The sequence below is a fragment of the Apium graveolens genome, chromosome 2 (genome assembly GCF_009905375.1).
Source record: "Apium graveolens cultivar Ventura chromosome 2, ASM990537v1, whole genome shotgun sequence".
In the NCBI taxonomy this organism is placed as follows: Eukaryota; Viridiplantae; Streptophyta; class Magnoliopsida; order Apiales; family Apiaceae; genus Apium; species Apium graveolens.
In genome coordinates, this window is record NC_133648.1 from 15341845 (window position 1) to 15402792 (window position 60948).

General features: G+C 34.4%; 6 protein-coding genes across 12 annotated transcripts; 4 read left to right on the forward strand and 2 right to left on the reverse strand.

Annotated features, from left to right (window-relative positions):
- Window positions 1-25185: 25185 nt before the first annotated feature.
- LOC141707010 (uncharacterized) lies at window positions 25186-28052 on the forward strand. 4 transcript variants are annotated; one of them, XM_074509963.1, is made up of 4 exons: window positions 25244-25332; window positions 26438-26544; window positions 27411-27623; window positions 27706-28052. In XM_074509963.1, exons 3-4 carry the CDS (start codon window positions 27429-27431, stop codon window positions 27847-27849), a joined length of 339 nt encoding a protein of 112 aa, XP_074366064.1. In that variant the 5' UTR covers window positions 25244-25332; window positions 26438-26544; window positions 27411-27428; the 3' UTR covers window positions 27850-28052. The 4 variants fall into 4 exon arrangements, with proteins under 4 accessions (XP_074366061.1, XP_074366064.1, XP_074366065.1 ...); XM_074509964.1 differs by having other exon boundaries at window positions 25277-25332; window positions 26466-26544; XM_074509960.1 differs by lacking the exon at window positions 26438-26544 and having other exon boundaries at window positions 25186-25332.
- Window positions 28053-28837: 785 nt separating this feature from the next.
- Window positions 28838-31861, reverse strand: LOC141707012 (endoglucanase 11-like). Its single transcript, XM_074509966.1, has 5 exons — window positions 31433-31861; window positions 31123-31335; window positions 30822-31022; window positions 30474-30728; window positions 28838-29633 (listed from the first exon to the last, which is right to left on the reverse strand). Exons 1-5 carry the CDS (start codon window positions 31643-31645, stop codon window positions 28995-28997), a joined length of 1521 nt encoding a protein of 506 aa, XP_074366067.1. The 5' UTR covers window positions 31646-31861; the 3' UTR covers window positions 28838-28994.
- A 684-nt stretch (window positions 31862-32545) lies between these two features.
- LOC141707011 (putative plastidic glucose transporter 1) lies at window positions 32546-38584 on the forward strand. The gene is made up of 12 exons (XM_074509965.1): window positions 32546-32841; window positions 32932-33058; window positions 34021-34221; window positions 34702-34801; window positions 34898-35010; window positions 36008-36101; window positions 36163-36319; window positions 36506-36652; window positions 37018-37091; window positions 37317-37405; window positions 37482-37596; window positions 38028-38584. The coding sequence occupies exons 1-12, from the start codon at window positions 32619-32621 to the stop codon at window positions 38223-38225; spliced, it is 1638 nt and encodes a 545-aa protein (XP_074366066.1). The 5' UTR covers window positions 32546-32618; the 3' UTR covers window positions 38226-38584.
- A 3655-nt stretch (window positions 38585-42239) lies between these two features.
- On the forward strand, window positions 42240-54462 carry LOC141707013 (uncharacterized). 2 transcript variants are annotated; one of them, XM_074509967.1, is made up of 10 exons: window positions 42240-42763; window positions 44343-44496; window positions 45201-45375; window positions 48007-48122; window positions 50055-50114; window positions 50786-50936; window positions 51246-51312; window positions 52664-52735; window positions 52869-52934; window positions 54252-54462. In XM_074509967.1, exons 1-10 carry the CDS (start codon window positions 42467-42469, stop codon window positions 54384-54386), a joined length of 1293 nt encoding a protein of 430 aa, XP_074366068.1. In that variant the 5' UTR covers window positions 42240-42466; the 3' UTR covers window positions 54387-54462. The 2 variants fall into 2 exon arrangements, with proteins under 2 accessions (XP_074366068.1, XP_074366069.1); XM_074509968.1 differs by having other exon boundaries at window positions 54192-54328.
- Window positions 54463-54719: 257 nt separating this feature from the next.
- LOC141707014 (small ubiquitin-related modifier 1-like) lies at window positions 54720-55657 on the reverse strand. Of its 3 annotated transcripts, none has more exons than XM_074509969.1 (3): window positions 55499-55657; window positions 55062-55211; window positions 54720-54938 (listed from the first exon to the last, which is right to left on the reverse strand). In XM_074509969.1, exons 1-3 carry the CDS (start codon window positions 55571-55573, stop codon window positions 54858-54860), a joined length of 306 nt encoding a protein of 101 aa, XP_074366070.1. In that variant the 5' UTR covers window positions 55574-55657; the 3' UTR covers window positions 54720-54857. The 3 variants fall into 3 exon arrangements, with proteins under 3 accessions (XP_074366070.1, XP_074366071.1, XP_074366072.1); XM_074509970.1 differs by having other exon boundaries at window positions 55062-55188; window positions 55499-55606; XM_074509971.1 differs by lacking the exon at window positions 55499-55657 and adding an exon at window positions 55290-55492 and having other exon boundaries at window positions 55062-55188.
- Window positions 55658-56402: 745 nt separating this feature from the next.
- LOC141705830 (clathrin coat assembly protein AP180-like) lies at window positions 56403-58740 on the forward strand. The gene has a single exon (XM_074508710.1). The coding sequence runs from the start codon at window positions 56445-56447 to the stop codon at window positions 58626-58628; it is 2184 nt and encodes a 727-aa protein (XP_074364811.1). The 5' UTR covers window positions 56403-56444; the 3' UTR covers window positions 58629-58740.
- Window positions 58741-60948: the final 2208 nt, after the last annotated feature.

Genomic DNA, 60948 nt, shown 5'->3' on the forward strand with positions numbered 1-60948 from the left:
TCCTCTGTTAACGTTCAATCCTTCTTTCCTTGATCAATGAGTAAACTATTAAACAAATCAGAATTTGAGCACGGCCATGCATTTTATAGTCTTACTCAATCAAGAGGCCAATAATATTACTCCTTTAATAAAGAAGGGCTAAATTTCATCTAGATCATTCATATTTCTCATACGATTCATAATGTACCCAATGTCTACTCTTATTATTACTCGGTCAAGGATAACTTTCAATAGTATCAAAGTTTATTAATTCTCGTATAGAAATATAATGATCTCAAGTCAAAGGACCAATACATCATTATCATTGTGAGATTAACTTATGATACTATAAACATGTAGTATCTCACAACGGGTCAATCCAGCACCATATATTTAATGCATGTGCCTGTGTTTTGACTTTAGTATCACCATATCTATGATCAATGAGATGTGATCATCAGCCAATAAACACACTAGTCTCGATGTATTTATTATCGTCCCTTAACAATAATACTTGAATAGGGACCTTTAGGAATATCAATACTATTCTCATAATCTTATTTTTAGGTCACGTACTTAGAGATATAGATTTACATATCATATTCCAATGACATTTATTAATCTAACATCTTATCGCAGAAAATAAAGATATAATAAATTACTAAAGAATAATCCATATAATCATAATTAATAATCCAAATGTTTCATAATGTAAACATAATAGTGTTGTCTCTAGGGCACAAATACTAATAGCTAGTGGCCTTTGGAAATTTTATCAGTAAGAAAATTTTCTTTTATTTCTCATTTGTACTTCATTCTGAACTCTATGTAAGAAAGTGTGATGACTTAATGATCAATGAAAATGCACTTCATTCGTATAACTTTATTACTTGAAATTATGACAAATTGCGCGGGTGAATGAGTATTATCTAGGGGCATCCCAAAGAAGGCCATCCCCTTGTTCATTCGCCCAAAATGACGGAATCTCTTTAGTGTTAACGGCCCAAGGTTTCTCTTCGGGCTAACAAATTGCCCCCTTAACACTCGGTGCCGAAGACAAATGTTGCATAAAATTATAAAGGCAAATGTAAAAGTCGAAAATGCAATAAAAGCAAGGTCGAAGACATGGAAACGAAATTAAAATTGCTAAGGCAAAAATTGAGCCAAAAATGCAATAAAATATGTAAAATTACTAAGTCAAAATAAAAAATGACAGAAGTAAAAATACTGAAGAAAGATGCAAAGGGAGATATTACATTAATATAAGCCTGAAGGCAATAAATTACGAAGCCCGAAGGCTTGAGTATCAATTACAAATACAAAATTAAGAATTACAAAGTTCCTACTGGAGCTCCAGGTCCGACAGGTCTTCGTCCTCGCCGGAGGAGATAGCTAGTGGCTCTGCATCATTGGGACGACCGATAGGATCTTCAAGCTACTTGTAGTTGTTGGGTTTCGAGCACATAAACGTAACGGAAACAGTAATAAAAATGTAAAAAATCATAATTTTTGAAACCCGCCGCAAGATCCATGCGAAAAACATATATTTAATTTGTAGATCAGATTGTTTACCTTAAGAAGCTTTACCAATTAGTTGACTAATGGAGATCCAAAGCTTGTTCAATCACCACGCATCTTGCTCTCGCGATCTACGCTCTACTGGTATCCACACGAATGCTTGAACTCAAGGATTGGATGTGTACTAGCACAAACTCGTTTCTTCTTGCTCTTTCCATCTTCTCTCTTGGTGGCTAGGGTTTTAGTAAAAATCTTGCTTCCAAATTCAGCCACACAAGAGATATTATATAGAGAGTATAATAAGAATTATAATTCTTAACTAATTAGGAGTTATTATTAATTCAAAATTCCTATTTGTATAATAATTAAGTCACACTTAATTATTTAACAAATAAATTTCATAATTAATATTAGTAAATTCGAATATCAATATTTATCTAATAGCGGCATCTAGTAATACATCATTGCTACCCAAGTAATAATAATTGAATCGGTTATCGATTAAACCTTTCATGAATAATGTACAACGTAATATAATCCCTTTAACCAAATATTATAGATTAAACTAGAGGCATGTAATGTGTCATCCTCGTCATAGTTTAATCCAAGTTTCCTTGATCAATGAGTAGACTATCATATCAAATCAACATTTGAGCGTGGCCACACATTTCATAGTCTAGCTCACACAAGAGGCCAATAATATCACTACTAAAATAGGAGGGTTAACTCCCATCTAAATCATTCATATTTCTCATAAGATTCATAATATACCCAATGTCCACTTTTATCATTACCCAGTCAATGATAAATTTTAATAGAATCAATGTACATTAATTCTCATATAGAAATATAATGACTTCAGGTCTAAGGACCATTACATCATTATCACTGTGAGAATTACTTATGACACAACAGACATGTAGAATCTCATATTGGGTCTGTCCAGCACCATGTACATATACATCTGCCTGTGTTTTTGACTTTAGTATCATCATACATATGATCAATGAGATGTGATCATCAGTCAACAAACACACCAGTCTTAATAAATTATTATTGTCCCTTAATAATAATACTCGACTAGGGAACTTTAGGAATATTGATACTATTCTCAAAATCTCATTTCTAAGTTACGTACTTAGAGATATAGAATTGCATATCATATTCCAAAGACATTTATTAATCTAGCATTTATATCGCAGTAAATTAAGAATTAATAAATTATAAAGGGAATAATCGATAGAACATAAACATTAATAATCCTAATGTCTTAAACTAAAACATCATAGTGTTGTCTCTAGGGCACAAACACTAACAATCTCCCACTTACACTTAAGCCAATCACCCATGTATCTAATACTCATGGAACTAGTATGACCATCGTGCTTCTGCTGCGACAAAGCCTTAGTTAGTGGGTATGCAACACCATCATTACTATGCACTTTACATTTATATCTCCTTGATCATTAATCTCATTAATAAGGTGATATCGCCTAAGGACATGCCTAAACAGTCTCCTTGGCTGTTTTAAAAAAAAATATCAATATGTTCGCCATCCTTTATAGAATCATCAATGTTCTTGCTGTGAACTATTCTAGCTAACATCACTTATATTTAGACAAAACACAAACCAGACATAGACACATAATCATTCTGGTCTATCCAGAAATTAGGTTAAGAAACTAGTATCAGTGTAACCCTTTATAACCAGTTCCCTATCTTCTCCATAGATCAAAAATAAATCTTTAGTCCTCTTTAAGTACTTAAGAATATTCTTGAAAATTATCCAGTGACCCTCACTTGGATTAGACTGGTATCTGCTCGTCATGCTCAAAGCATACGAAACATCAGGATAAATACATATTATTGTACACATTATAGATCCAATTGCTAAAGCATATGGAGCTTTCTCAAACAGCCCTTATCATCTAATGATTTATGGGGCAATTATCTTTTGAGATCACTATCCCATAAGATATCGAAACATATCCTTTCTTTATCTCCTGCATCCTAAAATGATGCAATATTTTATCAATGTTTGTACTCCGACTAGGTCGATTAATCTTTTCAATCTATCTCTATAGATCTTGATCCCTAATATATAGGTAGCATCGCCTAAGTCTTTCATCGAGAAACTATTTCTCAACCAAGTCTTAACAGCCTGTAGAGAATGTATGTCATTCCTCATCTATTATATGTCATCTACATATAATACTTGGAATGTCACATGCCTCCCACTAACCTTCTTGCAAACACATGGTTCATCTTCATTTTGAATAAAGCTAAACTATGTGGCCATTTTATCAAAATGAATATTCATTCTCCTTGAGACTTGCTTCAATCCATAAATAGATAGAAGCAACTTACAAACTATCTTAGCAAACTTTGGATCGACAAAACCCTCAGGTTATATCATATATACATCCTCTTTAAGGCTCCCATATAAAAAAGCAGTTTTGACATCCATTTGCCAAATCCCATAGTCAAAGTAAGCAACTATTGCTAACAAAATCCTGATAGACTTAACCATAGTAACCGGTGAAAAAGTCTCATCATAGTCTATACCATGAATTAGTTTGAAACTTTTGCCACTAGTCATGTCTTATAGGTCTGTACTTTACCATCCATGTCAGTTTTCTTCTTGAAAACCCACTTGCACCCTATAGGTTTTACCCCTTCGAGTGGATCAACTAAAGTCAATACTTTATTTTGATACATGGATTCCATCTCGGATTTCATGGCCTCAAGCCATCTCTCGGAGTCTGAACTGTTCATAGCATCTTGGTAGGTGAGAGCCTTATCATTATCCATAAGCATCATATCACCATCTTGAGTCAAAAGAAATTCATAATTTTTCTCGGGCTCATGGTGAATCCTACTAGATCTACGAATAACATGTGTTTCTTGGACAAGATTACTTTCAACATTTTGATGTACATCCTGATATTATTCCAACTCTGGTTCAATGTTATCATGTGGTTCTCGATCTTCATCGAGATGTATTATCCTCCCACTGATTTTCTTAGATAGTAGTTCTCCCTCAATAAATACAGCGGCCCGAGCAACAAACACTTTGTTCTCGGAAGGATTATAAAAACTATACCCTAGTCTCACTTGGGTATCCCGCAAAATAGTATCTATCTAATTTTAGTCCAAGCTTGTTAGTGGCTAAACGTTTTACAAACGCATCACGTCCCCAAATTTTCATAAATGACATGCTATGACATTTGTCACTCTATATCTCATACGGAGTATTTTGAACCGCTTTAGTCGGAACTTGGTTAAGTGTATATGTAGCAGTTTCTAGAGCATAACCCCAGAAACTGAATGGAAGATCTGTTTGACTCATCATTGATCGCACTATGTCCAATAAGGTACGATTTCTCCTCTCAAAATCTCTATTCCATTGAGGTGTTCCAGAAGGAGTAAGTTATGATACACTATCACACTCTTGCAAGAAACTCTTAAAATTGAGGCTTAAGTATTCTCCTCCATGATCTGATCGTAGAACTTTTATACTTTCCTATGTTTGCTTTTCTACTTCAGCCTTATATTCTTTGAACATTTCAAAAGAATCAGATTTATTCTTCATAAGAAACACATATCAATATCTACTGAAATCATCAGTAAATGTTATGAAGTAGTATAAGCCACCCCTTGCCATCATACACATTTGACCACATACATCATTATATATAAGTCCTAATCATGCGGTGGCCCTTTCACCTGATCAGGTAAAAGAAGCTTTAGTCATTTTTCCAATGAGATAAAGTTCGCATCTTTCGTATGATTCAAAATCAAACTTATCAAAGTATTCATCTATATGTAACTCAGAAATGTGTTTCTCATTAATATGGCTTAACGACAATGGTAGAGGAAATGTTTGATTTGAGTCATCTTAGAACATATAAATTGTTAACTAATTGTGCAACATTATAAGCCTTATCATTAAAATAGAATAAACAACTATTATTTATTTAATTAAAATGAAAACCTTTCTTGTCCTGACAAGAAATTGATTTAATGTATCACCTAAAGGCAGGCACGTAATAATAATTTATCAAGTTCTCAATCATGCCTATATGGGAAAAATTAGGTATCGAGTTCCTTCAACTAGAGCAACAACTTTTACTCCAATTCTAACCGGATACTTGAAGCTTGACCATTGCTAGTCTTCTTCTTTAGATCTTCCAAACAAGCTCGATAATTTAACTTCCAATCATCTAGTTATTTTCACAGAAATGACAATCATCTCCTTTAGCAACACCACTATCAGGCTTCAAAAGCCCTTTGGGATTGGACTTTAGTTTGGCACCGAATAAGATCAAATCTTCACCTTACCTGTCCACTTTCCTTTCCCATTTGTATTCCATGTGTACATCATCAATATGGACATAATGCATGCCTTTACCGTGTTATTTTCAGCAGTTCCAAACATGCTTAACAACTCAGTGAGTGTTTAGTCTATCTCATTCCTTTTGTTCTTAACAAACTAAGAATAGAAGTTGTTCAAAGATTGTTTGATCAAATCAAGCTGAGTCTCTAGACTATTCTTGAAACCCAAAATATCAAGGTACATATACCTATCATCTTTAGAACATGTGGTCTAACCGGATATCATTCTCCCATTAATATGCCTTATTATTGTCAAATCTTTCTGACGAGCCTATCCTTAAAACATCCTTTGAAGGTGCTCAATCATATCATAAGCATCATTATGCTCTTGTTGCTTCTAAAGCTTAGCACTCATAATTACAAGCATGAGACATGAAACATCAGTTGCATAATCAAGTTTCTTTTGGTAAGCATTTTGTTCAGCACATGTTTCATTCTCAGCTAGAAGAAATAAGGGAGGGGTTTGAGTGACATCCTTGAACCTGAGGACAATCCTCAAGTTCCCATGTCAATTGAGGAAATTATTTCATGTCAGCTTGTCCTTCCCAAGGAATATTATATAGAGAAGTTATTTGTGTTTATATCATTTGATATCTACAATATTAAAGTGCATAAAATGACTTAGTCTACAGATGATCATTAAATTATGTTCAAGTGATTATTCATATATATATATATATAATAGATATCTCCCACTATTTTTATCAAATCAATAGCCCTAACTATTAATTCGGAAAGAATATCTTCTATATCCTTTCTAGTGAGATAAGATCCATATTCCACCATGCGTTAGGTCAGCTTTGGCTTTTCTCCTAAAACATGATTATTTAGGGAGACAACATTTGTCAATTATATCAACTATATAACTCTTGGATAGCTTGTTGGAACAACATTTGTTCATATTTATCTAATAAATCTCGCCAAACTCTATGCCTCTAAGTTCACAATCTTATTATGGTAACTTAGTTAAGTCAAACCCAATAGTCAAAAGTATCAATATACTTCAAAACATCTCCCACGATAGATGGGAGTACTTCGCTTTGGCGAACCCACTCCTTATCGATCTAGGGTTAACGCATTAGACTTATTGGAAGGCATCCGATCAACTTAATATTAACTTTAGGGTTTTGTTAATTTTAAAACGATCATGATCCCATCATAAAGAGATTCCCAATTTTTCCTTGAATAAAATACTTCAAATTAATATTCTTCAATGGTTTGATTTCCAGGTAGTGAGGGAGTCACAATGGTCTCGCTTAAAACCCACAACCTTACAAGTTCAAAGAACTCGCTTTTGACAAAATCGCCCCATGTCAGAAATAAAGAAAATTTGTATTTTATTTCGTGTTTCATAAACACGAAAATTTCATAATCGTTTGTTCATTTTAAAATCTTGAGTCGTTACAGATTTTATCTTGTTTAGAAAGCATGGCATGGGTGTCGTATCTAATACATGCATCCTTAATCTAATTAAGCATGCATCTTTATAAACTACTCTACACATGCATTCATCATATGCTCATATATATGTAAAGTGCAATAAATAAACGTGGTTGGCTATGGCTTTATCCTATGTGATCTTCATCAAGCTAATGACAAAGATCTAGGTCAATCTAAGGTGAAAAATAAATACAGGCTAACTGTTACACGTCTTCTTTCTTGTATTGCTTCCTAGGATGGCCTCCATGTGAGATTACCCTTCCTTGATCTTCAAATCTTCATGTACATTACACGAATGAAAAATAAAAAGTAATCTAATGTACTTATAATAAGAACTCGAGTTACATTCGAGATTTAAAAATTACAAGATTAAACGACATGCAAGCCGTATTTAAAAAAAACAAAACCATTAACCTAAGGTCATAAGCCCTAACCATCCATAATGCTCAATTAACACATAAGAACATGTTAAAACACATAATATGATCTTAAAATATCATACCCATCATGATCTAATCATAAAAACCAAATATAGCAAAAATCAAAAATTTCGAAATTAAATCTGATAATATTATATCGTAGATTACAGGGTCTAAAAGACGTCAAACGCCTTACAGATCAGTCGAAAACATGTATATATCAGTATATATACAGATTATATAATCATCATATGATTATACAACTCTCATGAATATCATATATTCAAAGCATATACATACATACGCATATATAAACATAACAACTTGTAAAATATACAAAATCGTATACATAACAGTCATGAAATATTGTATACATGTTATCATCATAAAACCAGTAAACACATAAACGAATTAAACACTTTTCGCAAGTAGCTCTGATGCCATTGAAGGGTTTCGAGCACATAAATGCAATGGAAACAGTAATTAAAAACGGAAAAAATTATAATTTTCGAAACCCGCCACAGGATCCATGCGAAAAAACATTTATTTAATTCGTAGATCATATTGTTTTTCTTAAGAAGCTTTACCAATTGGTTGACTAATGGAAATCCAAAGCTTGTTCAATCACCACGCATCCCGCTCTCGCGATCTACGCTCTATCGGTATCCACACGAATGCTTGAAATCAAGGATTGGATGTGTACTAGCACAAACTCGTTTCTTCTTGCTCTCTCCATCATCTCTCTTGGTGGCTAGGGTTTTAGTAAAAATCTTGCTTCCAAAATCAGCCATACAAGAGATATAATATAGAGATTATAATAAGAATTATAACTTTTAACTAATTAGGAGTTATTATTAATTCGAAATTCCTATTTGTATAATAATTAAGTCACACTTAATTATTTAACAAATGAATTTCATAATTAATATTAGTAAATTCGATATCAATATTTAACTAATTAATTAAGTCATACTTAATTAATATTATAAATAATTCGAATTACTTTAATATAATTTAAATCCAATTTAAATTAAATAATCCTTCAAGCATTCTTAGTGTGTGACCCTATAGGTTATTATTACGTTGGCAACGAATTTTAAATCTAATTTAAAATCGTAAACAATGAGCGGCATCTAGTAATACATCATTGCTACCCAAGTAATAATAATTGAATCGGTAATCGATTAAATCTTTCATGAATAATGCACAATGTAATATAATCCCTTTAACCAAATATTATAGATTAAACTAGAGGCATATAATGTGTCATCCTCATCACAGTTTAATCCAAGTTTCCTCGATTAATGAGTAGACTATCATATCAAATCACCATTTGAGCGTGGCCACGCATTTCATAGTCTAGCTCACACAAGAGGCCAATAATATCACTCCTAAAATAGGAGGGTTAAATCTCATCTAAATCATTCATATTTCTCATACGATTCATAATATACCCAATGTCCACTTTTATCATTAATTACCCGGTCAAGGATAACTTTTAATGGAATCAATGTATATTAATTCTCGTATAAAAATATAATGACTTCAGGTCTAAGGACCGTTACATCATTATCACTGTGAGAATTACTTATGACACAATAGACATGTAGAATCTCACATTGGGTTTGTCCAGCACCATGTACATATACATCTGCCTGTGTTTTTTACTTTAGTATCATCATACCTGTGATCAATGAGATGTGATCATCAGTCAACAAACACACCGGTCTTAATACATTATTATTGTCCCTTAATAATAATACTCGACTAGGGACCTTTAGGAATATTGATACTATTCTCAAAATCTCATTTCTAAGTCACGTACTTAGAGATATAGAATTGTATATCATATTCCAAGGACATTTATTAATCTAACATTTGTATCGCAGTAAATTAAGAATAATAAATTATAAAGGGAATAATCGATAGAACATAAACATTAAAAATCCTAATATCTTAACCTAAAATATCATAGTATTGTCTCTAGGGCACAAACACTAACAGTAGTCCCAGCCGAGCTCATGCGCCTTCTGTAGCATATGGTCGGCATCAAACTGAAAGTAGCACTCTTTAGTAAGGTCCAGTTTCTTCTGCTTCTTCCGAAGCTCCCTCCGCGCCTTCTTCAGCTGAGCATTGCGCCCTTCAATCTGCTTGTTGGACCTCGCCAAGTCCCCTTCCAGCCGCTAATTATCGCCAATAAGGACCTTCATCTGGCTATCCAAAGTTTCATTCAGCATCAGGGTTCTCCGAAGCTCCTCCTCGTCCTTCATTGTCCTTCTCTCTAGCTCCGAGACCTTAGAAATTCGGACCTACATCTCTTGTACTTTGTCCGCCACGGCAGCGGCCCAAGGGGTGGCCTGAGAAATAAGAGCAAAAAATACAAGTCAAAGGCATAGTCAGGCCGGATGAAGAAGAGGTACAAAAAGAAAGGATGATGGAGTACGCAAAAGTTAAAACGTTTACCAGAGAGAGAAAGGACATTAGCTCTGCACACACCTCCACTAGAGTGGCCTCAACACAGAGCGTCCGGTCGGCCGGAAGCTGAAGCCCTCGATAGAGGTCCGGAGCGTTTCTTCCTTCATTTCCTTCTTCACCGAGTAGATAGCGTGATCACTCATCAATACCCCCCAGTCGGGGACATACGTCTGAACAATGCCGTCACGCCCCCTCCGCCGCTTCAAGCTCTACTCGGCCCCTTCCTGGCCACCTTGACCCTCCTCATCTTTGACTTCAACCAAAGGCGGAGGCTCATGCCTACCCGCCTCTGGCTCTCTCTCATGCTCCTTCTAGGAGGGCTCGCCTCCCTGCTCCTTCACCGCCTTCTTGGTTGCAGCCTTCATCCTCTTCCTCTCCATAAGGGCCTCCATTGAATACACTAAAATAAAACAAGGAAAGGGATTAGATGAAGTAAATAAGGGAAATAAAATCAATTAAAATGAAGATTACTTATATAAGGAAAGTAAAAAAATGAAGGATAGAGATTCGTTACCCCCACCCCACAAACCGTAGATTCAATCCTGGCTTTGGTAATTATTGGGAGTCAGCTTCGCCATATTGGCATCAACCAAGGAGGTATATAGCTCCTTTTCATCATCGCTCAAGTTCGGCATGATGAGCTTGGGGGGTTAACCTCTCGCCAGGTCAAGAACTGACCCAACTTCAGCCCATTGATATAGCACCAGTGGGTGTGGGTCATCTTGTGATTGGAGTTGGTCGTCGTCCAATCCGGGTGACCTGCCCTACGGGCAATGGTATAGAAACCCGGACTCTTCGGATTCCTCCTGAAATCATAGTGGTACTAGAAGAGTCGGGTCAGCGGATTCACCCCCTCTTGCAAACACCTGTTCTGAAAATAGTTTATGTGGATGAACCCATCCGGGTCCATCTGTCCTAGGGCGATGCCCATCTGGAAGAACAAGTGCCGAAGGATCTTCAGCAGCGGGACTCGGAACTCGCACTTGAAAGTTGCCTTAGAAATACCGACCGCACGGTCGCCGTACCCCTTCGGCACTCCAGGGGTGTCATAGATCCTCTCATCTGCGTTCATGTTATACATCCAGTAAGCCCCTCCAGGGACCTTTTACTCATCATAAAAAGCCTCCACGCTCGCCTCCGGCAGCTCAGATCTGTTATTGGTCGCGGGGAAGGAAGTCACGGACCCGAACAACCTTCGCCCTATCCGTTCGGGCAGAGAAGTAGAAGTTCCCTCCAAAGTATTCGTTCGGTCCATGTCCCTGTATTCAAAAATAGTTAGACAAGTTAGTCCATGTACTCGGGTAAGGAAAGCAAAAGAAAAAACAACGAATAAAAGGACAGAGTCATTTCCAGAACCGAATGAACAAAAGTGTCCAGGGTCGGCTCCCGAAGGACGTTCTAAGGCAAGATTCCCCTGAAGGAATTTCTTGCCCCCGGACACCTTGCATGCCATTTTCAAACCCAACAGAAAAAAAATTGGGAAACCAAGGGTCGGCTCCCGAAGGATATTTCCGCAAGGATGCCCCAAAGGGAGTTCTTGTCCAAGAACACCTTGCATGCCCTCTTTAAACCCAGTTGGTGCCTCTAAAGAAGAAGAAATGGCAAAAGACAAACGCAACCCAGAAATAGGGCACCGGAATAACATCCAAAAGACCGAAAAAGAGGAACAAAAATCTTTAAAGAACGGAAATGTAAAACTCAAAAAATAGCATCTTAAACCAAACGGAAAAAAACTATATACTTACCGATATCAAGATGTTGTTGGAGAGGTACGGGATGGTCTGAAAATGAGGTGTTAACACTGCCTGTCTCGACAAAATTCAAAAACCCTTGAAGAAATGCTTTTACTGGTGCTTGGGAGTGTTTGTTTGGGACTTGGATAAAAAATTAAAAGAAGAGACTGATCAGGCTTATATAGAGCCCCCTAAAAAACCTTTGGGTGCCAAAAACGGTTGAGTGCCAAAAGGCCGGGTAAGTGGCTTTTGAAAATCAAAGGCCAAGATTAAAACGGTTCAAATTCAAGGGCCATGATGAAATCACGAATCTCGATAATGGGACAACTGTCCTTCTTAAATGGGCTCAGTTCCCCAAGATGTTGCCACGTGGATGGACGAACTAACGGAACAATAGAAGGAAAGTATCCTAGCATTTTTCACCCCAAAATGGGCCAAAATTGATGTCTCTCGACCGACCGATGGGTTAGCCGAAAGATAGGGACATGTTAGCTATGGGCCCAATAAGGCCCAACGAACGAAGGCCCATTAAGCTTCTTGACCATTGGGTCGAAGGCCCACCCCGCCACTAAGGTCGAAGCCCAATGCTTCACTCCACCGTTTAAGATCAACAAAGAATTATAACGTCTCCCCTTTTCTTGCCTCAACGGTCGTCCGCACCATACGCATAATGGATGAATTAATTATGTCAAGATCGGGTATAAATACCCCATGGAAAGTAAGGAATAGACAACATTTTACACCTACTCTCTCTACTCTCACTACTTTCTTGTCTTTCTAAACCCACCTTACATCCAGATTACTGAGTCTCACACCAGAGGTGAATCGGGCGGACAATCCCTCGCATTCTCTTCCTTTTCAGGTCATAACTGAAGGTTGTTCTTGTTAGACCGGAGGTTGTTCTTGCCTACCGAAGGAATCTGGGCATAACATTAACCAAAGAAGAAAGCATACATTTACAGTTAGCTATTATTTCTCAAATTTCTTATGATGATGTAGAGTCTGTAAAAATGATTGAGAAAAGGAAGAATCAAGATGAGAGGTGATTACTTATAGACTATAGTCTTCTAGTTTTTGGATGGATTTCAAAAAATGAGTAACATTGACAATATACGTGTTAAAAATATTAACTAAACACGCAAGACTATATCGGTTATATAACACAAATTAACAAGGCCAGGCAAATAAAACCAAATAACAAAACAATCACGAAAGTCAAAACAAGCTATAATCAGCAACTATATTAAAACGAGAAAGGAGGAAATCATTTAACACTATGAAGCTTTATAAGAATTCGAGAACTAGTTGAGTCGCCAAGCGCTCGGGAAGACTGACTGTTCTTGAAGAGATTATTTCCCCACTTACGATGTGATGGGTTGCCGCAATATCACTTTCAGGATTAAAATAGCTAAGAGACAATCCATTCACGAATATGGTAGAGCTCAACACTGACCCATACCTCAATTCACCAAGAAATCTATGCATCTTGTAGTATATGTGAGAGAGTGAGAGAGAGATGGAGACTAGGGTTTTTTTCCTCTCTGTTCTTGAAAAAGTAATGTCTTTGTGTCAATATCTCATATATTTATCAAGAGTTTTATTATTATAAAGTAATAATAATCATTATCATTTAGATATCATTATATGAATGTATATACAACAAGATTATTTATAAATATTCATGAAATTAATTTTAGTATTGAGTTTCCCCTGAGCTTAATATAGTGTAATACATCTCAAGTCCTGAGCTAAGCCATGAGCACTACAGGGAGTCCCAATATTTAGACTCACGAGCATGAGCCTATGTTCAGGTCCCATGATCAGCCTCACAAGCCCTGAGCTTACATTCAAGTCCCTTGAGTATGTCAAGAGAATTTACAACTCTAGTCAACTAAAATTAAAACAACATTTATATAAATAAACAACTCTGCTCTCATTTTTTCATTGATTACACTAAGAAAATGTCTTAGATCCAAACATGAAAGTTTACGTTCTTATGAAAAGGAACAACCTTCACTTGTTAGTTTCCGGAAATTTCATCAAGAACACACCTTATTAGTGTCTTGAACTTTACCATTTTCTAACAATCCCCCACAAATCCATACAAAAATGCATATTATATTTTATCATGACTTACTTTTCAAAGTTGGTACCCTTCCGAATTTGAACCCTCCTAAATCCCCTACTACGATGGCTACCAGATATAGATGGAATATTTCACCTTGAATCTTTATCCGTTTGGTGTAAACACACTCCATAAACGACGATAAGTCCAAAGGCTATTGTGCATATCTACGACTTTGAGACGTTATGGTAATGTCTCGATCCTGTTCGTCGAATGCTTCGAGGAATAACCATATCCTCTAATTGTGACCTCACAATAACATTCGTGTAGCTGGGCATCTCCAAAGATGTACTACCAACATATTATTTCCATTCTCATAATTACGAATTGACCCCATTCAGAGTTATTAAATTTTGACACGATATTTGGCCCATCAGAGTATAGCAAATTCTGATCCAAAATTATTTCTATTAGAGTTTAATAAACTCTTCATTACTAGCCGTTCTAGTACCTCTTAAGGTTTACAAGAGATATACTCAGATACGTGTGTATCAAAAAGTATATGGTAGAGGTATTACCAATTCATCCTTATAACTCGTTATTATCACATTGAATATACTTCGAGGGATCTCCTCTCAGGTTTATTGGATTCCCGCTGTTGATGAATCATGACGGGTTACCAATCTCATCCCCAACCTTGACTTAAGGACTAAACATGCTAAAGCCCCTTAGTTAGCAGATCAGCTATATTATCTTGAGTTCATATGAGCCATATAGCAATAATCCTATCAGACACAAGACCCCTTATAGATTTCAGTCCAACTTGGATGTGTCTCTTAGTTTTAGCATTATACTTCACACTTCTGATCTTATTGATAGTCATAAGCCTATCACAATGAACATAAATGGTAGGAAGCGGTTTGCTTACTACAGGTAACACAAACATAAGTCCATGTAGCATTCAGCCTCCGTCCCCGTGGAATCTAATACACACAACTCAGCCTCAAAAGTAGACCGAGTAATCAAAGTCTGTCTAAAAGACTTTCGGGACACAGCCCCCCCCCACAAGGGTAAACACATATCCAGTCACTCTATTGGAACTAGATTTTTTAAACTTGCATCACTGTACCCCTCGAGTACTCCTGGAAATCTCCGGTAATACAAGCCTAGGGAAATATCTCCCTTGAGATATTTTAAGTCTATCCAATTCCTCACAATAACTCTTGTTTGGACAGCTTGTATATTAGCTAACTTAGACATAGAATAAGAAATAATTGGTCTAGTCACATTAGCAAGATATTGCAAACTCCCGGTATTCTGAGAATACCTTAACTGAGACACAGGAACTCCTGGACTATTCTTGACTAGAGCAACTTTTGAATCATATGGTGTACTATCGATTCTATAATTTGAATAACCGTACTTCTTAGGTATAGGTTTCTCTATATAATGAGACTGTGAATATGTTATTCCATCAATTGACTTAGTCAACTTGATCCCAAGAATTACACTAGCCTCGCCTATATCCTTCATTTCAAAGTGCCTCTTCAATACTACACCATAAAATGCCTACTGTAACACCAAAAAAACGTTGCATTAAGGGGTAAATATGTTGCTCTTGCCCCACTTTTAAGCTAAGGTAACATTTACTTAAAGATAGGTTTTTCCATGTTGCCTTAGGGGTCTAAGGTAACATCTTTGGTGCCTAAGGCAACATCGTGTTTTAACTTGTTTATATGTTACCTTAGCTTGCTAATACAACAAAAAGAGAGATCAGTTGTAACTTGTTTTTTATGTTACCTTTTCTAAAATATTTTTAAAAAAGTGGGACCCATATTAGGGCCCACATGGGGGCCATTATGGGTCCAACATCAAGCCCACTATAGGACCCATTCTTTAGCCTACTTCAATTGGAAACATTTTTTTAGCTAATGCAACATTTTTATGCAACACTTTTTTTAACTAATTCAATATTTTGAATAGCCTGTATAACATTTTTATGAGGCTATGGGTTAATGTAACATAATTATGGTAAAACCTAGAATAAAACGAAGCACATTTTACACATTTCCAAAATAACCAGAATCCATTAACAAATTTACTGGTAAATTACATAATCAACATACAACTCATTAAATACAGTAAACATCATCATGGTCGTGCCAACAAAGATGAGTTCAACTATTAAACTATAATTTTGGTGATGCGGCATACGGCACAACACAATAGCCTTGCTCAAGTCCTTTATTTCTGACCTGCAGAGAGTTAATTATCATAATTAGATATAACATGTAGTCTATCACACGACCAAAACTAATTCTACATAATTAGATGTTTAATTGATATTGCATATAGGGAAAAGAATTACTGCCAATAATGAGTTCATGCTTACAATGATGGATAATCAGACTCCTTTTGTTGCAACTTCAGATTTCTTTATGCATTTTGTCTCTAGTGCTTCACTGAATATAACATACAAGACTACAATTTTATTCAAGGAAACCATATAACACAATTAATAATCTCAATATTGGTTCCAAACAAAAAAATATCATCAACATACAGGCACATAATCACACATTCATTACCTATAACCTTATAGTAGACACAATTGTCACTTTCATTAACTAAAAACTTGAAGTCTAAAACAGTATTATCAAACTTTTTATGCTAGTCTATGGGTGCTTGTTTAAGGCCATAGATGGACTTGACTAGTCTACATACTTTTCTCTCATTACCAGAAGCAACAAATTCCTCAGGCTGATTCATATAAATCTCTTCTTCAAGATCACTATGAAGAAAAGATTTCTTACATCCATTTGATGGATGATAAGACCATATATGGAAGCCAATACAATAAGCATTCTGATTGTTTCCATTCGGGCAACAGGAGAGTATGTATCGAAATAGCCAATGCCTTCCTTTTTCCTAAAGCCCTTAGGAACTAGCCTAGCCTTGTACTTATCTATTGAGCCATCAAGGTTTAGCTTCCTCTTGAAGATCCATTTACATCCTATAGTAGAACACATAGGAGGGAGATCAACTAACTGCCATATTCCATTAAAAATAATTGAGTCAATTTCACTCTTCGCAACGCCTTTTCAATGTCTTGACTCTTAAGAATCCATGACTTGATGGAAAGTTAAAGGTTCAATCTCGACATTGTAAGTGATAAAATCATTTCCAAAATCCTTAACTACCTTTGCACGCTTACTCTTTCTAGATTCCTCTATTTCGTTCAGAGTAGAGCTACTACCAGGATATATGCCCACATTTGTCATCTTTTCCACATGATCAGGTATAGAACTCGATGTGCTGATGGGATCATCTTCAGAATTACCTAAAGGTATACAAGTCTTCATAGGGAACACTTCCTCAAAGAAAGCTACATCATGAAACTCAATCATCGTATTTGTCACAATAATATCTATGTCAAATTTTAATACTAAAAATCTCATAGCAGTTGTGGTTTCAAGATAGCCCAGAAAGATACAATCAACAGTTTTCGGAACAAGTTTTTTTCTCTTGTGTTTAGGGACAAGCACATTAGCAAGGCACCCCCACACTCAAAGATAACTCAAACTAGTCTTATGATTTCTCCATAATTTATATGGTATTTTATCCATATGTTTTAGATGGACTCTATTCAGAATATGGAAAGTCGTATAAGAGCCACTCACCACATGTACTTCGGCAACCCAGAATTAATTAGCATATTATTAATTATATCTTTAAAAATTCTGTTCTTTTAATCTGCCACCCCATTAGACTCAAGTGTGTGTGGTGCAGTAACCTCATGAACTGTACCATTGCTTGCACAAAATTCATTAAACAAGGTACTCGTATACTCACCAAATCTATCAGACCTCAAACGTTTAAGTAATTTGTCAGTTTGTGTTTCAGCTTAATTTTTAAATATAATTAATTTATCTAGTGTTTTATCCCTATGTTTAATCAAATAAACATAACAATATCAACTACAATCATCTATACAGGTAATGAAATATCTACAGTGATCCTTAGTCAAAAGACCACTAAATTCACATATGTCTGTGTGTACTAAATCTAGCAAGTCTGAATCCCTAAAAACATTGTAAAAAAGCTTCCTTGTTTGTTTAGCGATTACACAAACTTGACACTTAGATTTCTTATTAATGGAATGCTTTGGAATCAACTCTAAATTCATCATATTCTTTAGAGCATCAAAATTTAAATGACCAAGTCGTGTGTGCCACAAATCAGATGATTCAACACAATTAACAGAAGGTGCAACACTATCATTAATAAAATCACCCAAAATGGGTTCGACATTTATTGAAAATAAACCACCAGACAAGTAACCCTTGCCAAAAAATATACCAGTGTGAGTAATAACTACTTTATTACATTTCAAAGAAAGTTCAAAGCCATTTCTAAATAAAAAGATAATATTTCTACGAATCTAGGGAACATGATGCACTATAGTAAGAGATAGAATACACCCAGAAGCAAACTTCAGGTTCACATTTCTAACTCCAAGCATTTGAGCAGCACTAGCATTCCCCATCATCATTGTCACTCCATGACTCTGTTGATATGATACAAAAAGACTAATATCAGCACAAATATGCACATTAGCTCCAGTATCAATCAACCACTCATGTGACAGATAAGTGAAATATAGTACAGGGTTGTAAGTAAACTACCCGTCATTGGCTTCAGAGGCAACAATCTCACCAACAACAATGTTAGCTACGGGCACACTTGTGGTTCCAAGTCCAAGCACGGTATTTGCTTGAGCTACCACACCAGCTTTCTTTACTTTCTTAACAGGACAGTCCTGGCTTCAATGACCAACATGTCCACAATCCTTTGGTTTTTTAGCTTTGTTTTTGTCCATTTTAGTGTTATCCTTCTTTGAGACAGATTTTTTTTTCTGTCCCTCATTCACCTTCAAGCTCCCAAGTTCAGAAGGCATCACACGTCCTTATTTGGACTTGTGATCTCCTGCAAAGAGATGTCCAACATCAAGTTAGTCCATGTGATCTCTTCTTTCTGTCTTTTCAGGGAGATAGAAAACTATTCCCACGATTTAGGGAGCTTTTTAATCACTCACATCACTCAAAAAAATTCAGGTAAGACCATTCCAAACTCACCTTTAGCATGAAATAACATCTCAAACTCATACACCTGCTCAGTCATGGTTTTCCATCCACCAGTTTAAAATTAAGAATCCTCGCCAAAGAACACTTCTCAAGACCTTGAGAATCAGTATTGTGGGTTTGGTCCAGCTTCTCCCGTAATACTTTTGCAGTAAGGCATCCGATGAATAAACACCGAATAAGGTGTTCTCCAAACCAGCCAAAATGGTTACCCTATCCGCCCAATCTTTTTCAGCCCATAAAGCATAGACCTTAGCATAATCAGCCTTCTCTTGATCCATAATAGGAGGACCATACTGTACCACCAGCCATAGACTCTTTACCATTAACCAGAGCTTCATCTTTTTCTGAAAATGAGAAAAAAAAGCTCCACCGCTGAATTTATCAGAGATACCCGATAAATCAGTAGGCTGGAGAAAATGGTACATAGTCCAGTACCACCAGAACAAGAAGCAACAACAACAAACCTTAGGAGTCTCAGTTTTGTTAACCATCTTGCTAATTTAACAATATAACAAATAATCTCTTCAAGATTTTTGGGAATATTAACTAAATACGCAATAATGGGACAGTTATATAACAGAATTTAACAAGACAAGGCAAATAAAACCAAATAACAAAGAAATCATGAAGTTCAAAACAAATTATAGTCGGCAACTATATTAAAACGAGAAAAGAAGAAATCACTTAGCCATATGGAGATTTATAAAAATTCGAGAACCAACTGAGTTGACAAGCCTTCAAGAAGACTTTAATGTTCTTGAAGAGATTATTGCCCCTACGCTTTGATGGGTTGCCGCAATATCACTTCGAGGATAAAATAACTCAGAGACAATCTGTTCACATATACGGTAGAGCTCAACAACGACCTTCACCTCAATTAACCAATAAATCTATGTATCGTGTATGTGTGTGTGTGAGAGAGAGAGAGATGAGAGACTAGGATTTCTTTTTTTCTTTGTTCTTGAAAAAGTAACGTCTTTGTGTTCTATATCTCATATATTTATCAAGAATATTATTATTATAAAGTAATAATCATTCTCATTTAGATATGAATATATATATAACAAGATTATTTATAAATATTCATGAAATTAGTTTTAGTATTGAGTTTCCCCTGAGCTTGATATAGTGTAATATAACTCAAGACCCGAGCTAAGCCATGAGCACCATAGGGAGTCCCAATTTTCAGACTCACGAGCATGAGCCTATGTTCAGGTCCCCTGATCAGCCTCATAAGCCCTGAGCTTACATTCAAGTCCTCTGAGTCAAGAGAATTCATAACTCTTGTCAACTAAAACTAAAACAACATTTATATAAATTAGCAACTTTTTCTCATTTTTTCATGGATTACACTAAAAAATATCTTAGATCCAAATATGAAAATTTACGTTCTTATGAAAAGGAACAACCTTCACTTGTTAGTTTCCAGTAATTTCATCAAGAACATACCTTATTAGTGTCTTAAATTTTACTATTTTCTAACAGTACGATCACCTACGGTAAATTAAAATGAGGGGGTTTGATATCTTTATTAAAATCATCAACTCGCATGTAGTAGCTTTCTTCCAGGTAATTCTCTATTAAAACCAAATATTTTCTTTCGAATGACGCTAAACAAGAAATGTAATATTGAAGTAGAGCTAGTCAACTAGATACTCCTTCGAGTGGTCGGTGTGCAGGTGGAGCACCATTAACACCCATTTAATTCTGCACTGTCACATAAACAAAAAAGTGGTTATTGTGAGGTAGACAACTAGTACATGCTTGATCTTGACAAAACCAGAGGCGCGTCTGGGGTCCAGGGGGTCCTGAGACCTCTCTGAGATTCTTAATATCATTGTTGTATTATACCTTATTCAATTATTGATTCCATAGCTCAGCTAGTCTCTGACTTCTTCAAGCATTTTTCCCCTTTCAATAATATTAAATACATTCTTGAAGACTACCAAAAGCATATATAGATTAGAATTTGACCCATGTACCTTAACAAACCGACTAACTGCATGTAAAATATTCTCGGCTCCTCCTGAAAATCCTAAACTAAATTAAAAATCCCCCATATAAGCAGGCATCTCCTTATCCACCTTCTTAATAGGTACTTTGAAAACTAAACATCTCCATAAGGTACCTACTGTAATTGGTCTGACTCCACCATAAGGCTTAGAAGTGGCGTCATGAGTGCACTCACAATAAACTCCGCTAAAAATGCAGGACATTTATCATTTAACCACAAATCTACAACCGGTGTTATGATTGCACTAAGCTCTTTAGCCATGGCAGACTCGAAACCACCAAAAGAATTAAGTAGATGTCGAGCCCTCAAACCATCTCGTCCGTAAAAAGTCCCTTTCGGAAATGATTTAATACAATGAAGAACAATTTCATCATTAACCAAAAGATGATCTTCGGTACCTGGAGAGGTAGGCAATATCGGAGAAAATGCATACGGCTTCTTCTATTCAAGTAAACGTCTAGTTTGACGGGTATCAGGTGCAACTCTAGATGATGTCAAACTTTAACCGCTGCCGAATAATGACCATCATAAATTTTTCTCAAACACTGTTTCACGTTATTTTTTTTAGGAGACTCGACTAGCCTGAGACAAGGAGGACATGATGTCTCTTCAAATAAATTGTCAAGTAACTTTAAAGGACCTCCAAACTCACTCCAAGGTGCATGCGCGGTAAGGATGCACTTATGTTGCAAGGCCATTCTATTCCCAGATCGTGGAATGTAGACTTTGAGGGTAAATGCCTGTAGAATAAGAAGACGTATTCAAGAATCACAAGAGGAAGAGTCGATTACAATTGTAGCCAAAACATACTTTAGAGCACTTGAAAAAGCAAAACTACAAGTCGGGGGAATATTTTCTACTGTACGAAATGAGCACTGAAAATTTTTGTCAAGTATTGTGAAATCCAAAACACGAGGATATGTAATAGCTTCAGGGTCTGAAAGATCCAGAATACTGCTGACAATGCATCTAGGTGAAGAAATACCCAAATAGAGAAAGAAATTGAATCATCCAACTCATACGCAGGGGGCAAAAAGGATTGTCCATTAGCATGCTTATAATGCTTGAGAAGTGAATGAATAATCATACGTTCATCACAAAGCCATTGCTCAACTTGACAAAGAGTAACATGAACCGCTCTAAAGATGCCAAGATCTTTACTAATCAGCTCTTCAACAAAAGCAATTTGTGAATCTAACTGAAGGTGATGTGTTATGGAGGTGGGTAATAAAAAAGCATGCGCATGCGTAAGCCCTCTACCTTCAACACCACAATCGAAACAATTATCAAACCCCTTAGAATGACAATGAATATACACCTTACCAATAGTCATCGAAGTAATAACTGAAAACTAAAACCCAAAAAAAAATTTGTTAAGTTTTTTTTATATTTTTCTTTTGCCAAGCTTTTTTTTGTTTTTAAATTTTTCTTGTAAAATAAAAAATTTATAAAAGATAAATTATAAAAAAATCATGGGGTGTCTGCCACTGGACAAAACATCTCCAACAAAATTAAAGTTATAATCAAAACTATTTTTTATATATTTTCTCTCATCTACTTCATTTTTAGCACAATTATTTCAAAAATTACTTCAATGATGGCATGTGATGCCAAATTCATTATTAATTAAACAAAAATATAGAATATAAATATAATACAGAAATTAAAAGAAGACCATCATGATTGGCACTCAAAATGCCAATTTTATTAACTTAACCAAAAACACATAATATAAATATATTATTTAGGGTTTAAAGTATCCCATATCTAATCTTGACACCCATATCTAATCTTTATTATTTAGGGTTTAAAGTATAGTTGTCTCTGTCGATTAGACTGCAAGTGATTTTATCCTATCAAAAAATAAAAAACAATTATTCGTTAGATATTTAAATCAAAATATATAAATAACTAATAGAGAAATTATAAAAATGATTTTTATTAAATTTTATATCATGATTTTTTTATCATCTGAAAAACATTGTAAAAATACGGTTTCCAACTAACTACATTATTTCAAAAAGAACTCCCCCTTTAATATTTATCTGTTGTAAAAATCATTCAAGTACCTTCAAATTTTCGAAAAATATTATTTCGAATTATCCTAAATAATTTGACCATAATGTCAAAAAGAACTCCCCCTTTAATATTTATTTGTTGACAAATGTCAACTCACATTACTATAATACTTCTTCAGAAATTTCTGGAAGTATGTATATATATGTTGGTATGTACCTATCATTATCAACAAGCATTTAGCTCGGGGAACAAATATGAGTTCCTAGTATATGATAGGAATCTTTAAAAGGATTGGAAGGGGTAAACTCTAGTAAACGGGTACTAGAAAGACTACCAAAGATCCCGCATGCGAAGGTACTATATGTGCTCACGAACCTGTGAAGTGCGTGTATACCCAAAATGGGACACATAGCCCGAATGCGGCCAGGGTGATAACCGGGATATAAAAGTGTAGTCCTTCTACTAGTAAAATAGATTTACAGATTTTTTGATATACAACTGATCATCGTATATCGGTGGCTCCAACGAATGTCCTATTCTTCCAATGGGAATTGATATGCAATATTGTAACAAGCCTAGGTGCTGGGTTTACTAAAAAGGTATTCGCAAAATAGTTGAGTCAATAAAAGACGTTGTTTTGAAAAGAGGTGTGTATTTCCAAGAAAGCTACTTTTGAACATACATCATTATAACACGGAATAATATAATTTCTTTAACAGTTTATCATACAGTTGATTATTATGGCGGGGCAATATAGCTCACACTTGCTTTCTTTAAAAATATCACAACACAACAGTTAACCAAGTTGCCTATCCGCAAGCTGACTGTCAGAAAACGCGTTCTGTAGACTGTTTGCAGCATAACCTAAGGTAGGAAGGATGAACTGGTTCAGTTTTTAACTTTTTATAGTTCCAGTATTATATAAGTATGACTTATGTAAGGTATTCATGAACAAACGTTTATTTGGTCGCTGGTCTAATCTCAAATAGATTTTACACTTGCGACATAACTTAAATACTTTTGGGATGTAATAACTATCATTTTGGGAATTTACAACTCTTGTAATGCATTGCCGTTTTCAAGACAATAACCTGTTATTATGTATGAGAGTAAGTGTGGAGTCGTATATGTGTGAGTTAATTATATTATTGTGCAAGATAAATATTGAAACTTGATTCAAGATGGCGCGACTACTTAAATCTTTGGCCCCGAATTTAAAGACGTCACAATATTTATGTATTAGTGAGATTGGATTAAACTTATACCTCTATTTAATCTTTTTTATTTAGGGTTTAAAGTAGCCCGCTTTTAAGTACTTTAATAACAATGATCGGATTGTAAGTGATTTTATCCTTAAAAAGTTAAAAATAATTATTCTTTAAATATTTAAATCAAAATATATGGAAATTATTAAAAAACGATTTTTTTAAAAAAAAATTATATTTTGAAAAACAGTTGTAAAAATACTGTTTCCAACTAACTACATTTTTGTTACAAAACTGCATCTTATAATAAAGAAAATTAAATAAAAAAATTGGATCTAATCTATATATTATAAATTGCTGTATAACCCTTTTCTAAGGTTAGGTATCCATATTTTGGTTCGGATATGATTTTAAACTTTAATTTGACCCAATGCACTATCCATTTTTAGGTTTGCCATGTGTCCTTATTATGACCCATTTTAATTATGGAAACTTTGCAATAAAATTTTAAATATGAATCTGTTACTTAAGGTAAGTTTTTAATACAATTTTGAAGTAAAGTTTAAATTTTAAAGATCCATTTATAGAAATAATCTTATAAAATATATAACATAAAAATAACATATGTAACGAAAGTAGTTTTTAAACAAATTTATCACAATATGTAGATTCAATACACTTATTATATAGATAACTTAATCTTTCATATTATTCAATTTTAATTATAAATTTATTTATTTTATTAAATAATTTTTGAAATCTCCGTGGGCAAAGCACGGGTTATAACTAGTAATTAAAACGTTATCATGGGCGTTCGGGTCGGGTCGAGTCTAGTCGGGTCAATCGCTGTTCCTGGTTTTAGTCCGTCTAAAACCCTGGTTGTCCCCATTTTAACAAGAACCATTTCAGCTTCTACTTCTGCGCAGGTAATTTATTTACTCTCTTTGTACTATTTTCTTATATACATACGTTTACTCTGTTATTCAATCATGTATTTATAGATACATATCGTTTCTTCAATTTCTTGATTTTGCTTTTGTTTTAAAAATCTGATTATTTTTTCGATATGCCTATGTATGTTTGTGTGATTGTGAATGAGAGAAGAAGGTTATGTGAATTTGGATTAATGGGTCATTTTTCCTTTGTTTAACATAGAATTGGCGAATTTTAATTTGGAGGTAATATATGTAGAAAACATTTTGTGGTTTAATGTGTTGATGTGCTGGTTGTATAACTGTACTCGTACATTTTCCAAAGAGTGTGATGCGTTGCTAGTTCTGCTTCACCTGGTTGATGTAATAGTAGTCTTTGTCAAGGGCGGATCCAGAAAGTTTTTTTTAGGAGCACACCTATTAATTTTTGGGTGAAAGACAAATTTAGCCTATTTTTACACAAAATTGACAAAAATAACCAATTTCTGAAAAGTTGGCCAACTTTAGCCGATGGGATACCCAACTGTCAGTGGAGTATCCACTTTATACAAGATACCCAACTGGCAGTGGAGTATCCCATATATGAAATACCCAACTATCAGTGGAGTATCTTATACAAATTGGGATACCCAACTGACAGTGGAGTATTCAATCTGCCAAAATTGGCCACTTTTTTCAGAATGACTATTTTTGTTAATTTTTTTCAAAAATCGGCTATTTTTGTCATTTTTTCTTAATTTTTGGGGATGCACCCTCATTTTATATTCGTTTTTCATGTATCTTAGAAAAATTCTAATGATGAAAAAAACTTAAAATTTGGTTTTGGGGAGTGGGGGACATATGCCCCCCCCGTTCCTTTCTAGATGCGCCCCTGGTCTTTGTGAGTGTTATTGATACAGTAATAAAAAATATAGGTTCCTCTATTTTGTATTAAGGGGAATTTGAGTTCAATAATATTGAACTGCAGAGATCTGTAAATTGTTTTGGGATTTTAGCTTCTGTTTTCTTCGGGAGTATGATGTGTTGTGCTCGAGTGTTATTTTAGGTTTATTCCTTTGACCTTCAAGTTCGAATTTATTTTGCTGACCTTTAAGTCTAGACCTTTAAGTCTAGTCAGGGCTGTACAGGTAATCCGCTTAATTGCACAAATCGCTCGCATCGCTCGCACCGCTCGCAATCAATCGCATCGTTCTTTGCGGATATCCCGTAAGTCTAGTTATCGTGTGACAAATGAGCACCTTTTGGATTTAGCTGGACAATGCTTATATTCTTGATATGGATCTAGATATTATTTACTTGGAAACTTAGTTGCCATCCTATGACTTGGGTAATTAATTAATTTTTGATTGACTTGTGTCGTCATCTATAATCAATCTGTTCGTATTTAAAGTCACCCTGCTCTAGAGTTTTAAAAAGGTAGGAGATCATTTTGAAGGGAATAAAGAGTAAATTTTCAATCCCGAATGTGTTTCCGAGTTTTAAATATTGAAAGATGCAGTAGATGAAGTAAGAGAACCTTATGTTCCATATCTCACTACGAAAGTGAGATAGAGGGTATGAAAGTTTATTAGATTATTTAATTCTGAATTTCGAGTATGACCCGTTTATTCTTCCTATTAATTTTCATTTCCATCCTTATTCCTTTACTTTCTACCTTATATTCTATTCCGTTCCTTTACATTCGTTATCTTTCTTTCATCTGCTTCTGTTCCTAAAAAAACTGGGGAACAAGGTTCACGGAAAGTCGAGGAACAATAAGACAAATGGAAAGCAAGAATGATAAAGAAGTGTGTTGAACCCAACCTCTGCTCTACCCAGGGTAGAAAAAGGGAATTTATTTTATTTTGGTATCTCCCTTAAATGTGCAATTCACCACAACTGGTTAATCCAAAATTATAATTTATTTTTAAAAAGTTAATGTAGTCAATTTATATAAGGCATAGCGAATCCGGAAAGTAGAAATGTGCACAATAGTTTATTTGATACTTCGATATCTCTATTATTTTTTGTCAGTGCTGTAATTTGTTTTTCACCTTATACATTCGTCTTAGACGTTTCCTTGACATTTTTAGGTCAAAGAAAACAACAACATGCTGAATGCTTTTAAGGCTTATAAAACTTGTGTCCCAATTGCATGGAGTCCGAACCTATACATTACTTTGGTCAGGGGAATACCAGGAACCAGGAGGTTGCATAGACGTACCTTAGAAGCATTACGCTTACGGAAATGCAATCGCACCGTCATGCGATGGAACACTCCTACTGTCAGAGGAATGCTTCAACAGGTTTGTTTGTTAATAAAAGCACAGTGCAGACAATAAGTTCTCTGAACACTTCATAAGTTTGTATCCTTTTTTGTCCACTTAGGTTAAAAGATTGGTTGTGATCGAGACAGAAGAAATGTACAAAGCTCGCAAACAAAAGATTGCTGACCATCAGGCTATACGACCACCACTGGTTGTAAACCATTTCCCTACCCCTGCAAGTAGTTCTTCCCAGCAATCCGTGTAGCCTTATAAAGTAAGCATCCAAAGAAAGTTCTTGTATTGCTTGGGTGCTGTCTTTTGTCCCAAAAACTTTTTTCATCACTTCTTGTTTAAGACACATTGTTGTAGTGATTTTGAAAGCCCTGCCTTTTATCCCATTTTTGCACTTTCTTAGACAAGTGAGTGTGATTGTTTGGAATAGTTAATAAATTCAACATCTTAAGTGCTTCTTTGCTTAAAATTTTGGTTTGGGTAGATGGAGGAAAAAGTAGCATATATGTTAATCTTTCATCATTCCATTCACTAGAAAATGTGACAAATCTTCATACTTATGTGTTTTTGTCCCTTCTAATTGTCTTGAAAGACGGTTTCCTTGCACGGCATTGACTCCCTATCAACAAGGTAAGTTTGACTATTAAACCTCCTATAATTGTTCTGGCTATGAGTATCGTGAAAATTTGCTAAATTATGCTCATTCAGTTAATGGCCTGAGAGGGGAGAGGAAAAATCATGTTCATCCAAGCCAAGAACACTACAGTTTTGATTATAATTGAAGGTATTAAGTTACAAACTGTCCCAAAAACTTATGATAATAGTATAGGGGTCTGATTGATTTTTATATTGTTAATACTTAATACTTTCCCTCTGTTCCCACATTTGAAAGCCCAATTTTCTGGGATTAAGGAGTGTTCACTACTAGCTCATCTTTTGGAAGTAATATAAACCTTAGACTTAGAGTTTAAAACTAAGCATATTGGGGTAGAAGGATTTAAACTTAAGATCTCTTTTAAACTTATTTATGATACAATCTTAATTTACCTGCTCTTCCAAAACCATAAGGGTTTAATAACAAAGGGGTTTTTCCTAAATTGTCCCAATAGTATTTGCGCCAGGCACTATCTAGCAAAAAGCCACAATATTACCATTCTCATTGTAGTAAATCCTACACGCACCCTTCATCTTATATTTATCCTGCATTGTCCAGTACTGTTGCAGCTAACAGATATAGGAGGTTGAAGAAATGGAACATTGTATATGTAAAGCATTGTATTATGCTTTAATATCATATGGTATTACAAATATGCAAAATTGATGATACAAGAGGCGAAGCTGGTAAAATTTGCACCCTCACATTAGAACATCCTGCTACATCCTGCATCTATAAACTAACTAATAAGAACCAATCAGGTGCAAACCATCCAACTGATTCAACTTTGCAAGAACTCCAACCAGTGGGGCTGTGTTATATGTACATGCCTCGGTTTGCACATAATTTCCTCTATCATCAAGGAACTCATCGTCTTGGTCAGGGCCTCCCACCAGAGCTCCAATTAAAATGTTGGGATTTGGTTCATTGTGGCCATACCATTCGTCGTATCCCTGAGTGCACCCAATGAACCCTTTTCTTTCTCTGTATGAAACAATCGATGCACCCCTGTGGTGCACTTTGGTTGGATATTTCAAACCATATCCCACCAAGTAACTAATTGTTTTGGGATTCAAGCCTAATATATAATCTACTTGAGATTTGGCTAGGGCGAAGAGCTCCTCTGGTGCGGCATTTCCTCTTGGGCAACTCAGGTTTTGGTTTGAATTTGCCAGAAAATCTGAGTAAACTGTTAGTAGAAATGACGCAGATGATACATATTGCATGTTGTTCCACTGACGTGTGAACAATAGGCCGCCATTGGTCCGGGCGATGTTGGTTCCATTGTTTTTGTTTAGGCATGAACAGATGTAGAACTCAGCTTTAGATCTGTACTCTTCTAGTATGCCTTTGTGTTCTTTGTGCTTTGCTTCAGAAAGTAGCTGCAGAAACAAATAGTGTTAGGCATGGAAAAAATGCAATTATAGGACTATAAACACGATGAACGAGCAAGAAGAAAACTATTTTAATTAGGAGCTTATACTGATTTAAAGGCGTTGTAATCTATCCAAGTTTGGTACTGTCCTATTCGAACCTTAAGAAAATAACTCCGCGTTACATAATATTGTTTTGATTCGTTAAGAAAGTACTTATAAGCAAATGCAAATCTGTGAATTCTTGGTTTAATTTGATGTTTATGTTTCACGAGTAACTAGCGAATTAGTTGAGAGCTTAAATGGTTGTCTTGTCTCTCAAACTAAGCAATTTAGATCCACGAAACAGGGCTCATAAACTGGGACGTACAAAGTCGACAAAAGACACATGAACGTCAGAACACAGCTGAAACACCACAAACTATATCACACGTATAGTTTCACTTGAATCGTGTACAATAAATGAGCCTTTTTCGCCTCTCATTTTTCTCATACTCTTGCATTTTTCACCACTTTAAAGCACAGCCATGTAATATGCATACCTCAACAGTTCCAGCACATGCTTTTGTGCGTTCCCCTACCCTAAATATTCTATCAACTATTGCAAGTCAAAAAAGTAATTCAAAATTTCCAATTTCCCTCGATTAGAACCAAGAAATTTCAAAACAGATTCAGACAAACAGACAAGTAAGAAAGTAAACACTAAATGTTGAAAATGAAACTTGTTTGTCACCAAAGGGGCAATACTCTAGCGGTATCATCCTCTCTCCCTTTACTAGGCGGTAGAAGGTCGTAAATGTGCGAGTTAACTATTATAGAAAAAAATATGAAGGTTTGTTGTTATGTTACCTTAGAAGCAATGATTTGAATGCCAGCATATTTAACATCCCAGCTAAATTCAGTAATAGCCCATCCAGTGCCACCAAATATATGAGCCTTGTTAATGACATAATTTATGTACTCCTCTCTGTCGGTGGCTTTGTATAACCATATTGCTCCCCATAATAACTCATCCATGTACCCACTCACTGATGCATAGTAACTCTTCACTACTCCCACACTCCTGTCATAATTTCCTCTGTACTTGTCTCCAAATTCAAAAACCTAACAAAGAATAAAATCAACCGTTCAATACTACATTCTTATAAGTTTAATGTGGGATTGAATGGTCTCATTAGTTTGTTTTATTTAGTTAACCTGTTGAGCATGGTGCAGTAGTATGTGAGAATAATGTGGGTTAGTCTCCCTGAACACAATGGAGGCTGCTGCCAATGCTGCAGCTGTCTCGCCTGCCAGATCCGATCCTGGATTGTTTACGTCTATCTTGTAGGCCTGTCGTGATGTTGTCATGTCCTCCGGTCTCTGCCAGCAGTAGTGATCCGTGTCTCCATCACCTACCTGCACATAAATAAAGATATTGTCACATTAGCATTTAGGCCAGAGAATCATAACAGTAGCTAGAATCGCGTTTCAGCTAATAAGTTATAGCAATTCCTACCTCTGCCCATAGCACATTAGGATTAGTGTGAGCTTTAATGAAGTAATCAGTTCCCCACTTGATAGCCTCCAAAGCGTGCTCCAATTCTCCAGCACTAGCCATCTCTTTGCCGTATTCAATGACACCCCATGACAACATTGTGACCGTAAATGCCATAGGTAACCCGAATTTTACGTGGTCACCAGCATCATAGTACCCTCCAACTAAATCAGCCTGCACAAACATCCGACATTAAAACAAACTCTGAACAAAAAAAATGCATTTTTTTACATAATATTATCTCTTGAGCAAATGAGATTATGAACTTTACTCCTTGTTCTAAGCCATCAGTTAGACCGGAATGGTCACGCCAGGGAACTCTTTGGTTGTAAGGCAAACGACCAGAGCGTTGCGCCTCAAAGTACAGAAGAGACTTGGTGAGAGCTTCTCCGTAATCAAAAGCACCAGCATTGGAGAAAACGAAGAACAGGGGAAGTACATAAAAGCAATGCAGGAGTTTCTTCTGCTTACATTTATTCTCCATTACTAGAATTCACTTATTTTACTTTGAAAGAAGGGTGAGGAGTGGAGGTACTAGAGAAAAATAAATGTAGTTGTGTTCCATATTAGTTAGTTTATATAAAGAGAGTGAGGTGTGTTGCAATGCAAACTATATCAATTAGCCAATTGTATTGTGTTATTGAGTAGACATTGGCTTACTCCCTTGCCACCAATTCCTAACCAAAATTTAGGAGCCAAATAACTAACCCATCTACTTGTAAGTTGTAAGTTAGGCGTAGGAGCTGGCCACTGAACCACTTTAAAGTTTAAACTGTCTCTTTTGATGTTTACACATATGTTTTAAATTAAAATTACAATTGTATGTTTTGGTTTTCATCTTTCTCATAACATTACTGCCATGAACAATTTCATGTAAAATATATCATTAAATATATAAATATATACATAATAGTTATCAATTATTTTTATAATTTTCAAGTACATAAATTACTCAATATACATAATTCAACTCTAAAAAATGCATAATTACACAAAAAATGTAGCAGTGCAAAAATGAATTATTTTTACATATTTTGAGTAAACAAAATGCATAATTAATATTTTAAATATACAAAATACATAAGTGATAGTGTTTACCTACACAAAATGCAATTTACTTAAAAACAAAATGGTTAATATAATGTGAATTTTTTTTTAATCAAATTTGTCATATATAGATTTGGTGCAAATATCAACCATCAAGAAAATTTATTTTGTACCAATTTTTATATTTTTTGCATTCCTGGGCTCCTCGTAGGAAAACTGGGCCGGGCCAATACAACTTCATTCAGTATTTTAATTATTATGAATTTACAATGATATTCTTAGCCCATGGGCCCAGTGAGAGGGAGAGCTCCCCAAGATAAGACTCTCCCATGTACGATGATGTAAGAGTATCAATCTCCCCATCTGAAAGTACAATTACTGGACCCCACTAATAATTTGTACTCTCTCCGATGAAATTAACGGTCGTTTTGAACCCGCCGGCGATCACTACTAAATATAACCATATCAATAGCAATAGCAGCAAGTACAGCACCTTACTTCATATTAACACAACATCAAGAACCATTTATCCACCATTTTATTTTCTATGTTCTTCTTCTACAAAACTCACAATTTGTGCTGCTAAAAAGAAGCACCAGCAGCATGTTTCAGAAGCCATCACAGAGAAACTAGGTCATGTTCCCCTTCTATATCCATATTTATATTTGTTTTTTGTGTGTGTGAACATTTATTAATATGTTGATGATATAATTGTATTAGCAGATGCTGAGAACAAATATTTACAAGACAAGAAAGCTGGTGAAGAAATTGATGAATTGGGATGGCTGCCTTGTTTTCCTCATGTCTTGACTGCTTCCATGTCCAATTTCCTCTTCGGTTATCACATTGGGTAAATTTACCTCCCTATCTTGTTCACATTGTGTATGTCTGTGTGTGTTATTACGGTAGAATCTCGATAAATAAATATTTGATAAATGAATATTCTCGTCAAATGACATTTTTTTTTCCTGTCACAACACACCTAAGTCTCGGGTACGGGTATGAGTGCGGATCCAAGTGCCAAACTCTTAGTTTTTAAAAAATTAGGATTCGTGGATATGAATCCAAAATCGGACACGGGTGTGGGGATTCGGCATATAACATTCTCATAAGTGAAATTATACCTACTTTTTATACATTAAATTTGTAAATTCGTGTCTTCTACCACATAAAGTAAACATATACATAATTGTTTATCGGTTAATGTCATATATATAAAGTAAATCAAAAGGATAGCATGAAAATAGTAATCTATAGCCATCGCTCCCTAGAAATAAGAGAATTAAGTTGTTGTGAGACCCTTTAAATAATTTTGAACTAGATTTCTCAAGGTCAAAGTGTCCGGTTTTCATATGAAGGATCCGACTCATATCCCATACCCACATCGGACACGGGTATGAGGGCAAAATTGCAGAGTGCGGGTAACTTAGCAAACACACAGAGATAGTGTACTTTCGACCTTCATAAATGAATGAAATTTTCTGGTAACAAGGGTGTTCATTTATTGGGGTTTAACTGAAGTATTTAACCGGATCTGGTATACATTTACGCAAGTCATCAAGTTCAAAGATTTTTTGGTATATGCTGATGCAAATTGCAAGCTCATGTTACATTACTGTGCATCTATTCTAAATCGTACCGTTTTTTAGCTTCGATTATAAGGCTTCTGGATTTATTTGTTATTATTAAAAAGGTCTTAACTAAGTACCTTGGCCTGATATTAACATTTAACACTAACTTGGAATCGAGTCATATCCTAGTTGTATTTCTATTTGGTTGGAGGTATTCAATTCTATGGTTCGCTTAATGCAGAGTGATGAATGGTCCTATTGTAACTATTGCACAAGAGCTTGGTTTTGAGGGAAATACAATTCTCGAAGGACTTGTTGTGAGCATATTTATAGCCGGTGCATTTTTGGGAGGCATAACTTCTAGTTCCTTGGTTGATAAACTTGGTTGTCGGCGTACCCTTCAGCTTGCCACTATACCTCTTATTATTGGTGCCATTTTGAGGTAAATCAGGCATATATCAATGGTATATAATCATTCCTAAGAAAAGTACACATGCTGGTTTATGGTATCACATTGTTGCAATTCGCTGCTGTCTACTTGTAAATTTGTAATCTCTGTTTATTTCTTATCACATAGCTCTGAAGTTTACAGCCTGATATATCAGCTATTTCCCCTCTGTTGCACTTTTAAGCAACCAAAGTTAATTGCTCTTTAATTTCGTCCAACAAAATAGATGTTTATACACTTATTACAACATGGGCATATCTTCATATTTGATTATAAACCATGATCTAACTTTTTCCTAGCCTATTACTATCTTTATTTGTATTGATCAAAAATTATTGAATTAACATCATTGCATACTCTCACATTATAGGTATACCATGTCTTCTGTTACTCTCATGCTTCCTTAATCTGTATGATTTTTCTTTGATACTCTTGGCGAGACCATATGATTGTGGGGCCTCCCATTTGAAACAGTGCGCAGTCCCAAGGTTTAAATGAGTTATTGTTTGGACGATTCCTCGTTGGACTTGGTATCGGAGTAAATACTGTTCTAGTTGCGATATACATTTCAGAGGTAACCAGGCTATGCTACACACTTTGTATTAGAATTGTAGTTCTAAAATTTTGTGGTCTTCTAAACATATATATACTTCAAAATCTTGATTCTTAGGTGTCTCCGACAAAATATAGGGGATCCCTTGGGTCCTTGTGCCAGATCGGCACATGCACTGGAATCATTGTATCACTCTTTTTTGGAACTTTATCAGATTATGATCCCAATTGGTAAGGCTTCAACTTCTTTTTTTTCCACTTTGCTTGTGATATGAAATTTATTGTTGCCTGTATTCTCTATCTAGAAACTACAACCACTATACTTATATCCTGTCTGTATATGTTTTCACTGATCTATACTTCATTTGAAGTTTCAATTTAGCCAGTAGTTGTGACAAACTGATGCAAATTCCTTTTTAGTTTTTACTCTTGATTTGGAATCTGTTATAACTATCACAAATATGAGTAATCTCGTACGTGTCTCACAATTCAGATGAATTTTGCATTTCTGTAAGGATGTAAAGATCTGTTAAATTATTGATACACACCGACACACACACACACAAAATATATACGCCGGCACACAATATATAGGGAGTCGGTTAGTAACACACAGAAGATAGGAAAATTTTAGCAGCCAACCGGCCCAACCCATCCTCAGTCATATTTAGGTTTGCAACGCTTAAAAATGTAGCAAGATGAAGGTGGTGTGCTTCTGATTGCTGAATAGAGAAGGGAAATAAATAGAAAAGTGGCGAATGCTAGAAAAATGAAGTAAACACAAAACTACTAAGTCTTCAAGTTTTAGGTCTATGGATGAAGTTTGGGATTTAGGTTTAAGTTTGAGGATATGTATAGGCCTGTATATCAGAAGCATGTGAAAGGAGTCTTTGGGTTGAGCAATATTTCATGTGTGCACGCTTTTGCACAGTTGAAGGACACAGGACTTCATATAGATGGGCAAAAAATTTTTTGTGCATGCTTACCTTATATCTGTGGTTATCTATGCTAGAAAAATTCTAAGTAAGAATAGAAGTGTTATGATAAGTTGATAACTACTCTCTTTGCATTATGTTAACCTGCATAGATACTCTTATTTTTACTTCTAATTCAATATTGTCAGTGTTAAACTTTAACTTAATAGCTTAATTACAATACTCTATAAGTAATATATGTTGTTTGACAAACATTTATTCTATGTGAATTCTCAGTGCATTTAGATCTTCAGGTGGAGGACGATACTCTACATCTCAAGTCTCCCTGGTTTTGCATTAGCAATTGGGATGCAGTTTTCTGTAGAAAGCCCCCGCTGGTTGTGTAAAGTACGACAACCTTAGACTTTTTAAACTCTACTTTCTTGCTTGTATTAGAATTTTACTGTAGGCAGGACGACTTGATGATGCACGACGAGTTATTAGAAACCTCTGGGGATTATCTAAAGTCGAAAAGGCCATGGAAGAATTTCAGTCAGTCATGAAGACAGATGGTGGTGATCTGCAAAGCAGATGGTCTGAACTCCTAGAAGAGCCAAACTCGAAAGGTTGGACCACTGTGGTTTTTTTATGAAGCATAAATAATCTTTACCTTTTGTATCTTCTTGTATTATTATTGTTGCCAGTACTATTTATTTACACACACGTTTGTTGAAATCTTTCGAAGAGATAGTTTGGCTACATCTCTTTTTGTAATATCTATGCTAACTTGCTGCATATTTCATATATTGCAGTTGCATTCATTGGAGGTGCTCTTTTCTCACTTCAGCAGTTCGCTGGCATAAATGGAGTTCTTTATTTTTCATCTTTGACTTTTCATGATGTTGGAATTACAAGCAGTGCTTTAGCAAGTCTGTGTGTTGGAGTGACCAACTTCGCAGGTTTACAATCTACTACTCCTTGTTATTAGAGATGCCTTGAAAATCGATGAATTTTAGTAGATTTTAAGGATAATTTTGATCTATGAGTAAGATCCTCGACTTGAGATTAGCAGATGTGTAGATAGTTCTGTAGCGACAAAACTCTATCCACTTATAGTAAGTTATGACAAGGAAGTCCATGATATATATCTATCAACTCCGTATCTATATAATTTAGCAAAATGAAAAAAATAATCAGTATCTTTATATCAAAACAGACAAAAGGAAAAAAAAAGAATCTGTTAAAATGGGGTAGAAAATGCTTATATAAAATCTAGCTTCTTCGATTTTGACATACTCATCACAAATGACTGGCTTTGTTGTAGGAGCACTTGGCGCTTTATACTTAATTGACAGACAAGGGAGGCAGAGGCTCCTAATAGGAAGTTACTTGGGAATGGTATGTGACAATGAGAAATTTATTTACAAGAGATTGAGATGCATCATTAATTTAAATATATAATTTTGGTATTACACTGCAAGAAAGTGGGTAAGTTGGAGCTTGTTTATTTTAAGACTCATTTTGTTCTTTAGGATTCAATGCGTAAAGTTCTCGCTGCGGGAGAAAAGATCCTGAACTTTGTTGTCTGATATTAACTTAACCATTGAACCGGTCTTTATGCAGGCAGTATCAATGTTTCTCGTGGTCTATGCAATTAGCATTCCAATGGACGAGGTGCTGAGTCACAACTTATCAATACTGGGAACACTGATGTAAACTTTCTCCATTCTCCAAAGTCATGGTTTATAATATCATATTGCCATTATATCATTCATTTTCCTTGTTTAGGTACATATTCACCTTTGCCATTGGAGCTGGTCCAGCAACTGGTCTTATTATACCAGAGCTTAGCAGTAGCAGAACGCGTGGGAAGATCATGAGCTTCAGTTTCTCAGTTCACTGGGTATGCCTCATTTTTCTGCAAGTCAATTTGATAGACAGAATCACTGCAAGAAGTATGAACTATCCATTGTGATATATAATACTTGAGCAATCAATTTTGTATTGAGGGGGCCTGTTGGATGTGTTTGCTGACAATAATTAGTTTAACTATTCAAGTATGTAAATTAGAGATTTAAAGTATTATTCTGTCACTGTCTAGCATTTTTGTTCCTTCCATAATGAATAAACAAATAGTAATCCACACCTGCTAGTATTACTAAGCGGGATTGAGAAATGCAACAAATGGGTTAGTAGGTGGTGTCTTGTGCATCACAGGTCTAATAAGCTTATACACAAACATATTGCGTGATAGTATATGTTGTTAAAGCTCTTATGGCATCTACCTCTTTGGTACATAATTGTAAGTTTGCTTTCTTTGTCTTGAAAATGCAGGTCTGTAACTTTCTCGTTGGTCTCTTTTTTCTTGAGTTGGTGAAAAAATTTGGCGTTGCCTCAGTTTATGCAAGCTTTGGCAGTGTCTCGTTGTTGGCAGCAGCGTTCTCTTGTAAATATGTTGTTGAAACTAAAGGGCGATCTCTTGAGGAAATTGAGATGTCGCTGAATCTAAATTTCCCACCAAAAGGAAAGTGAGCAATTCAAGTTTTGCTGTGATGACATTCACACCTAAAATCACCCACATTTGATCATTAATTAGATACCTATTCTAGTTTTGATGTGATGGCATCTGGAATGAAATGAACTTGCATTTGAAAATGTAACGTATTCGATTAGATGCCTGTTGAGTAATTCATGATTTTGTAGTCCAGATTGAGTCAGGCCAGTGTATACAAGTTAAGAAGTTGCAAGTTCAATTGTTTAGGGACTAACAATTTTAAAGGCATTTTTAGAATTTTTAGAATAATATGTTCTTCCTGTAAATGCATATTGCAAAAATTGTGTATCCAGTTTATGCAAAGGAAAAATACCCCATGTGTTATACCTGTTGAAAATGAATCAGGCAATACTATTTTTTTTCGCTACTTATTGTAACCAAAAATATTTAGATAATTATCAAATATATCACTTATTCCACTCCATCACTGAATTTTTTTTGATATCTATTGAGTCACAAATGTTCTCATGTTCTAATCTTACCAACAACATACATTTAAATTATTATTTATAAATAAAATATCATCAATCATATACTATTTATACTATTTGAATTTAACTTGAAATTATATACAATGAAACTATAATTATATAACCATTATTTAGTATTTAATTATATATATAAAATTTTAATAAAAATATATAAAATAGAAATAAAAATATATAAACATTAACTACGACCCGTGCATCTGTAAGCTAATTTTATTAATATTAGACTACAACCTTTTTTTTCATTTACCTGAAAGATAAGCTACCCGCAAGTGTTGACTCGGTTGATTAAATAGGTGATAACTATCCTCGAATCCCAAATCTCACGGGAGGGGAATTTATGCCTGCTGAGTCAGAACCTAACACTTAAATGCGGTTTAACTTGACCCGTAGAATTTACCCAGTACGCACCCAAAGGGTAGCGATTACGGGTTACCTACGATAAAAAGGAAGAAGATAAAGTTGTATTTAGTTGCAAAATCTTATTTTTAAAATTTATTATAAAAACATAATTTGCAAGTGATAAAAAATTATATTTTTTAAAAAACCTCAATTTTAAATAAATACTCTCTCCGTTTTATTGGATTCTTTACATTGAGAATAGGAGATCGGCGAGCATTTTAAGCCTCCCATAAAACATGGTTCCGTGAATAATTTTAATTTTCTTGCAAATTAAAATATAATATTTAAACTTTTATATACAAAAAATTCTATAAATAAATTATAAAACTATATCTTATAATCTATACTATACTATATTATAATAGACGAAACATTAAAAGTTTGGTAGTCGGTCGGTCGGTACTTACTGAAATTACTTAAATACCCTTATTTAACTATTCTAATTCTAATTATTGGGTCAGTCAATTATAATTCTAATTGATATTAAAGTCAATTTCCTCTATCGTTTTACCAATTTCAATTATTTTATATCGAACTATGTATCATTATAATTTATATTAAATTTATATTTTAATTCATATCGAGTTTAATATTATTCTAATTTGTTACTACGGGATAAATTAAATTTAAGCAAACTAAATATAATTATTAATATTTAGTTGATATATCATGTGAATCGGGCTAAGATAAAATAATAATAATATCCATCCTCCTAAAAAATTTATATTAATGAACTTGGATAAACAAAATAATATATTTTATTTATACAGGATAAAAAATACATTATATAATTGATTCAGACCAAAACAAAACTAAAATAAAAATACAATTATACCAACAAAAATAAAATCACATATAATAATTATTTAGTCTAAAATAAAATTATCTTATTGATTTGTATTTAAAAAGTAAAATAAAATTAAACTTAAAATAATTAGTTTGATTTGGTCGGTGTTTTGGGCATCAGGCTAAAATAAAATAATGTAAGCACTGATCCGAGATAAATCAAATTAATATTAGACTAGATTTAATTCGTATCCTATTGATACGAACTAAAAAATCAAATTTTAATTAAAACATAAATATTTTTTTAATATACACTTAACATTATCAATAAAACTCTATTGTTCAATTAATAATATTGTCTTTTTCATATATATCTTTTATAGAATTATAATTAATCGATTAAGTAATCACCATGCTAAAATAATATTTTTAAGGTCCGAACATTATGGAGATATTATATTTTAACCTCAATAAAAACTAATTTCGTTATAATAACATTTTCTCATGATCAATGCTATCACTTTAAATAAGTTTAAATATTCTAAAAAATCTACTAATATAATTATTATGAAATCATTTCATTTAAAATCTTGAACCAAATTAAGAATTGAATTCAATTTTTTTTAAAAAAATTATATAATATTAAAAAATATCTGTGTGATCAGGTGAAAGTCCTTTTTACTCATATTTGGACCCGACCATACTGAAATACTCAGAGGCGGGGAACATAGCCCTAAATGCCCACGGGATAAGCCTTAATTAACGGCGTATCGTCCTTTCACGCCAAGAGAGACACCAACGTAGGACTCCAAGTGTATCAGTTTGCAAAGATGCGCCTTTTCCTGGACAACCAGCTGGTACGCCTATAAGCACAAGTATCGGTCTGATGCACCAGTATGTAAGTAGTGTCTCGTTGACACGTCAGAGTAAAAGAAGACCCTGCAAATACTAAATAGAGATACACTATTTGTATAGATACGCCAGCATAAGGTGCAAAAAGAGCGAAATACGCCTATTACTCAAGTGTTTTGGTGGGATACGCTGCAAACTGAAGAGATCCACCAGATACGTCAAGATAGAAAAGAAAAAGTTGGCACATAAGAACTTCCTTGAATACGCCAATTTTCGTAGTGTGACACCTGATACGGCTCAGCCTGGATATTTCTCTGTTTGATAGCACTTGATTATAATTTGATATACATAATTACTCTACTATAATAACCGGAATGAGTTATAATTTATAATTTGATTGACCCATCATTTTGGTTATCCCTTTACATCACGACCGTTAGATCTTCTTCATCAAATAATCAGAGCCGTTAGATCCACATACTAAAATAATACCTCCACAAGTTCTTAGATTCGAATTCGTCAACAACAAATATTTATATTATTATTTATAAAAATACATATAAGTTCTCAGATTCGAATTCCGTTAACAACAAACATGTATATTATTTATAAAGATACATATAAGTTTTCGGATTCGAATCTCACTCACAACAACAAACATTTACATTATTATTTATGAATAAGATCTCATCAATCATATATTCCCTCCGACTCAATTTATCTGTCTTGTTTGACTTTTGATGGTTAAATTGACTCAACTTTGACCGTAAATAAAAATTTATTTTTTCATTATTTTGAAAAACTGAAAAATACATATTAAAGTAGATTAAAATACTTTCTAATGATATAATTTTTATAAATATTTTTGATAACGTACTATGTGAAATTTTTGGTCAAACTTCGGTCAATTTTACTGCAAAAAATCAAACAAGACAGATAAATTGAGACGGAGAGAATAGTATTTATACTATTTGAACCTAATTTAAAATTATAATTATATAATCATTATTTAATATTTGATTATTTATATAGAATTTTGATAAAATTATATGAAATAAAACTAAAAATATATAGGCGTAAGGTATTATGGGGTAAGGAGTGAATCGATGAGATGATACTTCAATATTTGGTACAAAAGAGATAGATACGTCTGTTGCAGCTAGTGAGTCATTTTGAGTCTTTGACTTGCTATGTAGGCTTGTAATCTCAATGACATTTGTAAAAAACAAAAGAATAGTTTTTCGTTGGTAGGTTCTTCCTTTTTTTTTGATGTACGTCGTACACAAAAGCGTATGTGGTGTGTAAAAATGGCAGGCTTCTAGCATCTAGGTATATTGGGCACGCGCAGACCTTAAATTGGTTATTTTGATCGTTTTTTCTGCGACGGATTTAAAGTGAGTAATCTTAATATACGTCTACTAAAAAATATATAAAGAATTCAGAGCTGGGAGAGAGTAACTAAAAAAAATGTGAGAAATAATTAATTTGTTTAAGCAAACGGCCCCCAAACAGTCCCCAAACAGTCCTCGTTGTCTCGGTTAACATGTCACTTTCTAATTAACATTTCGCAATTCATAGCACCCAGCAAGGCATACACACACCACCACTGTTGATGTACACAAACTTAACCAATTCAATTAAAACCCTGTATATCTTCAACTCCATGTAAAAAAATCATAGCAGTAAAAAAAATGAGTAACAGCGATGCGATGATGATGATGAGCGTCCTCGCCGGCGGCGACGCCGACACTGATGACGTGGAATCGCAACAACCGCAACAACGACAACGTAGCAGTCACTCACTTGAATTATCAGCAGCTGCAGCAGTAGCTTCTAGATCGATTGAAAGAAGCGATAATTCAAAACGAAGAAATGAAAGTGAAGAAGATGATGACGACGATAATCATATAGTTCCGCTTTTATCGCACTCTCAGAAACCTAAAATCAACATCTTCTCGCTCTCTTACTCTCGACCTAAATCTAACCGAGTATGTTTTTAACTATCCTGCACCTGTTAATTAAATTCAAATTTATATCGGTTTTTGAATTGTTGTGTTTATGTATTTTTAGCTGCTGTTGATTTCTGACCGAGTATGTTTTTAGTTATGTGCACTGTTAATTAATTAGGATTGAGCGTGTTTATGGTTTTTAACTGAGGTTGATTTTTGGAGTTTGTTAGTTGTGTTTGTTAGTTTACTTGTCGATTTAAGTTGAATTGTGTGGCAAGTAGTTTGAATTATTTTTCGATTGAGAAGTTAGGTCTAGGGTTTAGGAATGTGTGATAATAGTGAAACTTTCATGAGTTGGACCTAGCTCCGACTGAGTATGTTTATAAGTTATAACTATCCTGCACTGCTAATTTGTTTTATTGGACTGTCAACTGTGTATGTGTGTGGGTATTTTAGTAACTGCTATTGGTTTTCGGAGTTTGTTAGTTGCGTAATTGGTTTACGTATCCGATTTACTCTGAATTGTAGTTTGAACTATTTTTCGGTTGAGAATTTAGGTCAAGAGGTTCAGAAATGTGTAATTACAGTTTAACCTTGATGATTTGATGCATGTTGTTGGTTGAAAGCCGCTCTACATAGACAGTACATATTGATTTAACTCTGAATTGTAGTTTGAACCGTTTTTCGCTTGAGAGTTTAGGTCTAGGGGTTCAGGAATGTGTAATTACAGTAAGACTTTGATAAATTGATGTGTGTTGTTGGGTAAAAGCTTCTACATAGACAGTATGTAAATTATTCAATAAATAAAATAATACAATACACAGGACACCTAAAGAAATTAATGATATTATCATGTACTTTTTTGGTTCATATTATTTATTTTTCCGATTACCTAAAGAAAAAAACAAAAGTGCCCATTAGAGAATATTAAGGATACTAGAGGTGGAAGGGGAGCATGAAATAGAGACTCAGAGTATAGTGAAAAAAGAAATGAGTGTATTGTTTTATTATGAAAAGATTTTTAAATGATATGGGTAAAGGTCTTAATGAATGGAATGAGTATTGATTTGTACACTAAGAGGAATGAGCTCTAGTTAGACTCGTGGAGCGAATGGAGGGAAAATGAATTTTTTGCATCATATGTATACAACAAAACTTCAGTTCCATTACACTCCCACCCCAGTCCTATCCTTTTAACCAGACAAAGTATTTTTCTAATTTGAAGATGAATGATTATTCAAATTTTTACCAATATCCTTCACAAATCACCATAAAACTTGCCATCTTTATACTTGTCAAATTATCTGTTCTTACACTTGATCCATCTTTTTTCCCTCAATTCTTCTTCATATCTTTATTTCATTAAACCAATGAGAAGAAGCAATAATCTCATAATAGAAGTTATTAGTATTTTGGCTAGATGCTGCCCGTATATGATTTGGAGTAACTCTTATCTTGACGCCCTTAAGATTTAAGAGGTATGAGCTGCACGTACGCTTTTGAAGCCGGGCCTTTCCAGCAATGGGGCCTAGTAGTTTCCTACATGTAACAAAATCATGAAAATAACATCGGAGACTAAAACAAAGAACTAATTTGTATTCTTATTGTTTATTTGCAGGAGCAGATCACAAGATTAGCAGAAACAGAGACATCACAGTTCATCCTGTCTATAATGTGGGTATGGGGTGGTTCTAGATATTCTGGTCTTATGTGTGTGGCCTTGTCATCGTTTATCTACTGTATGATGGAAGTTCTTACAGACTTACTCTCTGGTTAGTAATCTCTTTGCTTTCAGTTGCAAAATAAAGGTATTTGATGGAGTTTAGCACATGTGGTGCGAGTTAAGACAAACACATGAAGGGACTTCAATCAAATAATTATTGTCAGAAAACCTTTTAATGATAATGCAAACATATTTTATGTCATTGAATTTCAAAAAGCTAAGAATAACTTGAGAGTAGGGCTTGGGACGAGTTAGATGTAAGCCATATCGTACCTCTACATCCTTCCTATCGTAAGAAAATAGTATGATTTTCTCAAATTTTGGTGCAAATTTTAAAATGCTTCATTTGTTCTCTATGAAGTAAAATGTTTGGGACTTGTATCATTAATTGTATCCCCGTTATATTATATTCAAATCTATCATTGGCTAGTCATCGCATGACTGACCGATAATTCATTTCTCCCACACTGTTGGTTTCTGGCTCTAGTTTTAGGCAGTTTCAGTTTATCTTTAAATATATTAACTACCGCTGTCTTTGCAGACACACATTCTGACATGTGTGAACTAGAATTTACAACCCCTGCCAAGGATTATGTACTACTTACAGTTGTGTAGAGTAATTTTAACGATCAATGTATCTAGTCATCATCTTGGGAACCATTGGGAATGTACCTTTGTATTCTTTAATATTTTCTATGGATATCCCTATCTTCTAATTGCCAGTTGATTGTTTTCCTTTTTTTCAATCGACAGTGCAACCTATTCCTCTATTTGAGATAGCATTCACAAGGTGTACAATAATGGCGGTAATATCATTTGTTTGGTTGAAGAAAAGTGGCTATCCAGTATTTGGACCAGCAAATGTCAGGAAACTTCTAGCTTCAAGAGCTCTTGTTGGTTACATTTCATTGATGAGTTTTATATACTGGTCAGTGTTAATTGTACTCCTATTTTTGATGATGTATAATGTCTATTTAACTTGCAAGTTGCAAAAAATGATTAATATTATCTTCTCTGCTCAAGTATTATGTTAAATATAGTAGAAACTGCAATATCTTGTGGTATACATATTTTGCCCCTTCTGTCTCTAGTCTGTTACACATAATATCCATTGTTTATCAAAACAACAAAAGTAAATGGTCTTGGTTGTTAATCAAAATATCAGTTTAGGTCTTTAAAGTGGGTTCTCTTTGCCTTCCATGCAGACCAAATGAAGCAAATAGTTGCATATTCCTAGGCCCTTCATTTCTTTCTTTACTAAAAGCATCAGCTCACAGTGTTATTCACTGATAAACGACTATGAGACTGACTCCAAGTAAAGCAGTATATGAATGGACTCTTCTTATGGCAGGTGCTAGCTCTAGAGAACATAAAAATCAATTTGATGCTTTATCAAATAGTTTGTGTAGGTTATATATGTGTTTGCTCAGATTCATTGGATTATTGTGATGGATGATCCCTGGATTCATCTAATAGACATGGTTCACATCTCTGTTTTGTCAGTCTGTGTATGTACAATTACTTTCATTTATATTTAAAAAATATATGATTTACTATTAAAAATATAAAATTGCACAATGGCAAATTCTGCAAGTGTCGAACATATATATATATATATATGTATTCAATTTTGTCTTCGCATTCAGCTAGAAACATGACAAATTTTACTCAATATCATAATCGTGTATCTTCATGATAATTGTTAATATAATTTGTTTCCACATATCAAAAAAGTATACCCTAATGATACAAAGTTGGGTGTATATTCTCATGATTACCTGATTGGAAATTTAGCTGGAGTAAATAAAAGAAATAGGTTTGACTATTTAACTGGAGAAAAATAATTCAGGCCAATATTATAGGTGAATGAAGGATTTCCCTTAAGATGTATACGAAGAGTGAATGAATTGGGACAAATTATCTTTTCTTAAAGGATGATTATGATGGAGTGAAGGGACTGCCAATTATGCGGCAGGTAACTGTTCATGCTTCTGAGGATTGGTAATAGAAATAATCTGAATCAAACCAGATATGGTTATGGGTTTGTGAGTGGTGCATCGTATTTGTGACCTTCCGACGTACCACTGTAAATGCATGGGCTCATTACTACAATATAATGTGATTAATACAACAACTCATGAAATATTACTTTTGTCTCTTTTTGTTTCTTTTCATTGCCCCCATGATCACTTCATATATGTTTTACTAAATTTAAAAATTGGCACTACTAGTAAGTTTACAAGGGCAGCGGTGCCTTGAACATGATTCTTTTTTCACCAAGGGGAAAAGTTAGGTTAGGGCTACATACCTATGATATTTTTCAGCTAAGCGCAAGCCGCTCAGTTGGTTCAAATATTCGTTTTTATCTATGCACGCATGGTGTATAAAGGTATTTACAAACCTAGAGATCCAAAATTTACTGTAAAATAACTTATTTGATGTATTTAAGAGTAATACATAGTTTATAGTCATAAAAATATACAGGTCTAAGCCACAAAAAATAACTACAAATGGAAGCAATTTTATGATGAGTAAAGGCGCTGCCGCTAACCGCATTTTGAGCAAGGCGGGCCCACATTTCAATCATTGGCCCCTTTTACCACATTGGATATGCTTTTTGGAAATGCGTATATATCTAAATTATTTTTCACTCAACTATATGCATGTTAAAAGTGTGTATAATTAGGGAACTATAATTTTTTTATTTTGTTATGACATGGTAATGCATATGTAATTGCAAGCTGCACAATTCACGTTTTAGACAACATTCTTATCATGTGACATGCATGCCTGTGATGCGCACTGTGCTACAGATCTGAAGGATTAATGCTGTTAATATGCGGCCATTGTGTGGTCGGTTGCGCATCATCAAGATGCGTGATGGCTCACAGAATGCATGTCTACACGACCTTTTTTTGTCAGTCATCACACATCACTCACATGTATACCAGATACACCTTTTTCTAAATGCGTATCACCCCTGCACGGCATTTTCCAATTTTTTATTTAATTACTAACCAGTAACCACACAATTTAATAATTTTGTACATCCACTAAATGCTGCGTGAATTTTCCATATGGTTGGATTGCTGAAACTATCGTGATAATTTTGTTTATATGGTAAGGTAGGAAGTAATCTACGCATAATCACGTTGAAGCCAAAACAATTTGTTTCTATTAATTTTATGATGTTCTATGTGACAAATACTCCTGCTTTTTCAACTTTAATAATTTCCCTTATTCACCTCTATCTAGCAAAAGGGAACTTTTCAGTTAACGTTAATTATGTTAACAATTAGAATGAAAGGATTATGACCTTTGGAGTTCTTCATTTTAAACAAGTTAAAAAAATTCTGTTAGTTACCTTTTGTGTTGGCCCAGGGGCCAGATAACTACATCTCTATTTGCCAAAAGGAAAGAAATAAAGGCAGCGCATTTGATTAGAGGCTCATTTCTTGCTGCAAAATGACCTAATATGCTTTCTACCGACGATTATTTGTTGGCTGTTTGGAGCTTAATGGAACTCTAATAGTGTTTCGTTTTGCATTTGTTTATTCAGCATCCAGCGGTTATCTCTAGCAGAGGGAATCATTTTGAGCTTTACAACTCCAATAATGGCATCAATTGCTGCAAGATTCGTTTTGCATGAAAAGATCAGAATTTCCGAAGTAGGAGGTATGTTGATTTCTGTTTAGGTGCTTAATTGAAAAAATTGGCCTAGTAGCGCTTGGACAAATCGCATCTTGACTATCGCCGTTAAAGGTGATATTGAGATTGTTTTAATTGTAAGAAAATATTACTGGATTACTTTTACACAAAAGTAGATTAACATTTGGAGTATTCTTGTTAAATGTCGAATCATCACATATGAAAGGATTTTGTATGAGTATATTTTGAACACATATGAGAAATAGGATTGCAATCAAAATAATGAAAGGATTTTGTACGAGTATGTCTTTTTTGCTAGTCAAACACACACACACTATGTAAAGGAAGCGAGGTAGATACAACTACACCAAGATGTGTTGGGTTGTATGAGTATATGTTGACACATAAGATTCCAATCGACAATAATAAATTAATGTAATAAAGAATAGATAAATTATAATTGAGGGGTAAAACTAAATAAATGTGATAAGGATATAGCATTGACTTTAATAAATAATATAGGTATAAGTAGAAACTGTGTAATGGCCAAAAATACCATTATTTTAAACTTTGACAGAAATATCCATTTTGAAAATTTTGGCCAAAAATATTACTCTAATGTGCATTTCAAGATCGGGCATTACTAATACGCGTTTGAATAATGGGCATCACGTTTATAAAATAATTGCAAAAAAATTATATAAGAATGGTAACACATCTTCAAAATGCGCATCACCCTTTAATACCATGTGAGGCGAATCTTGAAGATGTGTATCTGACCCTTAATTAAAAAAAATACGTAATACTCATTTTTTAAATACGTATGTGTAATAACCATTTCCGAAATCGTATTAGTGTGGTATTTTTGGCCAAAAAAAATTAAATTGGTATTCTTGCCACTTTTTCTAAAAAAGTGGTAATTTTGGCATATTTTTACTAGATATTATTGCTCTATATAGTTAGGCACTAAAAACCTCTTCCAACATATTTAAGGGTGAAACCGAAAGGCGCTATATGGAAGAGGGGGGGGGGAGTTTCGGCTTTCAATAAAAAAATATTGGATAATGTCAAATATAATATAACTATGCACTTGTGAGAAAATGAATCGTAGATATTTTCGAATATGTTTACGAGTAAAACAAAATTTGGTAGTATAGGAACCATTAAAAGGGTTTTGACTTTTAATAAAGAGTGTGTATATATAATCAAGATCAAATTTGCATAAGTTAAGTAATTGAAAATTTTGCATTGTTATGTATATATGTGTACACAACAAAGTTCAAGAGAGAACCTTGATAAAAAGAGAACCAGAGAACCATTTCCAAAATTTAATTTTAATATTAGGAAAAAATTATAAATATTTTTTTTATTATGTTGCTTTAAAAAATTCAATTACAAACAATTACGTGCTTGTAAATATAAAAATATTATGAAAAGAAATTAATTTTTATAATTTTTTAAGAATCTGTTTCCATATCTCAAAAACTTTACGAATCTGTTTCTGAGTCTCAGCTAAAAAGTTTGAAAATATTACATAAATCTTCCTGAATATTCAATTAGTGATTCAAATATTAATTTTGAAAATTATATAATAATAATTGAAATATGAATATATAATTTTTTTATATAAAATAACAAAAAAATATCCTACTCATCTGGCCTTAAGTTTAAGATGTCAAGATTCAGTCGCATGTCCTACTCATGAAAGAATTCGTTAAAGAGTTGGTAAGTACACAATTTAGCTTATGCTATCCACAAATGACGCCCTAAAATGATAGTTTTGTCTTCCCATTAGTTTTATGTTTCTGCATCTCCACATTATACCATATTGTAGTCTTTCTTCGACTGCAGCAGCCCTCAAAGATTTTTGCTTTGCTTGGGATGTATGTAATCACTCTAATATCTATATTGGTAACCTTTTTTATTTCCAAATTGGAAGTTCATGTGTTGCATTTTCAGGTCTTTCTTGCAGTTTCTTTGGCATGCTCTTCATTTTCCACTCGATGCTTCTCACACAAGGTATTGAAGTGAGTTGGTAAAACCTCCTGTATTAGAAATTTGAAAGGATTTTTGTATTAGACAGGAAATTTTATAATGTGACATCTAATTACCAAATTAACAACCGGAGTGTGGTTCAGATATCTGATTCTAACTCATTATTTCGTTTTATGCATTGTTCTTGTTTAACATGTAAATTGTATTGTGTTTGTGTTCTTTGAAATTCTTCCTGATTTCTGTAGAAGGTAGCTAGTCAAATCTTTCATTTTCTTCCTTGCTTGGTTGACGTCATTACAAAAAGTTACTAGTTTGTGGAACCTTCTCTTTCTGGCTTGCCAACTGATTTTTCTGTAGCAGAAGTAAGATTTTGAAGCTTTCAAGTCTGCATGGATGCATTGTCTTACCCCGTATTTGGTCTGGGATATGTCACCATAATTTGGAGTATTTAAAGATGGCTTTGGGAATTCTTTTTTACCTTCTTGAATCTTTTAATTTTTGTCTCCAGTAATATCTGGATATAATAGAAAAGAAGTTTGGATAACTATCTGCCATAGACTTGCACATTTTCTTGTTTTTATTTTCTAAAACACCGTAATAGCTTGAAGTGCAAGAGGGGATTTGTTTCCAAATACTAAATATTTTAATTAATAACGCTCTGTGCATGATTAAATCTTCTTGTGGGATCTCTACAGGAGGAATGGTAAAATTCGGGCAAGCCGGTGATTCACTTGTACGAGAAACTGATCAGACTTACGGGCTTGTAATTGGTCTGTTTTCCTCCATACTTGGTGGTATCAGCTATTGCCTTATTCGCGCTGGAGCAAAGGCATCTGATCAACCTGTGTAAGATCACTTGTTGCCTTCTACGGTATTTTTCTTTTTAATTGTAAAATACCTGAGTTCAGGTCTTTTGTGATTAGTTAAATTTTGTATAGCAAATACTAAGTGCTTAGTAAACAATTGCCTCATGTAAATGCCAACGTTGATGTCTAATAATTCATTACACGACTTATCTTTTGATGGTACTAGCTTGTTTTTCTGTTATATTTTTTGGATTATAATACAATGATGTTTTCATCATAATGTTCATGTGTTAGCAATAATGTTTATAGCAGTTACCGATTCTCATTTATTTTAATTGTCAATTTTCAGATTGACAGTGTTTTCGTTTGCTGTATTTGCTGGTCCTTTGGCAGCAATATGTACATTTGCCTTCCAAGTAAGATGAGTTGGTTTTGTAAATTACATATGACACATCTTTGCCTTTCTGCTTTGTTTCCTGGTGATGTATATTTCGTTTGACTTCTAAAAGGCCCTGACCTGTGATTTACTTTATGTCCTGTGTTCTAGTTGTTTAAGTTATCATTTACTTGTACAGTGTAAATGTTCTGTATTACATCTCAGAATTATTGCCTGTTCTGTTTATGTTTATCCTTTACATGAAATTTCTGGGAATGTGATACAAGTAATTAGTCGCTCATAAATGAAGTTGCAATTATTTGTTTAAAACTTTTGGTGTGGTGGACATATTTGCTTAAGATAATTACACCGTTGTTGGCAATAGGAAGTTTACTTGGGCAGTGTCATTTGTTCTTTCTGAAACTGCATATCGGGCAACAATAAAGACACAAGATGAGCATCAGAAGTGTTATGAACAAGAAACTCTTCTCGTGGCCATTTAATGTCTTTTATCTATGTTAAATTTGCGGGGTTCCATATTTGCTAAAGATAATTACAGCATTATTAGCAATAGGAAGATCACCTTGGTAGTGTTCAATGTCATATTTGAAACTGCATGTCGTGGAACAATTGAGAGACACAAGATGAGCATCAGAACTGTTATGAACGTGAAAATTCTTGTAGCAGGCTATTTAATGTCTTTGATCTATGTTAAGTGTTAACTGAATCATACAGTTTGATACAGTTGGTGGAAGTGCAATTTAATTCCATGTTCTAGGTAATTTGGTCACTATTATGCACCTTCGCAGTTTTAAGAGCTGCCTTACTTCGGCACTTGCTATTGATGCATATAACATCTCAATAAGTTGGTTCCTTTTGCTGGAATCTTCATTTCTTAGTCTTTCCAGAATCTCCAAAAAAAATCAAGTATTTCTGATGGGGGTGTTTAGTTAGCTTATCTTCAGAAAATGAGTACCTGTTGGAAAAAGTACCAAATTGGGTACTTTTAAGTTTTACTGATACGAGTACTTTTTTTTTCAAGATTATCTTAGAGAAACATTCTAGTGGAAAAATAGTTCTCATTTTTTTAGAGTAGCTGAAAAAACACCCCCTGTGTATGTAATTTAAATGCTCGAACATTTGTTTCCGGTGTAAAAAAGGTCAATCTTGCTATACTTGTATCATGTATTTTGTTTAGTCTCCCTAAATAGTTGGTGCTATGTTAAGGTGATGCACTATTAATATTTCTATGAGGCACTGGCTTGCCTTGTCGACCATATACATTATTTCATTATCTGCAATTGACCTTTACCACCAAAAAAAGGCTGTCGGATATCTTAAAGCTATATATAGGTCCAATGTATGCTCACTTCATCACTCCTTCAATGCAGGAATTTGTGATGCCTGGTTTTTATTCTTTCATCCTAATGGTTATAATGGGTTTACTGGCCTTATTCGCGGAGGTAATGTTCCGAGCTCTTTTAATTTTCTGCATGTTTTCCATGAAGATGCAATTAACATAGGTTTAATACTTTCTAAGTTTCCTGACCATGTTCGAGAAATATATAGACTGAAGAACCCTAACTCTTGATGCAGATTTTTTTAGCTCGAGGACTTCAACTAGAGAAAACGAGTAAGGTTGCAAATGTTCAGTACCTTGAGGTAATATTCTTCATTTGTTATGACTTCTGTGAAATAATCTTGCAGTATCACCTTCTAGCATCAAAATATTGCAGACTATTATCACCTAAACAAGGTTATGGATTTGTCTGCTTTAGTATGCTATAGGAAATTCAAATTGGCGTGCAATCATAGATATACTTGAGAATCCAAATAAGCAAATTACAACTTTACAGTAAAGTGAAAAGGAAATGAACAAATATTATAAATATTTGCACTTGAGCTGCGCCTCAAGTTCAATACCCCCACCGTATGATTTACTCTATGCATTAATGTCCAGTTATGGCACATCTAGTGCAACTCCAGTCATCAACCTCTTGTTATGGACTAGTCCTTTGGTAACAACCAAGACTATTGGCCTGAGCCTTAATGTGGGTGACGCGGAACGAAAAATTAGAATATTAATTTGTATTTATTATTTATTATTAGTTAGAAATAGATTTAATTGTTATTTAAAATATTGTTATGTTATTTATAAGTATTAGTAGGAATATTCTAGATTAGGGTAGGAATATTAGTATGTTTCTAACATTACCCATTACTAATTGAAATTTAATGACATAACTAGATTAAGAAGTGCATCTAAGAATCCCGTTTGGTCTCGGACTCATAAATTTTACAAAGGTTTTGATGATGTCAGATTTCTTGTACTTTGGTCCAGTTTTAGAAACAGGTTGGCAAGTGACCCAGCCTAAACAATAATTTTGCGGTTTAATGACGAACCTGAGGTTCAGTTTAGACCTCAGGTTAGTCAAGACATTTATATATTTAATATAAAATGTGCATGAGTTATATAAATCCACCAATAATTTAGAGACTAATTGGATTATATTTGTAACAAGGGTTCATTTGTTACATCTGAAAAAACAAGCTAAAATTTCAAGAATTTCGAGTGTGCTGAATGAGTTAAATTTAGTAATAAATGAATATTGTTGGCTGGCAATAAATTTTTTAAACTAATTCAATCTTAATATTGACCCATTTACTATAGTGACTGATTAGTATGATTTTTGAAAAAATATGTATTTAATATGTTTAAATGATATTTGATTCTGATTATTTTATAGTATTAATCCGCAAGAGTAATTAAAAGTTTATAACCTTTTTCTACATCAATTGAAAATCATAAAAGAAACATATATGGAGTATTTTTGAATTAATTATGTTGAAACATTTAGCAATTCTTACTTGTAAGTAAATAATGAATTTGTTGTGGTTATTGGGAATTTCAATGTGCAGTTATTACGTGTAAGTGAATAATGAATTTGTTGTGGTTATTGGGAATTTCAATGTGTTCAGGCTGCTCTCTCGCAAATTTGGGTAATGAGTTCATCCAGAGTTGTTCCATCATTTGGTAGAGTTTTTGGGTGTCTACTTATCTTGGCTTCTGTATCTTCTACTTTGTTTGTTGGACCTGAAAAAGAGGTTGAATGATGCTACTGTATATAGTTAAATTGTAGTTTTGAAAATGCACTTATTTGCTGCTCATATTCTATTCTGCATTTACAAATTTGCATTTCTTTTTTTTTCTTTTTTAGTGTATAGTAAATTACTTGGTTTTTAAAAGGTTTTGTTGAAATATTAAGTAAGTGAGAAGGGAGAAATAGAAACCTGACTGTAAGTACTGGGAGAGTGGAAATGACTGATGAGTTTCTACTATTAGTCTATCCCCAAAATTTTGGCAGAATTTGTTTTTGAATTGCAAGGACCCTTTTGTATAGTGTTCTTAGTTATACTTGGTAAGATGATACTTGGCAAAATTACTAGTAAACTATGAAACCATTAAATAGCATAGAATGACAGACGATTAAATTAATTATGCACATATACATATGTATTTGGCGCAACATAAGAAAATCGAAAGCAGGGAGCTTTTTGTAAACTAAAAACAGCTAATTATATAAATCACTGATAGAGGGAGGGACAGGCAGTGCCCCCTGTTTGGTGCAACATCGCATCAATTTCATCACCATCCTCCATCTCTAGCTGCAACACAAAAACGTGCAAACGTAGGATTAAACAAAACTTTGGCCTTGTTTTCCCATTTTAAGGATTTAAGTTTGAAATATGAGGACAATGTTCCTCGGTGAAATGAGGTTGGATGGGTACCTCATGAGGAGTCTGCTCGGCACGGAGACGACGTCCGTCAAATAAGAAGGCGATGGAGGTAATGTCAACAGACTGGCGATCACAGTATGCATTCATAAGCTTCTTCAGTTGTGTGCTCCTTTTAATCCTGAAAAACACCTCGTTCCCATCCTGTATCAATCATTATAACCGGGACAAAATTTACAAGAGATGTAAAACATGAATTTTAAACACAATAACCTATATTACCTTGTGTAGATCATTCGGGACTTCAACATTTTCTCCATTAAATTATGAAGGTCGGTACTTAAAAAATTGAAATTGCGATTGATTTTGTAAACTAACCGGGACAAAAAATTGGTTCAGCATGGAGATTTTGGCACTGTGATTTTCATTTCAACATAAACCAATACATATACATCAAACTCTATATGAGAAATGAGATGAAAAATAAGTACCTGGCCTTTAACCTTGAGATTGATGTGATCACCACTTGGCTTCTTGTCTTCATCTACTCCACCTTGTTGACTCATGTTTTCTCAGTGTGGAGAACTCAGAAAAATGTGTTGTGTAAATTTATAAAAAAAAAATGGCTTAGCAGTAGGCAGTAGCTTTAAAACCACGCTGACTATTTTTGTCACTTTATCCTTTTTAATATTTTTTTCCTTTTCGTTTTTTTAACTTTAATAGTCATTTTTATTGGATAAGGACGACTTCCCCCTTGTTTTTGTTTTTCAAATTGTAGAGTACCCGTGATAGTTGATAATCTGTTACGTTTCAGTTTTTGTTTTTCGATACAGTACCTTTTAAATAATTATTTATAGCAAAGTAAGTTTATATTTCTTTGAAATGTTATGATGAACAGCTAGTTTACAAAATAAAAATAAAAATATGATAAATTTTCCACACCAAACAAGCTCCTATTAGCTTTTTATTTTAATTTGTAAAAGGATAACAGTATCCAAAGACACATCTACATAATTATTGAAAATTTAGCTAATAAAATAATAAAATTACAATACTGCCATTTTTTGTTAACTGGGATCATATTACAGCATAACAAAAAATTTAGATAATAGTTTTTCATTGTTTAGATCTATGAATCATGTAATTTAGATAAGGCTGGAAGACTTCTTCTTTTTTTCCCCAGGGCTAGCAAATCTAATTAAATCACATTATTTTTCATTGTAATATCACTTTTTATTAGTTCAACTTTGGAAAATTATCTGAAGCATATTTGAAAATTAACGGACCTGAGAAAAGAAGGGTACGAGACTTGATCACTTGTAGAGGTTATGAGGGAGTCAAGGAGAAACCTCCATTTCATTCTCTATCAAAAAAAATCTCCATTTTTCTGCACTTTCTCCTCTTTTTCTTCCTCTCCCCTTTGACATTCCTAATACAATGCCGAGCACGCTTACTAAGGCCATTGAAGCAGTAAAGGATCAAACTAGCATTAGTATCGCAAAGGTTGCTAGCAGCACAAAGCTTGATGTTGCAATCCTCAAAGCCACCACACATGACAATGTACCCCCAGACGAACGTTACATCTATGAAGTTGTCCACCTCGTTTCGTCTCATAAAATTTATGCAAGATCTTGTGCTAGAGCCATTGGCCGGAGGATCGGGCGCACGAGTAATTGGATCGTGGCATTAAAATCGTTGATGCTAGTTCTTCGAATATTTCAAGACGGTGATCCGTATTTTCCTAGAGAAGTCCTCCATGCTATGAAACGCGGTGCCAAAATTCTCAACCTCTATAACTTTCATGATGACTCTAACTCAAGGCCGGGGGATTACACTGCATTTGTGCGCACATTTGCTTATTATCTCGACGAGCGGTTGGATTGTTTTATAACGGGGAAGCTTCATAGGCAATACACGATAAAAGAGAGAGAAAGAAGTGGCCGTAGGGACTACCAAAGACATAAGGAGGTTATTCATGATATGAAACCTCCAGTGCTGCTTGACAGGATCACGTTCTGGCAAAGATTGCTCGACAAAGCCATTGGTACAAGACCAACCGGTGCAGCCAGTACTAACCGGCTGGTCTTGATATCTCTCTACGCGATTGTACAGGAGAGTTTTGATCTTTACAAAGACATCTCTGAGAGACTAACTCTTCTTATTGATGGTTTCTTTCATTTGGAGTACCATTTATGTGTTGGTGCTTTTGAAGCTTGTGTTAAGGCCTCCAAACAAAACCAAGAGCTTAGAGATTACTATTCTTATTGTCTAAGTTTAGGTGTAGGTAGATCATCTGAATACCCTAGCATTCAGACAATATCCCAAGAGTTAATTGAAACGTTACAAGAATACTTGAAAGACCAATCTTCTTTTCCAGCATTTCCAAGATCTCCACGTAGGCTAGCTCTCCCACCACCTCGACCGTCAAACTCATCACGGCTTAAAAGCTATGATAGCTATGATGGGCATTCACGGAGAAGAAGCTATGACAGCTACGACAGACAGTCCGAGTTTGCTGAATATTCCACAAGTAGATTTTCTAGGGGATATACGAAATCTAGATCGCGTCGTACATTAGAGGAACTACTAAATGCTGCAGAGACAGCAACAAGACAGCGGAATTCCATAGACTTGGAGGCTTATAATACTGATCAATTTGACGATCAAACTCAACAATATCACACACTTAGACCAAGTGATGCAGGTTCAACTCAGTCATTACCCACACTATATGCAATGCCGGATTTATTATCTTTGGATGATTGGCCTGATCAAGCACAAGAACCTCAACCGGAGCAACAACAATCACAATCAAACATTGCAACTGGTTGGGAGCTTGTACTATCAGAAGCCATACAATCACCATCTTTTCATACGGAGCCAAACAAATCAGACACCTTTAATGCCTTTCCTGGACAAGAAGAACGAGGGCAAGAAACAAGTTCGGGAGATAATTGGGAACTTGTGCTCGAAGAAAGTAAGGGACAACCAGTACAGCTAGAGCCTAACAAATCAGGCACGTTTGATCCCTTCTCTGCACCTGAACATCTAAACGGGCAAGAAATGAGTTCGGGACAGGGTTGGGAGCTTGTGCTGGCAGACACTGCAACACAAGCACCACAACAACATCCAGGTTCCATATCATTTATAAACAATTTGTATGATCAACCGACAACATCTTCGACAAGTACTTATAACCCATTCTTGGACGAACCAGGGGAATTAGCTATAGTACCTGTTGTTGCTCCAACTGCAGCCAGCACTAGTCCAGGAAATTTTGAGTTAGGGTTTCAGACTAATGATGCATTTTCAGCAATGCCTACATTTCAAGCAACTCCAGTGTACGGATCAGCGCCTACATTTCAAGCAGCTCCAACAAACGGAGTGCCTACATTTCAAGCAACTCCAAGATACGGAGCCCCTACGTTTCAAGAAGCTCCATCATACGGAATGCCTACATTTCAAGCAGCAACGGCAACATTTTCTACTCAAAATTCAAACGAAAATGACCCATTCTCTGATCAAATGTTCAACGGTTCGATTAGTAAACAGAACTCGGTGAATGAACAACAGTTATGGTTGCAGCAACAAAATGAAATCATGGCAAAATATATGGCTTAGGTTATCAACAACACAGTTCTAGTATTGTTTTTAAATTTTGTAATTTTTTATTAAATTTAATCTTTGTGATATAGATCGTAATAATAGCATGAGTTCCTAGTGTATTTTGTTGTTGCTAGTAATATAAGGTATCACAACTTCAAATTCTTTGCTCGTTGCATTGAAAAGCTATTCATCATGTTTTTTTACAACGTTGTTGTTCACTCGTGTGTGCTTCTGAATATCGAATATGAAAAACATGGAGGACCCCCCCCCCCCCCCCAGCTGGAACATGTATGGTTACATAAATAAGTGTCGCTGCGAAAACTAACTAATCGAGTAAAAAGAACTAATTAAATTTTTAGGTTTTTTTTTGTTTACACAGATACATTTATTCCAAAAATTGATTCTTACGATTTTCCAGAACTTTGGTTTTTTATAGTTAATTGCACCCGCCAAGAGAAACTCGTGACCTCATATAAGGAGACACGACCTCAATCACCGCACCAATAATTTACCGGCTATGTTTGTTTTTTTTTTTTTGAAAAAACGGAGTTAGTCCTTGCAAACTAATTTTGGGCTATCCATTGGACAAATTGATGAACCTAATGCTAATACTTTCATCACTTTCGAAGCGGCATAAAAGCCTGCAGAATTTTAAGGATCGGCCCCACGAAAAGAGTAAAATAGTAGCAGGGCCTACAGAACGGGCCGGCCCATATACTTTTATATCTTAAAAATTAGATAAGTTCTCGGACACATTACAATTATCGTTATTAAATATTCTATAATTTTAGTATTAAAATAAATAAATTAATAATCATAATGTGTTCAATTTTAGGTAAGTACAGTATAATTTTTATATGTTGAGCAAGATTGAAACTGTATGTATAACTCAACAGGATAACTTAACATAGAATAAAGGACTTTGAACTAATCTATATTCCACTAGAATCAGTACAGATTGTTTATTGAGCATATACATGATGATTTTGTTTGTTATAGTGAAGAAGATATCAACAGTGATCCGTATGAAGTTCATTAATATGTTCAGGTAACAGAAGAATAAAGTTGGAGTCATCCGAAGCAGTTATCAAGATCAGTGTGGAGACCTCAAGGATTTTTAGTGAAGTTGTTTATATCTGGTACAAGACTTGACACTGATTTGAGAAGATTATAGTACGAAGTCCTGAGAGCGGAACTAGTCACCTGTGAACCAGACCATTGCACTAGGTGTTAGTGATTCGTGAAAGGAAACTAAGGGCTCATTTGACAAATCTGAATCATTTAATCTGAATAGTTAATATTTCTGAATGAATATAATTTCTGAACCGTTATTTTGTAATGGTGGTTCACGGTTTGATAAATCTGAACCATTACATAATATATGATTCAAGAGAACCAATATGTATAATATTTTTAATAACATCATGAAAATTAATGCAAGATATATATAATGTCTTTAATGTATTAGAAAAAAGCAAATACATAATCAAAATACTCAAATATAATTTTATAGATAAATAGAAATAATTAAGAAATATTTGTGATGTCTAGTTACAAGTAATCACCCATTTAAATAAAAAAAAGATTGAATGTAACTAGCCTGACGTAACTTTAAGCATCAATGGACTGGTTCAGAGAGCAAAAAATGAGCAACTGGTTCGGAGAGCAAAAAATGAGCAACTGGTCCAGACAATTATGGATCGTTTATAAGTTTAGGAAAGCCAAACAAATGATCTGAATAACAATTCCTCACTCGTTCAGAAAATTTTGATTCATTCAGTTGTTATCAAATGGGTCCTAAGTAAAATCATTAAGAAGATTGTTAAGTGAGGATTCGTATATGGGAATAAAGGTGTTATGATTCAGACGAAGACTCAAGAGAGAAGACTTGAAGACATGACAGCTTTGAGACTACAGTACTCTACAAAAACTAAGTCAAAGTGATCAATGCCTGGTAGTAGGAGTCACCATGATTAGTACATTAAATATCAGAAATAATATCCTGGTAATACAGTTCAATAAATCAGTACAGGAACTGATCTTGACTTGTATCGGCCTCAGGGAATAAACTAGAGCAAAAATGAATTCAGAGGAGCATGTTATTCCCCTTGGTCACCAGTTAGAGCTCTATAAGCATGTTTGAATATTTTCTAAGGAAAGATTGAGCTCATAGCTTCTCCTTATACTTAGGTCGCAAGAAAGAATGAGCAAGAGAGAGAAATATCCTCCCATGTGCATCCTTGGCCCAGAGAGAATCATTTTGTGTTATACAAGGTGTACTATGTCGCAGCTTAGACTTCCTAGAGAGATCACAGTCGCAAGTTACATGATATAG

Bases quoted from the DNA above. Each gene is read 5' to 3' on its own strand.
- LOC141707010 (XM_074509960.1), top strand. From the start codon at position 25,213: ATGGGCGTTCGGGTCGGGTCGAGTCTAGTCGGGTCAATCGCTGTTCCT. The intron at 25,333-27,410 runs GTAATTTATTTA...TGACATTTTTAG, and splicing joins CAGCTTCTACTTCTGCGCAG to GTCAAAGAAAACAACAACAT. The intron at 27,624-27,705 runs GTTTGTTTGTTA...TTGTCCACTTAG, and splicing joins TCAGAGGAATGCTTCAACAG to GTTAAAAGATTGGTTGTGAT.
- LOC141707012 (XM_074509966.1), bottom strand. From the start codon at position 31,645: ATGGAGAATAAATGTAAGCAGAAGAAACTCCTGCATTGCTTTTATGTA. The intron at 30,729-30,821 runs GTTAACTAAATA...ATTCTTTGTTAG, and splicing joins TACTGCACCATGCTCAACAG to GTTTTTGAATTTGGAGACAA. The intron at 29,634-30,473 runs GTAACATAACAA...TTGTTTCTGCAG, and splicing joins TTCAAATCATTGCTTCTAAG to CTACTTTCTGAAGCAAAGCA.
- LOC141707011 (XM_074509965.1), top strand. From the start codon at position 32,619: ATGAAATTAACGGTCGTTTTGAACCCGCCGGCGATCACTACTAAATAT. The intron at 33,059-34,020 runs GTAAATTTACCT...CGCTTAATGCAG, and splicing joins CTCTTCGGTTATCACATTGG to AGTGATGAATGGTCCTATTG. The intron at 35,011-36,007 runs GTAAGGCTTCAA...TTAGATCTTCAG, and splicing joins TCAGATTATGATCCCAATTG to GTGGAGGACGATACTCTACA.
- LOC141707013 (XM_074509967.1), top strand. From the start codon at position 42,467: ATGAGTAACAGCGATGCGATGATGATGATGAGCGTCCTCGCCGGCGGC. The intron at 50,115-50,785 runs GTATTGAAGTGA...GGATCTCTACAG, and splicing joins CTCGATGCTTCTCACACAAG to GAGGAATGGTAAAATTCGGG. The intron at 52,935-54,251 runs GTAATATTCTTC...CAATGTGTTCAG, and splicing joins CAAATGTTCAGTACCTTGAG to GCTGCTCTCTCGCAAATTTG.
- LOC141707014 (XM_074509969.1), bottom strand. From the start codon at position 55,573: ATGAGTCAACAAGGTGGAGTAGATGAAGACAAGAAGCCAAGTGGTGAT. The intron at 55,212-55,498 runs GTACTTATTTTT...TGATTGATACAG, and splicing joins ATCTCAAGGTTAAAGGCCAG to GATGGGAACGAGGTGTTTTT. The intron at 54,939-55,061 runs GTACCCATCCAA...TTTGTGTTGCAG, and splicing joins CCGAGCAGACTCCTCATGAG to CTAGAGATGGAGGATGGTGA.
- LOC141705830 (XM_074508710.1), top strand. From the start codon at position 56,445: ATGCCGAGCACGCTTACTAAGGCCATTGAAGCAGTAAAGGATCAAACT.